At 31.4% G+C, this 72,089-nt stretch overlaps 1 protein-coding gene, 1 long non-coding RNA gene and 1 pseudogene across 2 annotated transcripts; 1 reads left to right on the top strand and 2 right to left on the bottom strand.

Moving 5' to 3' along the window:
* Positions 1-24,951: 24,951 nt before the first annotated feature.
* On the top strand, positions 24,952-28,782 carry LOC120139395 (annotated as a pseudogene).
* LOC120139396 lies at positions 27,676-40,566 on the bottom strand. The gene is made up of 3 exons (XR_005517633.1): positions 40,553-40,566; positions 37,399-37,402; positions 27,676-27,795 (listed from the first exon to the last, which is right to left on the bottom strand). It is a non-coding gene; the product is annotated as an uncharacterized LOC120139396 (long non-coding RNA).
* A 2,921-nt stretch (positions 40,567-43,487) lies between these two features.
* On the bottom strand, positions 43,488-47,646 carry LOC120139440 (hydroxyproline O-galactosyltransferase GALT6-like). Its single transcript, XM_039154651.1, has 7 exons — positions 46,697-47,646; positions 45,884-46,116; positions 45,512-45,802; positions 45,296-45,424; positions 44,692-44,865; positions 43,950-44,057; positions 43,488-43,856 (listed from the first exon to the last, which is right to left on the bottom strand). The coding sequence occupies exons 1-7, from the start codon at positions 47,571-47,573 to the stop codon at positions 43,647-43,649; spliced, it is 2,022 nt and encodes a 673-aa protein (XP_039010582.1). The 5' UTR covers positions 47,574-47,646; the 3' UTR covers positions 43,488-43,646.
* Between the last annotated feature and the right edge of the window lie 24,443 nt (positions 47,647-72,089).

Here is a 72,089-nt window from a genome sequence, read left to right on the forward strand (position 1 = left end):
TATATATTATAATATTTATGCCATATATATTTTTGAAAACTATATTTTAAAAAATAAACTATAATATATATATATATATATGGAATAAAGCTCTGGACGAAAATGGGTGTCTACACGGATCAGCGGGTCAACCTACTTTTAGAATCCCACTAAGCAGTGGACAAGCCCCACGCATAGCGCCGACGCATGGGAACACGTTAGATCTTTGTGTTGGCTGGTAAAATTATGAAAAATTATAAAAATATTTTTAGGTGTTTTAAGGCACTTATCTAGCTCACTTTACAATGGTGAATGACGGAGAGCTCGATTCAGCCAGCGATGATGGCTATGAAATGGAAATCGGTAGACTAAGAATGATAAAAAGAACACGATGGTATGGGCGGTGCACTAAACGAAGCAATGGTCGGTGGAAAATTGATGATCAAAGATTCTTTGCTCAAAATTTCTAAAGATAAATATTTTAAGAGATGATATAGGGGTTTCCAAAAATGGGAAAATCTGGTTTTGGTAAGCTTTTATACCCCTCCAAATAAAAAAATGGTAAAATACTAGCACAGATCCCTAGGCATTGGTTATTTTTTATTTTGGACTCAAAATTAATTAATATTTCATTTTGGTCCCTATTTTTCATTGAATTTTGAAATTAGACCTCAAAATGAAATTAAGAAAAAATTAACCCCAAAATTAGGGTGTGACAACTCACCCCTTAAAAGAAATTACATCCTCAAAATTTAATCTGAATAGATGTGAAACCAGAGCCTCTATCGACTCCAAACTCTCCTTATAAATATCTATAAGGCACTCTATATAAACTCGGTCCAACTCTACAGGTTGACTTACGGGAATCTGAACTATCATAGAACTCTAGGTATTCTCAACCAGAATATTGAGACCCTAAATACAGAATACAGTACAAAGGAATGAGTAGAACCAATATCAAATAAAGCAAAGTACAAAACTGAATAAATAGTGAAGGTACCTGTAATCACATCAGGCTCTTTGCGATCCTGTCGACGTCTGGAAGTATATACCAACTCGGTTGTCTAGCCTAAGTCCAAGCTGCACCCTTAATCTATGAAGGTCGGTCCTTACTAGCAAACCTAGATACTCTCTGCTGATAATGATCCCCAGTTGGAGTCTGAACTGTACTCTGAGTATGAGCAAGAGTCTAAATTATTGTCTGAACAGTGGGAGCTGACTCTAGATAATCCCTCAAGAAATGGTCATCGAACCCACATCTGAAACAATAACTCATCTTCTTCATGTATTCTCCATAGTGATGTCTCTCACAGTACTAAAAGTGATCATTGATGGTGCTCTAGAATAACCACCCTGACTAAAAGCGGGAACTATCAGAGTGGATTACGGTGTAGGTCTAGAACTTATACTACCTCTCTAAGAAGACTTATCCCTACCTCTCTTACTGGGATACACAGAAACATCACGAGAACCATAAGATCTCCTAAATTGGTCTCTATCTCTATCTCGGTCTCTATCCCTCTTACGCTCCATGCCTACTCGCTTCATCTCCTTAGTACTCTTGGCTATTTAAACCAAGATATCAAAATTCCTTTCCCGGTAGGTAGCAGCTCGATCTCTAATCTCAAACCTCAGTCCATTTTCAAAACTCAAGCATCGATCCACCTCGTTGTCCACCAACCTCGGAGTACAAAAACTCAGTCTGATAAATCATAACAGACAAAACACCCCTGCTCCAAACTCTGAAACTCCTAAAATCGCTCTTATAAATATCTCTCCCCAATGTAGAGAATCCGAAAATGTCATTTGAAAACCTCATTTTTAAGTAAAGCTAGCGCACCCTTTAACTTCTACTCAGGCCTCATGTAACGCCCATTTCCCGTATACATTTCTGTATACAACTCATAGGCTTCACCTGACTTAATAAAAACATTTCTCTCTCTTAAGAAAACCCATAAATGTTTTTTCATATTTTATAACCAAACAATTTAACACAATGATAAAATATTCATTAAAACATATTACTAAAACTATCACTTTAAATATTAAAATTATCACTTTAAATACCTTACAAAATATTTATTTTTTTCTTAAGTTCGATTACATGCCAGCTAAGATACAAAATGAATATGATTGTCCCAATGTTACTGACTAGTCAACCTTTAATTGATGATAATTGTTGTTGTTGCACTCCTTACTCGGCAAATCTTTGATTTTTACCTACGCGTGAAATCAACAAACGTTAAGTATTTACTTAGTGATGCATAATTTTGTGAAGGAATTACAAAATTTATTCATAAGCACGTCCTGAATATCAAAACCATGATAATTCATCAACTTCGTGAAACTCCTTTATAATCTTTTTAGTTAAATCAATAGATGGCATCGTTTATGCCAAAATGTACTGTTAAGTATTTAGTATATCATCTAAAGGCAATTAACCTTTCATATAACTTGCATTATTAGCACTATTCTGCCAAATGCACTATTAGGCATCTAATCTTTCATCCAAAATCATTTAACATTTCATCTAATTTTCATTATTGGCATATTTCTGCCAAATGCACAGTTAGGCATTTAATCTTTTATCCAAAGGCATTTAACCTTTCATCTAACTTGCAATATTGGCACCTTTATGCCAAATGAACAGTTAGGCATTTAATCTTTTATCCAAAGGCATTTAACCTTTCATCTAACTTGCATTATTGGCACATTTCTACCAAATGCACAGTAAGGCATTTAATGTTTCATCCAAAGGCATTTAACCTTTCATCTAACTTGCATTATTGGCACATTTCTACCAAACGCATAGTTAGGCATTTAATCTTTCATTTTAAAACAATTTCTACTCTAAAAATTATTCATAATATCAATTCTACATATATTATAAACATATATCATATACGGTAAAATATACATTAATTCAAACATTAGAGTATGACTTATTGTGAGTCTCCCTCATCCCATGTACTTACAATATATGCACTCACCTGATATGCTATAGTTATATCCAACTAGTCCTTGCCCTTTTTCTTGCTTGACTAAGGAGCTTGGTTATAATCTATATAAGCACCCATTTAGTACACATTCCATACAAATGTTAGTATATTCTCTAACATTATACTTTAATAATACTCAAAAGTACTATTATTTTCAATTTCTACAACAATTTCAGCCTATTTTATAATTCATGGCTGAATAGTATCGGTACCTATACCATGGTATCGATACTTCTATACTATGGTATCAATACTCCTTTTCAGTATCGATGCCATTTCCATATTCTCGATTCATGGTATCGATACCTTTCTCTTAGTATCGATACTTCTATACTATGGTACCAATACTCCTTTTCAGTATCGATACCATTTCTTTTTTCTGGAATCCCTGGTATCGATACATTTATCTTAGTATCGATACTAATAGCATCAGTATCGATATTGATCATTTGATTTCCCAATTTTTAAACCTATAGTATCGGTACTGTTCTTCCAGTACCGATACCCTTACCCAGTTTTTTCTATTTTTCATCCCGATTTTTACCCAAATTTAATCAATTTCCTTTATGTTTACTCCAAACAATACTATTAAACTCTTCTTTACTTATCTCTACTAACTTTCCTTCATTTAGCTTCTTATAAAATCTAAAATCCCCAATGTACATCTAAAACCAAGAATCATACCACTTTTTCTAACATGTTTTTAAACATATCTAAGGCTTCTAATCTCTTATTCACTTCATTGACAAGTCAAATATACTAATAAACCTCAATAAAAACTCATATTTCAACATATCAATCAAAAACCTATTTTCTTCAATCTCAAATAAAACATATATCTCTTAGTTTTAATTTTCTTTAACCATTCCTTAAGCCTCTATAATACTCAAGGTTTCAATAACAAACCAAAAATGAAAGGAAACACTAGTTAGATGAAACCTTACCTTTGGCTATGGAGGAGAACACTTTCACGGGAAGAATAAGAGAATTAGCTTGGTTTAGATATAACTTTATAATTCTGGCTCGGGAGCTTGGTTATAATCTACACAAGCACCCATTTACTACACATACCATACAAATGTTAGTATATTCTCTAACATTATACTTTAATAATACTCAAAAGTACTATTATTTTCAATTTCTATAACAATTTCAATCTATTTTATAATTCTGGCTCAATAGTATCGGTACTCATACCATGGTATCGATACTTTTATACTATGATACTGATACTCGTTTTCAGTATCAATACCATTTCCACATTCTGGATCCATGGTATCGATACCTTTCCCTTAGTATCGATACCATTTCTTCCTTCTAAAATCCCTGGTATTGATACCTTTCTCTTAGTATTGATACTCCCATTAATATCAATACTAATAACATATGTATCGATACTGATCATCTGATTTCCCAATTTAAAACCTATAGTATCGGTATTGTTCTTCTAGTACTGATACCCTTACCCAATTTTTTCCATTTTTCATTTCGATTTTTACCCAAATTTGTTCAATTTCCCTTATGTTTACTCCCAACAATTCTGTTAAACTCTTCTTTACTTATCCCTACTAAGTTTCCTTCATTTAACTTCTTATAACATCTAAAATCCCCAATGTACATCTAAAACCAAGAATAATACCACTTTTTCTAACATGTTTTTAAACCTATCTAGGGTTTCTAATCTCTTGTTCACTTCATTGATAAGTCAAATATACTAATAAACCTCAATAAAAACTCATATTTCAACATATCATTAAAAAACCCACTTTCTTCAATCTAAAATAAAACCTCTATCTCTTAGTTTAAATCTTCTTTAACCATTCCTTAAGTCTCTATAACACTCAGGGTTTCGAGAACAAACCAAAAATGAAAGGAAACACTAGTTAGATGAAACCTTACCATTGGATATAGAGGAGAGCACTTTCATGGGAAGAAGAAGAGAAATAGCTTAGCTTAGATATAACTTTCCCCTTTTTCTTTCTCTTCTTAAATCCCTAATAAGAAATGAATTTTAAATTCATTTCCCCATAAAAGACCAAAATGCCCTCTTTATTCTTCCATTATTACTAATTGGTTTTAAACACTATTCAAAAAATTATCTTTTATCATTTATTCAAATAAATCATCAAATTTTTAAATCTTTTTAACAAAGTCACTGACCTGATATTTGGGGTATTAAAAATCTACACCCTAAGAAAATTTATCCTAGAATTTAAATAAATACCTGAAACAAAGAGGTGTGGAAATTGCTTCCTCATGTCCTCCTCTATTTCCCAAGTAGTTTCTTCTACCTTATAGGTTTTCCAAAATACTTTAACCAGAGGAATCCTCCTGTTACGCAATTCTTTGTTTTCTCTAGCCAAGATCCTTACTGGTTCTTCCTCATACGTCAGATTTGGTCGAATTTATATCTCATCTGGTGTGATAATATGTGATGAATCGGATCGATAACTTCTGAGCATTGACATATGAAATACATTATTGATCCTATCCATATCTATGGCAAAGCTAATTGATAAGCTACGGGTTCGACCCTTTTCAAGATTTCATACGGACTAATAAATATCGGACTCAGCTTTCATTTGTGCCCAAACCGCAATACTTTCTTCCAAGGCGACACTTTCATAAATACCTTATCTCCCACTTGAAATTCAATTTATTTTCTTTTTAAATCAGCATAACATTTCTGTCGATTGGAGACTATCTTCAAATTATCTTGGATAACTTTTACTTTCTCCTCCATTTGTTTTATCAAATCTGGGCCAACTATGTCTCGATCTTTAAGTTCAAACCAATTTAATGGTGTTCGACACTTCCTCCCATACAAAGCTTCATACGGGGCCATCTTAATACTCGATTGGTAACTGTTGTTATAAACAAATTCCGCTAAAGGCAAATAACTTTCCCACGATCCTTTAAATTCAATCACACATGCCCTTAGCATATCCTCCATTATTTGTATAGTATGTAATGACTGCCCATCTATTTGCGGATGAAAAGTTATGTTGAAATTCAATCGAGTACCCAATACCTCATGCAAGGACTTCCGTAATCTTGAATTAAACCTTGGATCTCGATCGAAAACTATCGATATTGGCACTCTGTGCAGCCGAACTATTTCTTTTACATACAACTCTACATATTTATTCATCGAGTTATCTACTCGAACTGGAACAAAGTGAGCTGTCTTGGTTAATCTGTCTACAATTACCCATATCAAGTCCTTTTTACTGGGTGATAAAGGTAGCCCCGAAACAAAATCCATTATAACTCGTTCCCATTTCTATTTAGGAATGGGTATCGATTGAAGCAATCTGGAATGCACTTGATATTCAGCTTTCACTTGTTGACATGTTAAACAATTCGCAACAAACTCCGATATAACACTTTTCATGCCCGGCCACCAATATAGGGAATAATGTTCCTCGGTAAGAATATCTTTCTTCAGTTCATCATTATAGGGAATGTAAAGTCTTCCACGATAATATAAACATCCATCAGTCTTTATTTTGAAATCTTTGGTCTCTTCTTTTTCTACTTGTGCCATTTTTGTCAAGCAACGCTCATCTTGATCCTGCAGCTCTTTTACCTGAGCTAAAAGCATCGGCTTTAACTTCAATTTAGCAATCAAGGCACCATCTTCCTTTAAGGACATATATGCATCCAAAGCCCATAGATCTGCAAAAGTCTTTCAACTGAGCACATCAGCTACCACATTAGCCTTCCAATGATGATAATTAATAATCAAATTATAATCTTTTAAAAGTTCAATCCATCTTCTCTGCCTCAAGTTCAGTTCTTTATGCGTCAGCAAGTACTTTAAACTCTTGAGATTTGTGTAAACATGGAACTGCTCACCATACAGATAATGACGCCAAATTTTCAAGGCAAACACGACTGTTGCCCATTCCAAATCGTGTGTAGGATAATTTTTCTCTTGATTTTTCAACTGTATTAAGGCAAAAGCCACAAATTTTCCATCTTGCATAAGTACACATCTCAACCCATTATGAGATGTATCACTATATATTACATAATCTTTACCTAACTTAGGTTGGACAAGCAATGGGGCCTATATTACTATTCTCATTAACCTTTCAAAACTTTCTTGGCATTTCTCCGAACAAATAAAACGCACATCTTTCCGCAACAACTTAGTTAGCGGCAATGGTAACATTGAGAAGTTCTTCACGAATCGTCTATAATAACCAGCAGGCCCCAAGAAACTTCTAACCTTAAAAACATTCTTTGGGGGTTGTCAATCCACTATAGCTCTGATATTTTTAGGATCTACTCTTGTGCATTATGCGGAGACTATATGACCAAGGAAAGAAATCTCAGATAACCAAAATTCACACTTGGACAATTTGGCATACAGCTTCTTCTCTCGAAGTATCTGAAGACCACCCGAAGATGGTCATCATGTTTCTCTCTTGACATGGAATACACCAAAATATCGTCTATAAATACCACCACAAAATGATCCAAGTAAGTTTGGAATATTCGGTTCATCAATTCCATAAATGTTGCAAGAGCATTAGTTAATCCAAATAGCATTACCACGAACTCATAGTGTCCGTACCGAGTCTAAAAAGTTGTCTTAGAAATATCCTCCTTTTTTATCTATAACTATTGGTACCCCGATCCCAGGTCTATCTTAAAGAACACCGCTGCTCCTTTCAGTTGACCAAACAGATCATCAATCCTCGGAAGGGGATACTTGTTCTTTATTGTTACTTTATTTAACTGTCAATAGTCAATATATAAACGCATAGACCCATCTTTCATTTTCACAAATAGCACTGGTGCTCCCAAAGGGGAAACACTGGGTCTGATAAATCCCTTATCAAGTAGCTCTTGCAACTGAGCTTTTAATTCTCTTAACTCCATTGGAGACATCCGATATGGAGCCATAGAAACAGGTTCAGTACCCAGGTAAACCTCAATCTCTAATTCCACCTAACGATCTGGAGGTAATCCCGATAATTCTTCTGAAAAAACCTCTGGAGACTCCTTAACTGTTGAGATATCATTTATTATCACTTCTGGTACTCGAGTATTAGCTAGGAAAGCTATACACCCTTTTGACATCATTTTCTTTGCAGTCATGGCTGATATCACATTAGATGGTGATTTCACTTTTTCACCCCACTATTATTTCTGAGCCTTCCATATTTTTCAGAAATAATCGCTTATATCGAAAATGAACCCATCCACGATATGGAGACAACCAGTCCATACCCAAAATGATTTCAAACTCATCAAAAATGCAACTCCATTAAGTTTCCTGGAAACAAAATTCCTTGGATTTTTATTGGGCATTTTCTATATACCCACTCTTCTCTCGCACTGTGACCCATAGGATTTACCGCTATCATTTCACTAAAGATTGGTTCTAAAGGAATTCCTCTAGCTCTAACCAACTTTGTACTAATATATGAATATGTAGAAACAAGGTCAACTAAAACAAATACAGGCTCATCAAAAAGATGGAATGAACCTGTTAGGATCTCTGGGTCATCCTGATCCTCTTTGGTCTTAATTTTATAAATTATGGCGACTCCCCGAGTATCTTATCGTTGCATTGATTCAACGTATCCCTTAGATCAACACCTTTCTCTACTTCTATTAGAGACTTTCACAGATCTTTCAGATTATGTCGAATGGTCCCCAGATTACGTTGAACAGTTTCGGGCAAAGTGACCAGTCTCACCACATTAGAAACAAACTCCACTGAGAAGTCTACATACTCCTCGGTGTACTCTACCACATATCTGACATAAATTTCATTCTCCAACTGCTCTACTCGATCTAGCAACAATAGACTGGGACTATTTAGTTTTCTGTGAAGCTGCAACATAACCATCTCTGTCAGTATATCGAGAACTCGAGCCCTTGACTCTCTTAACATAATGGGGAATTGAAGGTGTTCCAGCCATGTTCCCTGTCTATATACTCTATTCCACTGTTAATGTCTCCACTTGAGCTTTTCTGATAGCTTTGACTCAGTTTATAACTTCTTTCAAGCTAGGCAAACACAAAGGCAACACTATTTCTTTCAACTTTGGCCTCAATCCCTCAATAAACCAATCGCGTCGGGCCTTGTCATTGGGAACCACTTCAGTAGTGATATGATCTCAATTATGTGTTCCGAGTCTTATACGATGTTGCCCAATCGTGATTCTAGTAAGAACTTCACAGTTCTTTGATTGAAGACTGAAAATGCACAAACAATGTTACAAGAAAGAAATTGATATAAGTAAATTGAAAATGAAAGGTTGTAGGTTATGATAAAGTGGTTTGAAGGTGATGGAAGAGTGATGGTTGTTGTGGTTTAATGAAATGAAGGAAAGTGGGGAAAGTGTAGTGGTGATAATAATTTATAGTGTGGAAAGAATGGAAGTAAGGTGAAGGTAAAAGATGTTATGGCATGTGAGATGAATGATGAAATAAAAAGTATGGATTGTAACTCGCTAGTTATATGGAGCTAGGAACCAACAATATACCATGATGGAATCGAATTGATAGAGGGTGGAACTTGACCCACTAGCTATAGGTGAGCTAGAAACCAACGTTATAAAAAATGAAATGGTGGAAAACTTCAAGACTGACAAGAAACCGATAGAGTTCTAATCCAAGAACTAAAATGAAATAAATCTTTCAAAGAGTTTATTATGCAAAACGTTCTAAGTGAAAATGTCATGGAGGTGCCTATTTAGAGTGTTGATAGGCACCATATGAAGAGTTTGTACAATTAAAATAAAATAATAACCTAAATGCAATTGAATTTAATTAAATGACTTGTTATTCTTCTTATCCTTTGATGGATGAACATGTAGATTGAAAATCAATGAATTAAGCTTTAATTTGATATAATTCTAGCAATAAATTCGTCCAAAAAAGGAGGGGTGACTCTTGGTCTGCCTTGCTTTTCTTGCAAATGGAAGAAAAAAGGATAAATGAAGTCATAGGATGAATGCAGACATCCTACATGTCCAAATCAGCTTGTCTCTTCAAATTCCTTGTTGATTTTATCACTTATTTTGGTGGTTAAATGAAATAAAATCAGCCTTCATTGCTTGTTTCCTTGTAGAATATGATCAGCCTTCAAAAGATGATAAAGGCCTTGAATGCTAAGTTTTGAATGCTAGTTATTGTATGTCCCCTTGCTTGAAAATGAATGGCCTTCAATGAGTGATAACATCAACCTTTAATTCCTTGAATTGGTGAATTAAGATGACATTAAATGGCTTGTCTCTTGGTAGAAGATGAAATGACTCTTCCTTGGCTCAAACTCATCCAAATCATCCTTGTATAAAATTCCCGTAATGAAAATTTCAGCCTGCACTGTCTTCAATAATCGATCATATCTCAAGCTCTCGATATCAGATTAAGGTGATTCAAAAGGCTTTGGAAAGATAAAAGATAGATGAATAATTTCCAATTGATTTCTGGACCCAATAAACGTCTGTATCACATCCAGAATTAGAATACATTTTGACTGATATTCTTGCATTTGTTGAAACCGTTCAACTTCTCTCATGCACCTAAACACAGAGGTGAACTTTATTCAATATTTAATTGAAAACATACATGAAACAATTAAGAGTTTGTTTAATAAATGAACTAGTTTGATGAATAAACTAGTTTAATTAATGAACTAACTTTATTCAATGAACTAGATACATGAATGAAGTAGCTTACTAAATGATCTAAATATGCATAAATGAACTTCTTCCCTAAATGAACTAGATGCTTTAAATGCAATGCATGATTAAATGAACAACACACTTATTAAATGCAATGAATGTCATGCAACTAATAAAATTCATGCAAATTGATGCAATGAATGATATCATATGATAAGCATATCCCAAGAGGTAAATACTAACATATGATAAAATATAGTACATAAATGAGCAGGTATAGGATGAAGTAAGGTATAACTCCCTTTGAATCAGCCTTGGTGAACTTCGATGATTTAATCAGATCAAGATGAAAGTTAAGGTTGTTTGGGATCACATCAAGTAGCAAAACGGCTCAACTTATTATACTTAGCCTTGTACTCATATACTGCTCGGTCCCCTTGTTTCAAATTAAGAAACTTCATCAGCATCGCTCGTCTGAATTGCTCACCAGTATACTTATTGTTAAATTCTTCCTAAAAGAACTGTCAGGTCAATTGTTCTGGTGGTGCATATATTATAGTATTTAACCACCACACTTGAGTTGATCCTCTTAGCAACGATACAGCTCCACTCAGCTTCTCTGAATTCGAGCAGTGAAGACTTTCAAGAATTATCATTACATCATTTAGCCTTAAGTTAGTCTCCATAGGGCCTTCCTCCTCTTCTCCATAGAATTCAGGAGCTCCTTAACTCTTCAACTCCTTTAGGATCAACATCCTCAGTACTGGAGGAGCATGGGGAGGTGAATGAGGTTGAAAACATGTCAATATGGCATCGAGAGCTTGCATAAAAGCTCCAAACTCTGATACGGCATCCTTTGATGTGCAGGCACACTATCATTTTCAGATGGAACTGGTTGTTCACTATTAGCCTCGTAACTTTTGCTACCAGTCCCTTCTCTAACTTCTTGTCCCCCTTCTACGCGAGTTCAAAGATTCTGAAATCTATTAGAACACCATAGTAATAACATTACAGTTAGTAAGGAGTGTCACCAATCACACTCTAATGACACCATATCAATAACCTTGACAATCTTAGTGGCATGTAATCTTTTTTTCTTATTTCAAATGAACTCGGTTTCGGCCGAGAATCAGCTAAACCTATATCTTTGATACCAATAAATGTAACGCCCATTTCTCGTATACATTTTTGTATACAAATCATAGGTGTCACTTGGCTTAATAAAAACATTTCCCTCTTTTAAGAAAAACCGTAAAATTTTTGTTTTCAAATTTTATAACCAAACAATTTAACACAATGATAAAACATTCATTAAAACATATTACTAAAAATATCACTTTAAATACTTTACAAAATATTTGTTTATTTATCTTCTTAAGTTTGATTACATGCCAGCTAAGTTTCAAAATGAATATGATTGTCCCAATGTTACTGATGAGTCAACATTTAATTGATGATAGTTATTGTTGTTGCACTCCTTACTCGACAAATCTTTGATTTTTACCTACGCGTGAAATCAACACACATTAAGTATTTACTTAGTGATGCATAATTTTATTAAGGAATTAAAAAATTTATTCATAAGCATGTCTTGAATATCAAAACCATGATAATCCATCTACTTCATGAAACTCCTTTACAATCTTTTTAGTTAAATCAATAGATGGCACTGTTTATGCCAAAATGCACTGTTAAGCATTTAGTCAATCATCTAAAGGCAATTAACCTTTCATCTATCTTGGATTATTAGCACCATTCTGCCAAATGCACAGTTAGGCATTTAATCTTTCATCCAAAGGCATTTAATCTTTCATCTAATTTGCATTATTGGCACATTTCTGCCAAATGCACAGTTAGGCATTTAATCTTTTATCCAAAGGCATTTAACCTTTCATCGAACTTGTATTATCGGCACCTTTCTTCCAAATGCACAGTTAGGCATTTAATATTTTATCCAAAGGCATTTAGCCTTTCATCTAACTTGCATTATTGGTAACTTTCTACAAAATGCACAATTAGGCATTTAATCTTTTATCCAAAGGCATTTAACCTTTCATCGAACTTCTATTATTAGCACCTTTCTGCCAAATGCACAGTTAGACATTTAATATTTCATTCAAAGGCATTTAACCTTTCATCTAACTTACATTATTGGCACATTTCTACCAAATGCACAATTAGGCATTTAATCTTTCATTTTAGAACAATTCCTACTCTAAACATTATTCATAATATCAATTCCACATACATTATAAACATATATCATATACGGTAAAACATACATTAATTTAAACATTGGAGCATGCCTTATTGTGAGTCTCCCTTATCCCATATACTTACAATATATGCACTCACATGATATGATGTAGTGATGTCCAACTAATTGTCAACTTTGTCCTTTTCTTGCCTGACTCGGGAGCTTGGTTATAATCTACACAAGCACCCATTTAGTAACATGTCATACAAATGTTAGTATATTCTCTAACATTATACTTTAATAATACTCAAAAGTACTATTATTTTCAATTTCTATAACAATTTCAGCCTATTTTATAATTCCTAGCTCAATAGTATCGGTACCTATACCATGGTATCGATACTTCTATACTATGGTATCAATACTCCTTTTCAGTATCGATGCCATTTCCATATTCTCGATTCATGGTATCGATACCTTTCTCTTAGTATCGATACTTCTATACTATGGTACCAATACTCCTTTTCAGTATCGATACCATTTCTTTTTTCTGGAATCCCTGGTATCGATACCTTTATCTTAGTATCGATACTAATAGCATCAGTATCGATATTGATCATTTGATTTCCCAATTTTAAACCTATAGTATCGGTATTGTTCTTCCAGTACCGATACCCTTACCCAGTTTTTTCTATTTTTCATCCCGATTTTTACCCAAATTTAATCAATTTCCTTTATGTTTACTCCAAACAATACTATTAAACTCTTCTTTACTTATCTCTACTAACTTTCCTTCATTTAGCTTCTTATAAAATCTAAAATCCCCAATGTACATCTAAAACCAAGAATCATACCACTTTTTCTAACATGTTTTTAAACATATCTAAGGCTTCTAATCTCTTATTCACTTCATTGACAAGTCAAATATACTAATAAACCTCAATAAAAACTCATATTTCAACATATCAATCAAAAACCTATTTTCTTCAATCTCAAATAAAACATATATCTCTTAGTTTTAATTTTCTTTAACCATTCCTTAAGCCTCTATAATACTCAAGGTTTCAATAACAAACCAAAAATGAAAGGAAACACTAGTTAGATGAAACCTTACCTTTGGCTATGGAGAAGAACACTTTCACGGGAAGAATAAGAGAATTAGCTTGGTTTAGATATAACTTTATAATTATGGCTCGGGAGCTTGGTTATAATCTACACAAGCACCCATTTACTACACATACCATACAAATGTTAGTATATTCTCTAACATTATACTTTAATAATACTCAAAAGTACTATTATTTTCAATTTCTATAACAATTTCAATCTATTTTATAATTCTGGCTCAATAGTATCGGTACTCATACCATGGTATCGATACTTTTATACTATGATACTGATACTCCTTTTCAGTATCAATACCATTTCCACATTCTGGATCCATGGTATCGATACCTTTCCCTTAGTATCGATACCATTTCTTCCTTCTAAAATCCCTGGTATTGATACCTTTCTCTTAGTATTGATACTCCCATCAATATCATTACTAATAACATATGTATCGATACTGATCATCTGATTTCCCAATTTAAAACCTATAGTATCGGTATTGTTCTTCTAGTACTGATACCCTTACCCAATTTTTTCCATTTTTCATTTCGATTTTTACACAAATTTGATCAATTTCCCTTATGTTTACTCCCAACAATTCTGTTAAACTCTTCTTTACTTATCCCTACTAAGTATTTACTTAGTGATGCATAATTTTGTGAAGGAATTACAAAATTTATTCATAAGCACGTCCTGAATATCAAAACCATGATAATTCATCAACTTCGTGAAACTCCTTTATAATCTTTTTAGTTAAATCAATAGATGGCATCGTTTATGCCAAAATGTACTGTTAAGCATTTAGTATATCATCTAAAGGCAATTAACCTTTCATATAACTTGCATTATTAGCACTATTCTGCCAAATGCACTGTTAGGCATCTAATCTTTCATCCAAAGTCATTTAACATTTCATCTAATTTTCATTATTGGCATATTTCTGCCAAATGCACAGTTAGGCATTTAATCTTTTATCCAAAGGCATTTAACCTTTCATCTAACTTGCAATATTGGCACCTTTATGCCAAATGAACAGTTAGGCATTTAATCTTTTATCCAAAGGCATTTAACCTTTCATCTAACTTGCATTATTGGCACATTTCTACCAAATGCACAGTAAGGCATTTAATGTTTCATCCAAAGGCATTTAACCTTTCATCTAACTTGCATTATTGGCACATTTCTACCAAACGCATAGTTAGGCATTTAATCTTTCATTTTAAAACAATTTCTACTCTAAAAATTATTCATAATATCAATTCTACATATATTATAAACATATATCATATACGGTAAAATATACATTAATTCAAACATTAGAGTATGACTTATTGTGAGTCTCCCTCATCCCATGTACTTACAATATATGCACTCACCTGATATGCTATAGTTATATCCAACTAGTCCTTGCCCTTTTTCTTGCTTGACTAAGGAGCTTGGTTATAATCTATATAAGCACCCATTTAGTACACATTCCATACAAATGTTAGTATATTCTCTAACATTATACTTTAATAATACTCAAAAGTACTATTATTTTCAATTTCTATAACAATTTCAGCCTATTTTATAATTTCTGGCTCAATAGTATCGGTACCTATACCATGGTATCGATACTTCTATACTATGGTATCAATACTCCTTTTCAGTATCAATGCCATTTCCATATTCTCGATTCATGGTATCGATACCTTTCTCTTAGTATCGATACTTCTATACTATGGTATCGATACTCATTTTCAGTATCGATACCATTTCTTTTTTCTGGAATCCCTGGTATCGATACCTTTCTCTTAGTATTGATACCTTTCTCTTAGTATCGATACTAATAGCATCAGTATCGATATTGATCTTCTAATTTCCCAATTTTAAACCTATAGTATCGGTACTGTTCTTCCAGTACCGATACCCTTACCCAGTTTTTCCATTTTTCATCCCAATTTTTACCCAAATTTGATCAATTTCCTTTATGTTTACTCCATACATTGCTATTAAACTCTTCTTTACTTATCTCTACTAACTTTCCTTCATTTAGCTTCTTATAACATCTAAAATCCCCAATGTACATCTAAAACCAAGAATCATACCACTTTTTCTAACATGTTTTTAAACATATCTAAGGCTTCTAATCTCTTATTCACTTCATTGACAAGTCAAATATATTAATAAACCTCAATAAAAACTCATATTTCAACATATCATTCAAAAACCTATTTTCTTCAATCTCAAATAAAACATATATCTCTTAGTTTTAATTTTCTTTAACCTTTCCTTAAGCCTCTATAATACTCAAGGTTTCAATAGCAAACCAAAAATGAAAGGAAACACTACTTAGATGAAACTTTACCTTTGGCTATGGAGGAGAACACTTTCACGGGAAGAATAAGAGAAATAGCTTTGTTTAGATATAACTTTCCCCTTTTTCTTTCTCTTCTTAAATCCATAATAAGAAATGAATTTTAAATTCATTTCCCCTTAAAGGACCAAAATCCCTCTTTATTCTTCCATTGTTACTAATTGGTCTTAAACACTATTCCAAATCATTTCTTATCTTTTATTATTTATTTAAATAAATCTTCAAATTTTTAAATCTTTTCAATGAAGTCACTGATTTGATATTTGGGGTATTACACCTCAATTTCATATCATTCATAATCCTTTATGTATCTCTAACTAGTACTCAACATCTTTCGAAGGTTCCCCAATAATGCCCGCAAAGGAACCACACCAGTAGTCACCAAGGACGTAGATATATCCACAGCAAACATATTAGCAATAGCTCTAGCTACCCTCTGAAACTTGCGATAAACAACTCTGTTTATGGCACTCTGATCCATCTTAGTATACTCATCCTCAGTGATGGGAGGGTCTCTCTCATGTGTAATTATATCCTCTCAAGAAGTATAAGGATGGACTCGCGGAGTAGGAGGGTCTCTAACTAACGATCGGTCCTTTACATAAATAGAAGGCTGATTCGCTCACCCATGACTCCGACCACGACCTATCCTACGATCTCAAGTACTAATTGGATCAGATCTAATAGGCTCCACATAAAGAATTTAACCTGAGTTAGACTGGCATCAAAAACCTCAAATCCATTTAAAACTACTAAAACAAGGTGATACGGTGTTTGTGAATATCAGAAAATTTCCTTTAAAATACAATATATAGACTCATTCACAATTCGAGTGTTTAAAACTGAAAGCTCTGATACCACCAAGTGTAACCCCTAAATCGACCTAGAAGGTACACCTAAATCTAAGTGGTCACATGTCATATACATAAATCATTTTTAGATTCAAAATGCACTTACAATCCATTTCGGTGAATAAAATACAAATAATGGTAAAATTCAAAAATACATAACGGTAAATATATACATATAATCAGAAGTCCGTATGGAAACATGTTCAAAATAAAATATTCGTAATACACATACAGACGACTAATAACAAAATGTGTGTCGCCAAAATAAATAGAGATGGGCATAAGAAAATATACAGTGGTATAAAAATGGAGAATAGTAGATCCTTCTGATGCCAAGTCTATTAGCCTATTGTTGGATATTATCTGAAAAGTTTAAACTTTAAAAAATGAGCTAAAAAGCCCAGTAAGAACCTACACCCAACTGTAAAATATTTTTGTGTATAAAATATACATATAAAATATTTCGGTGAAAGTTATTTATAAAACATGAACACTACCCCCATCCGGACACCAAAATCTGTAGGTTCCCATGAACCATACACCTAACTGTATGCCCGGTAAGAACCTTATACTAATAGCATAAGGTCCTACAGTAAGGTCTTATCCAATGCACAAAGCAAAGGAACCTGCAGTAAGGTCTTAGTAGTCATAAGCTATGCTTGAGATACTTCCTCCAATCATACCCCCAATGATAGTGAAAACAATAATTTAGTTTACAAAATATTAAATCATGCCAAATTATAGAATCAGATACAAAAATACAGTAACCAAAGATCATGTCAAAAATATACGAAAACCAAATATCAGAAGTTAAAGCATGTAGTAAAACAGATGTCATGCAATCAGAGTATTTGATTTTCAAAACTGTTCAGGCATATAGTTTAAAACAATATTATAACGCCAATAGGAACACACATGTACCGATCTGAGATGTCTGGGACGGTAACTTACTCTTAAGTCTGCCTATCATGATCAACAGAAGTGATTGACCCTACGAATCAGAAAAGCTATCTCAAAATCCTAACATAAAATAAATAATATACTTTAATTAAACAATTTATAAAAACCAATGAGTTATTCTCGAAGAACGTGCAACAAGCTAATCTGTCGGACAAAAGTACCAGATCTGGTTGGTCCTCGGTCAAGGGAATCACAAGTACCTTCACGAAAATATAATCCCAAATTAATTCCATAATCAAATCCCAAATAAATAAGCATAAATGCTAAAAATATTAAGCATTTTAATATTAATGGGCTTGATATAGGGCTTTCAGGTCAAAATTTGGTGAAATTAATCGCAAATCAGACTTAGAACGTCGAAAAATAGTTTGATTATGGAAATGCTTAGTATTTTCGAAAAAGTTAACGTTAATCAATAGTCATGGTGACGGCCAACCGATCAACAGTTTGGTTGTCTGGCTCAATTGGATTGGTTTGGTCTAGTTCGGGTGGGCCGAATCAAATTTAGGCTTGGGTCGAATGGGTCAATAGGTCAGATTGAATGCGGTATAGACCAAGTGGATTGGATCAGGCGAGAGGGTCAACCCGCTTCTATAAGCCCACCAATCGGTGAACAAGCCCAGCGCAGCTGCGGTGTGTGGTGCACGTAGGATCGTTACGATGGCCGAAAAAAATTATAAAAATATTTTTAGGCATTATATGGCACTTACCTAGATTGGCTCACAATAATGATTACCGGAGAACTCGATTCTGTAACGTTAGGAATTCGTTTCACCTCACCCTTCATACGTCGACGACAATGGCTACGAAACGAACACCGGGAGACTCAGGGTGATACAAGGAGCACGATGGTATAGGCGGTGCACTAAAAGAAGTGACGGTCAGTGAAAATCAATGATCAAATATTCTTGGCTCAAAATTTCTAAAAAGGGAAATGTTTTAAAAGGGAGAATCTAAGGGTTTCCAGAAATGGAAATTTGGTTTTTGGTAGGCTTTTATACCCCTCCAAATAAAGAAATGGTAAAATCCAACCATAGGTCCCTAGGCTTTGGTTACTTCTGATTTTAGACCCAAAATTAATTAAAATTTCATTTTGATCCTTGATTTTCATTGAATTTTTAAATTAGTCCTCATAGTCAAATTAAAAAAAATAACCCCGAAAGTGGGTGTGACATAAATTGTGAAAACTGAAATGGCCATGTGAATTATTCTTTGAATTGATTATTGAAAGACTTGAAGTTGTAATATGAAGTGTTAATGGAACTTTCAAGTATTAAGGTTGCTACACGATAAGTTGATGTGGGAGCATCATAGTACAGGTTGCTACACGGCTAAGTCTGGATATAGTTGGCTGCTTATGAAGGCAGGAACCGTTTGAGACAGTTCAAAAATATGGATAACTCTCACAAAGATCCCTACCCCAAAAGGTTAAAATTTTTGGGTGGAGAATCTGTCACAATGCCTTTCAACAGGAAAGAGACTTGCTGCCAATGTAATTGGCAATGTTGAGTACCCTCTTTGCAAACTTGAAATGAAAAAAACCATTCATGCATTGAAGAGTTGTCCCAAGACCAAATTAGTCCTCTCGCTCTCAAGCTTGGATGCTTTGCTTGTGGATGGACAAAACACCTCATGCAAGGAATAGTTGGAACAAGCTGCCTCCTCTTTGGACATGAGAGATTTTTTCTAAACTTATTTTTTTTCTTTGGAATACTTGGGACATGTGAAACAATTGGGTGCATGATAAAAATACCAAACTGATCGAGAAGTGGTGAACAAGGTGTGGGAATTAGAGGCATACTTCCACGAGCCGACCGAGATCTCTCATAAGCCAATCCCTAACACGCAAAATGTTTCAAGAACCTTTTGGAAACGTCTGCAGGAAGGAGGTGTTAAAATTAATGTTGACAATGCTTTCATTGCTAGAACAGGTGATGCGGTAATAGGAGTTGTTGCCCGCGATCACTATGGTATCATGCTTGGCGGTTATGCTTGCAAGCTGAAGGCTCCACAATCACTCGAATCAGCTAAAGCACTGGCATTCACACATGGGATATGGCTCACCATTGAGAACGAATGGGGTAACATGACTATCGAAGGAGATGTGATATATATTGCTAATCAGCTTACTAATCGTCTAAAAGATATATCAACCATTGGATTGTTATTCAACGAGGCACATGATAGTCACCCAAATTTCAGGAGTTAAGCTTGAATCGCTAGAAAAGTTTGTTAGTAAAGTATATCATGTGATTGCATTCTTATCTTATACTGCGATGAGCCAACCTTAAATGTTTTAGAAATAAAAATGATTTGATTTATATTATAATATTTTTATAATATTTTATTAAATGAAATTTGAATGATTCCGGGTATAAACTGCACATTGCACTAGTATATGATATTTTGATATTTCCATGTTTATGGATATATTTGATAAATGAATGATATATGATTTGATGAAAATGTCCATTGTATATACATTGAGAGCCTTTGGTATAATTGACATGCCAATTAGCAGTTGCATTATGTACATATGTGATTTTGGTACTATTGTACACGGCTTCATTGGATACATAGTAATGTCATATTGGTACTATGGTATTCATTATTATCTGTACATATATTTACTTCTATGTGGCACTAAAAGTGCAATTTGTGCATACTCATGTGACTCACATACTATGCATTCTCATTTATTATACATTGGACTACGGTTTGATTGAAATTGAAAAGTAAATGTTTGATCAATTCGACAGAAAACAAATCTTTCATCGAATACTTTGATTTGGATTAAATGCTTTATATATGAATTGTTGATTTTCAGGTTATCAGAAAGTGAATTTGATTTAAGTTCGTTTTTATTTCATATTTTATTATATGATATTATTCATTTATGATATATGTGATATTTTTATATATTGATATGGTTTACTTTAATTATAAAAAATGTCTCACTAAGTGTATACTTATCGTGTTATGATTTTCACGCGTAAGTAAAATATATCGAGTGAAGTAAGGAGATATTTTGATATCATCTATCGAGGATTTCCTCTCCAGTATCAGTAATGACATCTTACCGATGTTTTTGATTTTCTAGTCAACATTATATGCATATATGTGTTACTGGGGTTTGATATGACTATCCTTTGGATTTGGGTTTGTAATAGTTTATATATGTTAGATTTTAAAGAATGGTACTTACTTATATTAGTTTAAAACAATGGTTTGTCCGTTAATATTTTATTAAACTGAGATATAACTGAACTGTTATATTGTTGCTTGAATATGAATTTAATTTGAATGTTAGAATATTTTATTTTAATTTTATGCGAATAAATTGTTTAAGGTTTATTGATATTAAAAATAATTGATTTTAAAGGAACAAAGTTTTACTGATTTTGGTAAAAAAAAATATTTTATAATTTCATATGACATCTTTGACTCGTATTCAGTGACAGATATGGAATGGATGTTACAATAAAACCGATTTCTACATGTCATACGCTGATGTTTAGTACTTGCATGAGGTGCGTAGTAATAATGGCTTGTCCGATGTGGTCAATTAGTTTTAACGTTGACAGAACATGTAAGATATGTAAAGAATTATATTAAAAGTTATAAATTTTTTGGACAAATAAAGAATTACGATCTTTTAAGGAGCATAACAATGTTATGTCAAGAGATTTGAAAAAGATATTTAAAAAGAGTATAATAATGTTATAGGGACTCGAAAACAGCTCATTAATTTTCAAATCTGACCCGTAAGTTGATTTAATGACTGAATTACGAAATTTGTGGAGAAATGGGATTGTTTATTTACCGAGCCAAGTAAATAAACTAAGGAAGAATACAACATTTTTTTGGGGTTAAAATAGGTACAAAGGGTTGTTTAGTTGCCCGTTCTATCAAAAACTATCAACTTCTCAGCTTCATTGGGAGAGTTCTCCAGTAATATTGTATCCCCCTGATATCTCCATATCTGTTTGGTAATTATGTTCGCTGCTCGATTGTCTTCTCTAGGTATGTGCTTTAATTCAACAATCCATTTTCTCTTTAGTAGCCTCTCCATATGCTGAAGAATTGTTAGCTTTCTGTGTTCAATCGACTTTTTTTTTTATGAGGTTTATGGCTTCTCTGCTGTTAGATTCCAAAATCACATTCCTCTCTCCCTTCGTCCATGCAACATTTAACCCCTCATGAATGCTCCAAAGTTCTGCTTCCAAGATGGAGCAAATCCCAATTTTCTTACCAAAACCCCAAATCCAATTTCTGTTATGATCTCTTGCAATTCCCCCGCACACAACTTCTCCCGTATTCTGTTGTTTAGCTGAAGAATACAACATTTGATGTTGTAATTCATTATCTACGAAATATCTATTAATAAAAGGAAAATTTAACAGAGATCTACGAGCAGTGATGAGTACCACTAACGACGAGCACCATTAATTTCATTTATAAAAATTTAAATTTTGAAGGACTCAATGTATAATTATAAATTAGTTAAAAATTTAAAGATAAATTATTTAAAATAAAGGTTAAAATATACTAGTGACCACCTAATTTTTGCTCCTTTTCATTTTGACCAATATTTTTAAAATTTGTCAGCCAGGGCACTCAACTATTTAAATGCATTCAATTAAGCCACTTACCACTAATATTTGAAGGAGAAACTAATGTGGCAGTTAAAATATTTGGTATAATTACACATTTGGTCATTGTTACTTATATATTCTATCAATCCTAATTTTAATAAACTAAAATAAATTTAACCCTCAAATCTTTAATTTTAAAATATTTTAAAAATTACGACATATTCTATATTTATAACAAAACATTTTTTACTAAAAATTTCATTTATGATTCTCAGAAACATCCCGTCAATGAATTAATTTAATTACCAATAATTATTGTGCAACCTAAGCACAATTGTCACATAAATCTACATGCATGTCACAAATTTTCAAGAAGAAAATTGTTACAATTAGGAGTGCAATTACCGAGCCAAACTTATTAAAGGAATTGAAACTCAAACCAAGTTTCAAAATCAAACTCGAAATTGAATCAGTCGCTATTCAAACTTGATTACAGTTCGCCTGAATAGAATAAAATATAAACTCTAATTACAACTTATCTTACTAGAACATAATATAATCCTATGAACATAAATTAATTTAATTGCCCACAGAACATATCAAATACGAATATTTCAACAAATATATGAAGCGTCTAAGGAACATAGTTTTTGTTTTGTTATAAATATGGAAGATGTTGTAACTTTTAAAATATTTTAAAATTAAAGATTTGAGTGTTAAGTTTATTTTAATTTATTAAAATTATGACCACATTCATAAAATATATAAGTAACAGTGACCAAAAGTGTAATTATATCAAATATTTTAACTGCAACATTAATTTCTCCGTTAAATATTAACGACAAGTGACTTAATTGAATGCATTTAAATAGTTGAGTAACCTGATTGACAAAATTTCAAAAATATTTGTCAAAATAAAAAAAGAGACAATAATTAGGTAGTCACTGATATAGTTTAACATTTATTTTAAATATTTTATTTTTAAATTTTTAACTAATTTATAATTATACGTTTAATCTTTTAAAATTTAATTTTTTATGAGTTAAATTAATAGTTCTCGTCATTAGTAGTGAGTGATCATTTACTCGTTAACTGTAGAATAATTATACTTAATAAAAACAATCCAATATTCGGAATAAGATTAATATTGCAGTTCTCAACATCTATTCGTGTTCATCTTAAATGCAACTCTTTATTTTATTATCATGCAAAAGTCTAATTATTTCTTTGTTCGATTCTTGTAGTTTTGACGTCATCCCTTCGGTGTATTTTTCCATTTTAATTTATTTTCTGAATAGTGGATGATAAGAACGATTTCAAAACATTGTCGACTTGTTGGTTAGGTCAGCAACTATAAGTGTAAAAAACAACTAATCGTTAAACTATACGTTTAATACTTAAACATTACTTGTATTTTTATTTTGATACTTAAATTTTATTTTTTTCAAAATATATCTAATGTAGAGTTTAAATTTTAATTTGATACTCTACCATTAAAATATAAACAGAATTATTGATGTGATATAGTTATTATCTTCTGATGATATATTAATATTATTATTAAATTAGAGATATTAATTAAATGTTAAATATGATTTTAAAATAAATAAAACTTAAATACGTGGAAACTAAATTTACCTTAAAAGTCTCACCCACTGTCTTTGATCTCTCAAACAAAAAGCTTGAAGAAAAGTCAACTAAAGCATACATGTCCCCAGGATCGGATCGAAAGCTACTGATAATGAATTCATGATATTCAACGTTTTCAAGTTACAAAATGTCAAAAACTTGTTTTCACAAGAACAGTAAAGTAAGACAAAAAAGTTAAAATCTAGCTTATTCCTCGAGAAGAGTAGTTTTGATAATCAATGAAATAAATAAATATATAGGTAAACTATATGTTTAGTATCTTAATTATTATTGTTGTTTCATTTTGATCAATCAATTATTTTTTTCTTAAATCATACTCAATATTTAATTTTGACTTCATCTGTCGTTAAAAAATTAAAGGTGGTGCTGATTTGTCACATAAGATAATGTCATGTCATCATTAAAAATAAAAATATCATGTTAGTAGTCCTATCCATTTTAGTGATGGATAACTAAAATAAAACCAAAACATAACGTTACATGTGTATGATTTTGGAAAGAAAAGATAACTGAATGACCAAACCAGAATAAAAGTTATAGTTAAAGTAGTAAACGTGTAGTTTACCCTAATAAATAATCAATGGATTTCGTTAAAAAAAATACTCCCGTTGAAGTAGAATAAGAGATCGCAATGATTTTTCGAGAGGAAAAAAAAAGCCAATATCTTTCAGAAAGCTGAGTCAAATAGATTTGATATATGAATCGATGGGTAAGTGGGAAGAATGTTGAGATGCCAGACAGGAAGAAAACCCTTTATTGTGTATGAAGTTGATAACATGTTTTGTAGCTGAAGTCAACTTCAGTGGCTTTCTTTCCCCCCCCACCCCCCAATCAGAGATGCTTTGAAGCGTAGATAAAACAAAGGGTGTCATATCAATGGCTAAATTTCTCTTTCAATTTGGTTCAATGAAACGTGTTTCTGCCCTTAATCTTGTGTTCATCTTCTTCAACTTGCTGTTGCTTCTTTATCCCTCCACTTCTTTTCCTTTGTGCACAAATTCAGGTGAGTTAGTTCATACTTGTTTGTTTCGATTTCATAGACTGATTTTCTATTTGTTTATTAACGTGTCTTCCTGGGCTTTTTTTTTCTCTTGATGTAGAGGCGCCTATCACCTTGAAGACTCCATTGAAATTCTGTTCCTACAATGGAAGCAACTGCTGCAACTCCACTCAAGATTCACAATTGCAAACGCAATTTCAAGCTATGAATATCTCTGATTCTGGCTGTGCCTCACTTCTGCAATCAGTCCTCTGTGTAGTAAGACTTCATCTCTTTTATTGTTTACACTTGATTCATTAGATTTTTTTGCAGTCATCTAGAATAAATCAATGATTCTTTTTGAGAATTGGAATATGAGTTTTCATTTAAACATTCATTGTTTGCTAGTGTGTGGCTGTTGATATAGGCTTGAAATCTCCTACCTAATCATTTTGTTTCATCCTTCATGCACAACTGAAATGGAAATTTTTGTGTTAGTGTTTTCCTGTTGAGTTCTTGATAGACTGCATGTGCTTACAACTTCATAAGGGAATTTTTAGTTGACGCTGTAGTATTTTCAGTTACTCGCAAATCGCGAAACTATTAATCTTTTATCGGGGTGATAATTCATGTAACCAGAGTGTTTGTGAAAGGTTCGTACATTCTTCATTTTCCCCTCTTGATGAGGTGATGATTACTGTATCTGAAGCTTGTACTGCTGTCTAATTAATGTAGATTACTGTTACTTGGGCTCTAATAATGTGAAAGATGAGAAAAATGAATCTACAAGTGCACAATCAAACCAATAGAAGCTTCTAATTTTCCCAGTAGAAATAGATGAATTTTTTTAGCGTAATGTTAAAGAAAAAACAATACTACGATAATTCAACTGGTAACTCGTTCTGGTTCCTCATCACTGGGATCGAATATGCTTAAAGGAAACTTCTTTAATGAGCTTGAATTGAGGCTCTCTATTCAGTCCAGAAAAGATTTTTCTGAGTTTACATCCTTTTTATGATTTTCAGAGATGTGATCCATTTTCAGCAAATTTGTTCACAGTTGATTCCGTGCCTCGACGGGTGCCTCTATTTTGCAACGCTACAGTTTCAACAAATTCATCTCAGTCGAACCAAGCAACAAGTGGTTTCTTCTCTAATGTGTGGGATACATGTCAAAATGCATCCATGTTGAATTCCCCCTTTGCACCTTCATTGCAAGGGCAAGCTGGAGCACCTGTCAATTCGAACTTCACCAAATTGACTAAACTTTGGCAGTCCAAAACAGATTTCTGCAATGCTTTTGGTGGAGCAACAACTAATGGATCAGTTTGCTATGATGGCGAACCCATTAAACTAAATGAGACTGGAACAGTGGAACTCCTAGTGCTCGACATCGTTCATGCCTTGGGAAAATTGGGAATGGGAGTTACTTGGATATGGCTGCTCACCCCGAATGATCAAACCGTGCGTTCTTCTCCAATCAACAAGGTAAGATTTGGTTGGCAACTATTCCCGAAGTGGGATCGAGAGGAGCATTGGAACTTGATGAATCCAACCCCTTCATAGATCTTACTGATGAAGTTCATTTTGATACTGCATTTGGGATGATGGGGATTGCATTTCATCCTAACTTCGCACAGAATGGCCGATTCTTTGCTTCATTCAATTGCGACAAGGGTAAATCTCCAGGATACACCGGAAGATATTCTTGTAACTTGGATGTGAACTGTGATCCCTCAAAGCTTGGTACAGACAATGGTGCTCAGTCATGTCAGTATCGAAGTGTTGTTGCGGAATATATTGCCAACGGTTCTTCAGTTCAGCCTTCCTCGGTACACATCTTTATGCACTTGAAGCTTCTTTTTAGATCCAATATTCTAAATGAATTAAACCCTTTTGCAGGCAGCAAATACTAGGCCATCAGAAGTGAGAAGGATATTCACTATGGGACTTCCTTATACTTCTTAACATGTGGGACAGATTATTTTTGGACCTACAGATGGGTATCTATACTTTATGATGGGGGATGGTGGTGATGGTGACCCGAACAATTTCGCTCAAAACAAGAAATCAGTTCTTCGCAAAATCATGAGGCCTGATGTAGATAATATACCAAGTGCGAGCCAGTTTCGATCCATTTACACCTGCAATTTTAATTCAATAAAAATGTTTCAAGAACTTTGTCTATATGGCATTCATTTCATCTGACACTCGATATGCTGTTCCAGGTGCAGCAGAGATTAATAGCCTTGGTCTATGGGGAAACTACTCCATCCCCAGAGACAATCCATTTAGCGTAGACTCAGACTTGCTGCCTGAAATATGGGCTCTTGGATTCAGAAATCCTTGGCGCTGCAGTTTCGATTCAGAGAGGCCTTCCTGTTTTGTGTGTGGCGACGTCGGCGAGGTTTGACTCTGCTCTTCTGACTATGGACAGAAAACTAATTAGTCAATCCTGCCTGGTTGTTATTCTTAGAAATTTGATATCAGACCATTTCGAAGTTCCAACGGTGTCTTTGGCTTTAACCTTTTGTCTGTTGATATCATGTTCTATTTGGTTACTATCACCAGTGTCTTTGTTTCAATGAGATGCAACTAAAATGCAGGGCGCGTAATATGCTAGATCAAATTCCGAGTTGAGAATATTTTTTCCAGTGCTGATATTTCGAAGTTTATGGAATCTAAAGGATTTGTACGAAGAGGTTGACATCATCAGCAAAGGCGGAAATTACGGTTGGCGTGTCTATGAGTCGTTTTAATCCTACATCATCACCTGGAGGGAACACATCTGCGAACTCCATAAACCCCATTTTCCCAGTTATGGGATACAATCACTCTGAAGTAAACAAGAAAATAGGATCAGCCTCAATTATAGGTCCAAACCCGATCCTTGTATGTATGGAAGGTAAGAAAAGGAGTAGATTTTTGCATACGGATGACAACGTTTGCCCTCGTTATCTCGAATTAGTTCTTGCTAATGATTGAGTGTGTTTTCAAAGATACCTGTATGCAGATTTTTATTCTGGTGCAATATGGGCAGCAACTGAAGACCCGAAAAACAGCGAAAACTTTTTGACGAGCAAAGTTCGATTCGGTTGTGCAAGAGACTCCTTTACAATGCAGCAATGTGCCAGGAAGTGATACTGCAGCATTGGGTTACATTCTCTCTTTTGGTGAGGACAAAAGCAAAGACATCTACTTGCTAACCAGACGTGGAGTTTATCGAGTCGTGCAATTATGCATGCACGAAGGAAAATGCTACTGCAGTTGGAACTCCAAGCCCTACACCGTCACCACTGCCATCACATTCAAACCAGTTGAGTCCCATAAGTTTGCTGCTATCTGCTTTGTTGCTGCTTTTGCTCAATATTGCTCGACATTTCAGAACGGCTTAGTGTGTTGTATTGTTGTGTAAAGAGATTAGTTTTATGTTCCTTTGATTTACAATCTTTATCTTCTGTCTTTTTTTTTGGGTTATTTTATGAATTATGTTTTAAAATATATATTTGTTTTCAGATTCTACGATCAAAGTATACTTGGATTAAAATAAGATTCATTCTTTTAATTTCATTTTACATCAAAGAGGACGGATCCACTAATAAAATTCAAAAAGTTTTATATTGATTTAAAAAGTTTATATTATATTAAAATTAGTTGTACAAACCGAGCAACTTTGGTGATAAAAAAATTGTTGTTATTCTTTGAAGTCTTGGGTTGAGCACTAAAAATGTCAAGTGTGTTAGTGTTTAATGTCAAATGATTAAAAGTTATTTTTAAACAACTATCTTGTATTTATCCTATATTAATCCAAAAAAAAAAATTAATTAAGTGGTTTCCCTTAAGAAAAGGTTTGGCTAGTTTGGTTAAAATTATATTTTTATCTTTAATTGTTTATTTAAATTGTAATTAGTTTTTAAATTAATACAAATACAAGTATAATTATTTTTTATTTATTTTTTATTAATGTTCAAATTGATTGTTACATATAAGTTGATAGAGTTCTTTTTATAAAAAAAAATATTGTAAGTATATATATTATTTTATTATTAAAAACAAGCATATAAATTATTATTTCGTAATAATTTTAAGTTCACATATTAAAAAGTGTTGATAGCTGATTTTTCTTAATAGAATATTTCATATATTATTAATGAATTATCATAAAATATTTTTTATACTTTTATTATAGTTTAAGTTGATATATTTCAATTATTATAGTATTAATAAATATAAATATAAATATAATTTAAATATTATATCTTCAATTTACAACATAATATCTAAAATTAACATTTTATATTTTGAAAATCAGTTTTTAACTGAAATTCTAAATAGTTAAATTTTAAAATGTGATTTTCAAAAATACTTTTTAAAATTATATTTTGCAACACTTTTTAAGTTGATTTCAAAAGTAATACAAAATTGGTCCTCAGTATTTTTCATTTAGGACCAGTTTGAGAATGTTTCTTATAATAGAAAAATGAATTGTCACCCCGTAACAACGTTGAACACTTAAAATTTGATTTAAAATAATGGTTGAAAAAGTGATTTTTCACATAACATTAAAAGCTTAAATTTTTAGCTTTTTATTGTGATTGTTTATGGGATGAAATTATATTTTTATCCTCAGTTATTTAATTTTAATTTATAATATAATGTCTAAAATTTATATTTTATGTTTCTAAAAGCATTTTTTAATAATAAAGACAATTAAATTTTAAATTGCATTTTTTAAAAATATATTTTTACATCGTATGTCAAAATTACTTTTTAAAAGTAAGGTGGACCATTATTTATAAGGTGGACCACAATCATCGATTGTCGCATCTGTTGACAGATGAAGCTCAAACTTTCGACCAACACCTTTTCAATTCCCTGAACGTGATTTGGACCACCGTTTCACCAAAAAATGTCTAAATCTCTCCAAATCAACAATTGGTTCTTCAACTTCTTCATCCTCTTATATTCATCATCAACCGTTTGATGGGCCTGAAATTGGACTATGTTGGTCAACTCATCATTCTCTCTTAGTCCACCATTCAAATTGGTTGTTTGTCCACTAGATCTATATACCGTCAGCCCATCCGTTATTTTTTAACGGGGAGTACTTGTCGCGGTCGTCTTTCGGATAGGTCCTGAATTGGGCTTCGACTTAAATAAGTGGGTTAGAGTCGCCACAAATCATTTTAAAAACATTTAGGTTGATCAAACACTATCTTACCTGATCTTCATTTTACCAGAAATGTTTCGGGTTCGGGAGTCGGTTACAGTCAAGGAATGATTAGCACCCTTGTATTGTCCTTTCGGTACCAATTAGTTATCAGTTGTCTTAATTGCGAAAAATAAAAAAAATTAAATTAAAATTTAAAAACCCGATTCAAATTACTTACATTTGATTGGTTGAAATTCCTCTAAAAAAAGGTCAAAATGTTAGATAAAAATAATAAATAAATCAAAGGAAAAAAATAAAATAAAAAAATAATAAATAAAAATAATAATAAATCAAAGGAAAATAAAAATAAATAAATCAATCAATCAAAGGGAAAAATAAAATAAAAGAGTTAAATTTTAAAAGTAATAAAATGAAAACAATATGAAGTAAAAAATAATAATAATTTTTAAAAAATAAAAAAGAATAATAAAATAAAGATTTAGAGGATCGAATTAAAACAAATTGAAATTAAATGATTAAATTGGTACTAAACATGAGCTGCAAGAGAAAAATAAAGAGTTAGAGGGGTTAAATTGCAAAATATAAAAAGTATAAACAAACATTAAATTGAATAAATTGAGAATTCAGAGACAAAATTAAAACAGATGACCAAAATGAATTACACTTCAAAAGTACAGGGATTGCGAAAATAATTTAACTATTGGTTAATTTCACAGTGGCCCCCTATAAATACCCCTCAAATCACAAAAAAATATCGTTCCCCTCATTTCTGAATTCTCAAATCCTCTCCCTTCTCTCTAACCCTCTCATTCTCTCTCTCATCCGGTAGAAACCCGACCATCACTCAGGTGACTAACCATCGCACAAATGCCACCGACCGAGCGGCGACCGAAAAAATCAAAACTCTCCCCAAATGCTCCTCTATACCCCGTAAACCCAAAATCGAGCCCCAAATCTCTAAAATAAACCCCAATAATCGTAGATCTAAAAAAGAATCATTCGGTTCTCACCCTTTTTCGGTGACTTTTCCACTTATCGGTGTCTTTTTCCTTTCGATGGGGTTACTCCATGCTCCCGATGTTCTTGCCGACCCTTGATGAGGCAAAGCCTTGCCTTTTATGGTTTTTTTTACGTTTTTGGTGTAGTTATTTTCGGTTTCGATTGACTGTTACTTGTTTTGTTGTTTGATGTTCGATTCCCTCGTTTTTTTTCATGTTGAATCGTTGTGTTATTGTTGGTATTCAGATCTTGGTTGTTTTGTGGTCTTGTGTTCCACTGTTGGTTGTGTTGTTTTCCGTTTTTCTCTTGCTGACAGATTTGGTGTGGTATTTATACCCCACCATCGGTGCTCGTTATTTCCGCCCTCAACTGGTTGTTTCGCTATTATCGAGCCGTTCGGCCGTTCATATGACCGTTCATCCCGGGATGGGTCAGTCCCGGGATATCGTCCAACCATTTCGCGCTTGGCTCTGTTGGCTGTTGGTGCGAGGCCGCTACGCGCGCTGCTTTTGCGGCGCCTGGCTAACCATGTAACCCTAGCCACTGTTGGGTCAGGCAGTTGGGCTCGAGTTGTTGGACTTTACCCGTCCTTGGCCTGTTAGGTCACGTAGGCCCTGTTTTGGACCCTTTTTGGACATAAAAAAAATTAATAAAATAATAAAAAACAAATAATAATAATACATTATATATATATATAATATTTTCAAAAAACTATAATATATGTATTTTCAAAATTATTTAAAAACTCTATATTATATATTTTTTTAAAAACGTTTTCAAAACTATATATTATATAGTTTTCAAAATGTTTTAAAAATTATATATTATATATATTTTCAAAATGTTTTTTTAAAAACCATATATTATATAAGTTTTCAAAATGTCTTTTAAAAATCATATATTATATAAGTTTTCAAAATGTTTTAAAAACTATGTATTATATATAAGTTTTCAAAATGTTTTAAAACTATATATTATATATATTTTTTCAAAATGTTTTAAAAATTATATATTATATATATAGTTTCAAAATGTTTTAAAAACTATATATTATATATATTTTTTTTAAAATATTTTAAAAATTCTATATTATATATATTTTTAAAATGTTTTAAAAACTATATATTATATAAGTTTTCAAAACATTTTAAAAACTATATATTATATATATTTTCAAAATGTTTTAAAATATATATATTATATATGTTTTCAAAAACGATTTTTTAAAAAAACACAAAAAAAATCTTTCAAAACCTATGATATTATAAATAAATAAAATTTCGGATGAAAACCAGTGTCTGTAGTACTAAAATGAAACAAAAATTAAATATTAGGTATGATTTTAAAAATTTGAAAGTTTAAATATTAAACAGATCAAAATTGATAGTTTATGTATTAAATATGTAATTTACCAAAAAAATTCATCTCCTATCCAAATCACCTATTCAAATTATTATTAATATTTATCATAATAAAATGTTAAGAATCTGCCACAATTTTAATTTTGGCGAGTCGAATCCACATATCAAAAGTCATTTACGAAGGGCTTATTTATATATAGTATTTTTTAATAATATAGGGTAAGTACAATATATTATTTAATCGAAGATAACTCTCAACTTTTCAACATTGAACACTCACACCCCTGATATCTATGATGCTCGAACCCGAGTCCTCAGGAATAACAATTCATTTACTACGCAGGCTACTTAATTCATGCTATTTATATAAAGTATTTAAAATGCTCCACTTCCAACTAATTTCATAATCTCATGAATGTTTTAGACAGTGTTATTAAAAAAATTAATATAAATATTATATATATGATTTTATTAAGAAATTTCACTAAATGAATATTTATATGAAATTACTTTGTTTAAGAAAGTTCCATTTTTTCAAGATTTTTTAAAATTTACACAAATATATCAATTTTCATTGAATAAATGAATTTGATAATAGATAAAATATAATAACTAAAGTTTAGAAAAAAACTTATTTCTTATTTTTTAAAATATTTAAATAATAATAATTATACTGATAATAATACCAATAATAATAATAATTTATAATATAATTTCATATGGAATAAACTACACATACGAAAGAATATTATTAAAATACCATTTCATTTTATATGTTATGTTCTGCTCACCTTCATTTTATGTGGATGAAGGTTAAAGAAGATTTTTTATTATAGCTTATGCAATAGATGGGTATTGAAGTTGGATGATGATTTTTGGTAGCTTATGATGTTGGAGGTTGAAAATGGTTAATGATGTTGATAGTATTTTGTGGATTTCTTAATGTCAATGTTAATGAAAAGATGAAGATTAGCATGATCTTTTGTAGATTTCTTAATGTCAGTGTTAATGTTATTGGATTGTTATTTTGATGTTAATGAAAAGATGAAGATTAGCATGATCTTATGTAAATGTTTTGTTATTTTGATGTTAATGATATAGATTTTGATGGTAATGATGTTAATGTTCTGTTATTTTATAGATATGTATGTTATGTTATGTTATGTTATGTTATGTTATGTTATGTTATGTTATGTTATGTTATGTTATGTTATGTTATGTTATGTTATGTTATGTTAGTTATGTTATGTATGTTATGTTATGTTATGTTATGTTATGTTATGTTATGTTATGTTATGTTATGTTATGTTATGTTATGTTATGTTATGTTATGTTATGTTATGTTATGTTATGTTATGTTATGTTATGTTATGTTATGTTATGTTATGTTATGTTATGTTATGTTATGTTATGTTATGTTATGTTGTTATGTTATGTTATGTTATGTTATGTTATGTGTTATGTTATGTTATGTATGTTATGTATGTTATGTTATGTTATGTTATGTATGTTATGTTATGTTATGTATGTTATGTTATGTTATGTTATGTTATGTTATGTTATGTATGTTATGTTAGTTATGTTATGTTATGTTATGTTATGTTATGTTATGTTATGTTATGTTATGTTATGTATGTTATGTTATGTTATGTTATGTTATGTTATGTTATGTTATGTTATGTTATGTTATGTTATGTTTGTTATGTTATGTTATGTTATGTTATGTTATGTTGTTATGTTATGTTTATGTTATGTTATGTTGTTATGTTATGTTATGTTATGTTATGTTATGTTATGTTATGTTATGTTATGTTATGTTATGTTATGTTATGTTATGATAAGGGTTTAACAATTTTACAAAATAAAATTACAAAAATAATTGAACAAAATGATGTATTCATTAATTTGGTTGTATGTTCATACATATGTCAATAACAACCTTCAATCCTGTTTGACACAAAATATGTTCAACCTCTCAAAATAAGTGCAACCTCTCAAAATAACAACCTTCGATCCTGTTTGACACACAATATGTTCAACTTCTCAAAATATTCCTACCATATATTTTGAGAAATTGAACAAAACGATGCATTATTTACAACAATTCGTATGTTCAAAAAACTACATATGTACTTCACACACAAAATGGTTATCACAAAAGGTTGAAGTAATATCTTTGAAGCAGGCTCATCTTCAGTTCCACCTAGGCCTCTTTGAAGTAGAATCTTTTATTTGAGGTTGGGTGAGAGACCTCTACTGAGAAGGCATCATCCACTTCATTGTCATGTCTGATCCTTGTGTTTGAGTCACTTAGTGGTGCTGGCTTGGAGTTGCTAATGGTCTCTTGATCTGGAGTGTAAAAGTTCTGTAAATTAACTGACAATAAAATACACAACACCAAAATTAATTGTTAATGAACTTAAGGTATTTTAGCAACTTTGGTTGCTGTAACATGTGTGCTTCCACCAACTTGGACTTGAGGATGGTTGGTGGAGCTTTGTTGAGAAGACATCATCCACCTTATTATAGTGCCTGATCCTTGTTCTTGACTCATTTGATGGTGTTGATTGGTAGAGCTTTACTGATAAGGCATGCTCCTTGTTTCTAACACCTCTTCTTATTGGTATAACAGGTGTGTTGCCACCAAATTGTCCTATATAAGACCTTTTATTGTGGCCTTGAAGACCACATTTTTTGCATGTTATTCGTACAATACCTTTTCTGCCCATTCTTCCAGTTGATGTCTATGGTTCATCAGCTTCTTTTGTTATGTTCTTTTTAGGTCTACCCACCGGCCTTCTAATTCTAGGGGTAAGATAGGCTCATTTGTAGTAAGGTGAGCCCACTGTTTTGGACCTCTTAGTAGACTGGCCATATGTGAATATATGTTAAATTGAGTCTCTTTTGAGTGGAAACTACTAACATATAGTTCAAGGCTCTCTTGATTCATGAGACTGACATATGCATCATGTATACAAGGTATGCCTAAAAACATTAACCAAGTGACCCGCTACATGTACATGGTAAAAATTAAAAAAATTGTGAAGTAAATTAATTATACATGTAAGGTTCCATTTTCTACAAGAACATGAATGAGATTCTAGGTTTACAACATGCTAATATTCAAATCCAGCAGAGACCTCATATTTATGTGCCCATGCATGTTTAGGCCAACACCTAATAGAATGCACAACTAATACTAAAGGTATCATTCTTCTAGTATAAACAAGTTAATTAAAAAACAATACTAACCAAATTACCTTATAGATTGCACAATTGCAATGTCAACTTTCTTCTGAATTTTATGACAAAGTTGGGCTATAATCTTTTCAGCAGATTCCTTCTTTATAGCAATTCTTAGCATTTTTTTTTATCTTTTCATATCCATCATGGTCAAAATTGGTTTGTCCCTTGCTTCAAAAATCATCTTAACAAAGAAAAAATATACCATTAGTCAACTAGATTAAACAAAAAAATCAATATAATTTTTTTATTTTACTTTGCTAAAATTCTCACTAAGGAGCATATCTGACTTGCACCTTGTTGAGAAATGAGATTTTGACCATTGTGAAAGATCCTTGTTTTTCATCCAATAAAATACATCTCCTGACAGTGATCTCATTTCATTCATTGCATCAGTGAATTGTTTCATGTATGTTTCCCTTGCATCCTTCCTAAAACATTTTTCATTGCCTTTCCTGATTTCGTTTTTTAGACTTGAAGTTTGAATACAGATGCCTAACACAAGTCCTATGCTCAACAATGGGAAGCAATTCTGCAATTGCCTCTATTAAACCATGTACCAAATAATTAATTAATCAGTACTAACATATAAACATAAAGTATAATTTAATAAAGGTATTTTACCTTCTGTTTGTCTGACATGAATGTATAATGGTAGGAATTTATCAGCTTCAAGTCTTCTTCAAGTATTTGTAAAAACCAAGACCAAGAAGAATGGATTTCACTCTCAACAATAGTATAAGCCAAGGGATATATGAAATCATTTGCATCCATCCCAATTGATGTCAAAAGATAACCTTGATGACTACCTTTTAGAGAAAACCCATCAAGACTAATGATTGGTCTACAACCAACCTTGAAGCCTTCCTTGTAGGCTTGGAGACAAATATATATTCTAACAAATAACCTATTATCTAAATGACATATAGTTGTTGTCTTGGGATTTGTTCTTCCCAGTTCAACAAAGTAGTCATAAATCATTGAATATTGGTCATTTTCATTCCCATTGATCATTGACAGAGCACGTTTCTTAGCCCTACTACATTTCAACATTTGTACATCAAATATGTAATCATTTTTCACATCTTTCCTTAGGGAGTTAACCGAGTAGTTGGAGTCAACTCTAAATTTCTCTTAAGTATTCCTTAGCCAACCACCTATAGGTACAATTAATATTCTTCACATCTATAATACAATTATGCTCTCCAATATATGTCTTAATCTGCCAAGTTGTGTCATTCTCATCATTGGGATTCACTCTTGATGCCCAAACCATCCATGGGTATCCCTCCTTACACACAACTTGAAATCTTCTAGAATCATTAACCTTAAGCTTCACATTATACCTATTTTTCACTCCATACTGTCTCACTACTGCTTTAATGATTTTTTGGATAGGAAATAACAAGCCTTTCTTAAAATTTGGATTTTCTAAGTCAACTTTAGTGTTGAACTCATAACATCTCTTCCTCCGTGACACTGTTTCATAATCAGTTGCACTGTGCAATGATTCTGAACCCTCACTCCCATATTTACTATCTATGGCATCACCTTTACCCCATACACTTAATCAAGGTATATCAACTCCCACAGGTACATCACAAACTTCATCCTCACCATCAACCAAGTCATTATCACTATCCTCAAAATTACTGTCATAATCTTTACTTTCAGAGCTACATAATATGAAAATTCATCCTCACTCTCAGAATAATCATTTTTAATAGTAACATTTTCAGGATTGGTTTTAGTATGTTCAACAACATTGGTTTCAGTATGTTCAACAATATTGGTTTCCACAACTTCTTGTGTGTAAACATGAAAATGCTTATTATTAGGTAAAAAACCTAACATACTGACCACATCACTATCACTTTTCAATGGACTAATATTTAATGCACCCCCTGTTAGTTGAAAATACATTTCTTGTGCACTATGATATCCCAATTCTTTAATCATATCCTATAAACTAAGCATTGACATAGAATCAATGTGACACATACCAAAGAATGATATTTGTTTACCAGTATAACTCATTGTGGGATGATTTACAATATACCCTACATGATGAATTATTATTGTGTAGTATTTTGAATCTATGCTTGTGAAATAAAGAAGAAAACATAATCTTAAATTTATAAACAGTCACCAAACACATAATCAAATGGTTCATCAAGTCCAACACACATTGTCCAATATAAACCAAGTGGTCCCCTTCACTAAAAGTGTAACACCCTTAACCCGTATACGTACCCAAATACAAGTCAAAGATGTCACATAGCTTTATATACATTCTATGGTTGAAAAATTAGTACCAATTTTGAACTTTTAAAATTTGTCCAATTTAATTCTTTTAAATAAATAATATAATCATGTAAGATCATATTATAATATTTAAGCATCCAAATCAATATCAGTTTCAGGTAGTAACTAGACAGTTCTATATTGTTTCTTATCATACAATAAATTGCCTAGTAACTGCCTAATTTAAAAATATTTCTTTATTCTCGTAAAATATTATTTTTACCCAAAACATAAAACATATATTCATACTTATATCCATAATAACATATCTTAGACATTTCTTATTCGTATACATGTCATCGAGAATAATTTAAAATAGTAGGATGTCATTACTGATACCTGTAATTAATCTTTGTTGATTGATGCCAAACTCAACTCCTTACTTCGTTTGCTATTCTTTACCTACGCGTGAAAATCATAACACGCTAAGTATACACTTAGAGAGACATTATAAACACACTAAAATGATATAAATATTAAACAACTTAACAACATCTAAACAACATATTCTCTTATATAAAACTTAATAATATCATAACAATTTAAAACATTAACTTAAATTCAAATAAAATCATTAAATATCCAAACCAATTTATTCGAACTATTTTTCTTCATCAGAAACCTGAAAATCATCATCTCATGATCTTGTCAAGAACAAGATATACAATATCATACATAACAATCATATCATATTCTTTTTCATTCATATATATTTCAGAACTTTCATATTTTATTTTCATCATTCACTTTCACATTCCTTTTCATATTTCATTTTCATAATCAATACTTTCACAGTTCAAAATTCATTATTAGATTCATAACTTGTTTTTAAATTCATAGCTTAATTTCAAGTTCATAGCCCAATGCGTATTTATGAGAATGCAAGGTATGTGAGTCATACATAATGTGCACACTAGGCACTGCACGGTGCCAATCATCATCATAAGATGCACTCCAAGTGCAAAACATGTCATATGTACCAACAGTGCCATACGTAATGTACACGAATGTACCATAACTTGACTTAACTTGAACTTTACTCAACTTCATGGAATGCCAATTGTACCTACGGCTCTCAATGCAACATACAATGGGCTTTTCCATTAATTATTATATGTTATTTAGTTATCAAATATATCAATATCTCAACATATCCAACTTTTTATATCATAACATAATGGGCAGTTCATACTCTAAATCATTCATAAAATTTTATAGTGTTATTATGGAAATAATCTATAACAAAAATAAAAACATACTTTAAAATAATATGAGGTTGACTTATCACAAGTTGTTTGTGATCAGAATAATTAAATAAATAACTGCACTTACTTATTTTTACTTTCTCTTTTAAACATATAAATATTGTATTTCCTTGTATAATAAATATCATAATTTATCATGACAATGTAATAAAATTAACTTATTTCAAACATTCTAAGATAACATATATCATAAGGTATCATAAAATATATAATTTACCACATTCTCATTTTATTTCATATTATGGCAGTTTACGTTACCTTCAAAGAAATATTATTATGTATTAATATAGAAACATAAAAATTATTTTGTTCATATCAATAAAAACTAAATTGGAATACGAATATAACCATATAAGGAACTTCTTCTAGTTCAACTTATACAATTTATAGTGAATTTTCGAAGTTGACTTACATAAGTTGTTTTGAGCAGAATCTAATGCCCTATTTTCTGACCTAGCTTCGATTAAAAATTCATATATTTGTATATACTTCTCAAAATCAACATACGTTTGTTAAAAAAAAACTAGACTGATATATGGATCCAATAGTATAAAAATAATCCTCTATTAATTTCTTTAGAATTTATGATGATTTTTTAAACTTATTGTTTAGAACCCAAATCTGAGAGGATTTTACTAACTTGTATTTTTAGCTTATGCACTAATTCTATTAGCATACCAAATTAACTTATAGGCATGAATCACAAAATTTCATAATATTAAGGAGTCACTTCTTACCATAATAACTCCATCACTGGCTCATTGCAAGCCAATGTTTGTACGATAACATAAATACAATTAAATATGCACTCACGTGGTGTCCTTAGCTTGTAAAACTTCCTTAAAAATCCACATTTCATCCTTAAGCTCTCTTTAGGTTTAACATTGCTTGATATTGATTTCAAGCACACAATCTAAATCAACATCATTTACAAAACATACACATTTCAAACCACATGTTAGAATCTCACTAACATAGGCACAAAATAGAAAATAAAATCCTAAAATTCTTTTGATGCTTATTCGATACTAATTCCATATCACAACATAAATGTTAACCTTAACACTTCAAGTTGACCATTCAAGTCCCTTTTTATCCAAATTCACCCAAACTTCACATAACCTTTTTCAACTTTCCATTTTAACTACTAATTATGAATTCTTTTATAATTCATCTCAACTTTTCCATTTTATTCTAAATAGTCCTTTGCCCTTTTACTTCAATTCAAGTCTCAAACAACTTAATTAAATTTCCATCATCTAATATCCAGCCCAATACCTTAAAATTTCATTATTACCACTTAAGTGACTAACTTCCTCGATATTTGCCATTTATTACTCAAACTTTGACAACTTCCCAAAATATTCAAATTTCACATTCTACCATCAAATTCATCACTCTAACATTAATTTCCAGCATGGTAAAACAACCATTGAATAAGTAACATCAATCTCGTAATTTTTCAAAATTATCAAATAGGTCCCCCAACTTTCACAAAATTATATATTGGTCCCAAAATTTTTCTAAGGCTTGTAGAATCTTTCCTACATCATTCCCAACCCCTACATAATTTTTTTCATAATTTTTTCACTTCCAAAATCTTAGGCTGAATGTTAAGGGGGTAGGGTTTCATGATTTCACTTGATTTCAGTTTAATTTGAGCATGAAAGCAACCTCTATTCAACATTTTAAAACCCATACAATCAAACCTCTAATTCAATTTCATCAAATCACAAACTTCCCCTAATTTAGGGTTTAGGCCAAAAATCATAATAACCTTTCAAGGTGGTTTTGATCATCAAACAAGCTTGGCAATGATTCTACAATCTCAATAACCACAAAATCCATCATCAAATCATAAAACCCTAACATGAACATAAACCCTAAATTTTGGGAACTTAGCATTCAAGCAATATTAGCATGCAGTAATGATACTAAATGATAGAGCTCTTCGAATAGAACAATTTTCTATTTCACGCTTTAATCCAAAAACCAAAGGAAATTGCTCAAAAATGAAAAATAAAATTTCTCTTACCTAGGGTTTATGGGGAGCACAGAATAGAGGTTGAAAAAGGCCTTATTTTCATGAAATTTCTAATTAATTTCATGTGCATCTGTCATTCATTTAATGGGAAATGACAATTTTATCACTAATGAAACTTGATAATTACATCCATACCAAGCCACATGTTACTTATCATCTTTCCAAAGTCAAAGATGAACAAATTATTACTCCCTTTACAACTTTGCCCATGCATTTTTCCAAAAAATGTAATCTTGTCATTTTCATCCAACGGTCCAAATTGAACATGTAAATAAATTCTCAAATCCAAATATTCATATTATTTTCCATCATTTTAAAATTTGGAAATATTAATCATAAGCTTAATTTAATGTCCTTCAAATTATCTCAAAATTCATATTCGATCTGATTTACCTAATTTTTATTGGACTTTAACACTTTCTAACTTTTAACACAATTTCCAGATCAAGAATTTAATTCCCACCAAAACATCATTCTTGGGGTGAACTATTCATTAACGGGGCCAAATACATAAATTTTAAAAATTAAACTTTTGTTCCCTAACTTTTGAAAATTATCAATTTGATCCCTAAACTTTTAAAACTTTATACTTTGGCCACTAAACATTTAAAATGTTTTAGTAACTAACCAAAATTTGGGTACTACAAAAAGACACTAATAGTGTATGCACATGTGGTCCTCACTAACACAATACTTTTCTGTTCCCTAAATTGTACACATGTAGTTCTCACTAACACAACTTATATGCAATATACGTAATAAACAAATGTAATAAACATGTGGTCCTCACTAACAGTCAACAAAGGTAATCAATATACAACTTCAAAGAAAGAAATAAATACACACTATAAAATATGCAATAAATATATGCAATAAACATTTAATGTTATTAGCCCAAGTTACTTCAGAAAATTTTGAAAAATTTTGCAACTTTGACCAAAATACTAAACACATTAAAAAAATAAAAAAATCTAAACACTTTCAACCATAATAGAATATGTAAGTTTGAAGAAATAAATAAATCAGTGACACTCACCATATGATATGCTTCCCATACCCGTCGTTCATAGCACAGGAGAACCCATGATTTTGAGCCCACACTAAGTTTTGATTTCGAACACAACCCTAGATTACCGCTTCAAAGATAAACCAAATTTCAGTTTCCAACAAAACGCTTAATACGGAGGTTATTTGTGAAAAATCCTAAATCGATCTGTCACTAACCCTAAATTGATCTTGATAACCCAGTCTTAATCCCCCAAATTTGTGTTTGAATTTGCGAAGAACTTTGGGGGGGGGGGAAAGAAAGTATTATGCTAGGTTAATTAGAGTTAAAAACATTTATCCTCTTGTTTTAACCTTTTTTCTGACTTGGAAAAAGTATTTAGAAATAATATTAAAAAATTCCTTGTCATAACGCCATCAGTGGGGGAACGATCGAGTGACCAAAAAAGCTAAATATATAAAACTAAGTGATAAAATTGAATGGATTTAAAGTACAGTGAGTGAAATAGGAAATAAAGCAAAGTACAGTGATGGTCCGTGTAATTTACCCATGATTTTGTACAGCTTAAATTAAGAAATTGTTGTATAAATTTTAAGAATAATATATTTATAAATTATTAAAAAAAACTTTTTTTACCACGGTGAAAAAAATTAGTCTTTATTGAGTCAAATTACTTCATATAATGTATACATCAAATATAAATATGTTTATTTTGCAGCTAGACAGATAAATTCAAAGGTGAAACTGAAAAACAGGGACATGAAAAAGAAAAGAAAAGAACAAAGTTGAATTAAGCAACTTGTCTGTTTTAGCAACATTGAGGAGTTGTCTGTTTTAGCAACTTGTCCCACATGCAAATCATCTGTCTTGGGGACTGGTAATGAGATGCATTTACCAAAAAAAAAAAAAAAGAGTATACATTGGATGTTATCTCATGTTACAACATTGAGGAGTTGTCTGTTTTAGCAACTTGTCCCACATGCAAATCATCTGTCTTGGGGACTGGTAATGAGCTGTATAGTAATCTTCTATGCATCCGAATTGGCAGAACTTGAGGCTGTGTACATATTCCACCTCTTTTGTTCTGTTGAATTTCTCCACCCACATCCCCATACTCACATCTTCCATCTTGAACAACTGCACATTTTCCCATTTTGAAAATTTTTCTTATCAAATATTATACTTACACCATGCAAATGAACATAACATTCGACGAATTACAAAACTTACTCTTAAATTGTGCTTTTCAAATTCGGAGACGATGAAGTGAGAGATGTCGGATGACAATATGTAGCCTGGTCCATTTGCATATGGCGGATAAGCTTCCTCCTCCCACTCCTGAATTACATCAATCACATTGACATTATTTTTATGGATCTAAATGAATAGAGCGTTTGACGAACTACTAGTGAACAATTTGTATAATGTTCGTATGTGTGTAAAACATTTTTTTATATTCATTTAATAAACAAACGAATATGAACAAAAATATATTCGGTTCATTTATGTTCACGAACAAGTTTGTTTATTGACTTGTTTATCAATTCGTTTATTGACTAATTTATATTCTTTTCTTTTCTTTTTTTTTACATTTTAAATATTGATGAAGATAGTGATTAAATTGAACATAAGATGATCCTTAGAGTTCAAACTGTTAAGCCTAAGAAACTTAAGGACTACTAGCATAATTTCACCATTTTCTTTTGGCTTGCAAATAAAAGAGAAAAAATAGTGTTAGTTGCCTAACATTAAAAGTACATGATCACGAACGTTAAATGAACATGATCGCGGACATTAAACGAACATGATTCATTATAACAAACACTAAACGAGCGAACACGAACACAACTTTATTCGTTCAAGTTCGATTCATTTACGCCCCTAATTATTGCAACCCAAATCATCATGATTCATATTATATCATGCTTCAACTAAAGAAGTGAAATAAACAATAGCAAGAAACAATGCGTACCTCGTATGTTACTGCCCATTTACCGGAGCGTAAGGGCTTGTGGTAATAGTTGATGTTTCCGATATAGAAACTGCGATCCTCATTTACTTTCTTTGCTTCATTAATCACTGCATCGACTCTCACAAATGTGTCATCGTCACACTTCATTATATACTTGGCACCCACTACACGACCCTGTTTCAAACAACCCCTATAATCAATCTCCACAAACTAAAATAACTTTCATTTCTTCCAACTTAGAAAACAAATGATAAACTAAATGTTTAGTACCTAAACTATTACTTTTGTTCCGTTTTTAAACTCAAATTTTTATTTTTATTTTCAAATTCATTCCTAACGTTTTGTTTAAGTTTCATTTTCGTACTCGTCATTAAAAGCTCGATAGTGAAGTTGACATATCACCATAAGATAATGTCATGTCATCATTGAAAAAAAAATTGCCACATCAATAGTTTTGTTAATTTTTTAAAGGCAGATACCAAATTGAAACATAAACTAGACGTTAGAAATGTTTTTTGGGAAAAAATAAAATTTGGATATCAAAACAGAACAAAAGTAATAGTTTAAGTACTAAACGTGTAGTTTACCCAAAAAAATTACTCACCCCATGTTCACAGATGGCAATAGTTTTCAACACCACAAGGTCATAGTTATCCATATATGGCACAAGGACAATATCTCCAAAGAAATCTGCTTCTCTCTTCAGTTCTACATTCACTTCATTTCTAGCATGCTATCCCAAACATGGAGATTGTGGTTAAAAACCAAAACTTGAATTGCGTAACTATGGAACCTTAAGTCTAAGATAGTCTTAACTTACCATCGCCACAAAGAAACGAGAAACTACATTTGAAGATTTAACAAGTTTATGCTGCATCCAAGACTTCCTTACGGCCATTCGCTCTACAAAATGATTGCCTGCGGAAAGTACGCCGATAAACAGATCCACAGGTCGCTCGGAAAGCGGTGAAGCCTTCCATCTGTTGGACATTTCGAGATGCCTTTGAGGAGCAAAACTAGGATGTGATGTAGGCAAAGATGCTGCAAATATAGAGTGGACATAGATGTCTCCTTTCAAAGTTAGTCCAGTGGCATCTTCAACGGTATACCCCTGTCAACAAGATCAAATCATGTAAAAAACGAAGCAAGATACAACATGATAATAATATTCAGATAGCTTCATGTAACTTACAGTCCGATATGGAAAAGATGTAATATGCCTCCCATCGGCATTAACATGGTATCCCTCCAAACCAGCACGAAGAGTCAGTACAAAAAGCTTGCCCTCTGTAAATGGGAATGGCCAGTCAACAGTCACCTTTTTTGTTCGACCTATTAACCTTTTCAACCACCATGTTGCATTAGATTCCTCAGAGCGATCATTATCGTCCCGTATCCACTTCTCACACTTGGCCTGACCATCAACTGCAGAGTAGACATTTTTCTGAGCATGAGAATCAAAGTTCAAAATAAAGAATACCATTGTCAACAATTCAAAACAGCTTATTGGAATTTTGTTGTCTTTCAAACGGTGGCAAAGCAAGGATTACAAAGGGAAGAGGAAGAAAAGATAGGGAGACCTATGCTATGGGAACTTACCAAATGAGAGAAGAAAACTTTCTTATTCTCTTTTTTCCATGGAATGCAGATGAAAAAATTCACCAAAAATAATAAAATTTGTATCCTAAAACACATGACGGATGCGGGATTTTATACCAAGGGCAAACTTATAAATGATCAAAATAAAGAAGACCACCCGCAACAATTCAAAAAAATCAACTAGAAACACACTTATATCTTAGTTAAAGTTGACTACAAACTATCAACAAGTTAATTCAAATGTTCTTATGGAAATTCAACAAAAAACTTTTGAAGACATGAAACAATCCAACTCAAATTAATATGCACCATCAATATAGTTTTCAGTAGGTCGCATACAAGAATCCGCAACGCTAATTACATCATTTTTTTCACATATTCAATAAAAAAAAGGCAGCACACTTACCAGTCTCATCATCAGCCTTGGACCTCCACCCTTCACAACGCATGGGAGTCCCCCACTGCATCCTGTAACAAGTGTTCTGCTCGATCACCGGCTTCCTACTCCAATCCCCTTTCAACCTCGGATTAAAATGAAGAATCCGCGGTGGGTCCTCCCCATCCACCGTCTTCAACCCCTGCAACTCCATCAGAAACTGCGAAACCATAACGGAATCTTCCCCATCCTTCAGCAACGCAATCCTCGGATTTGTCTCCGCGTGTGCTGCTTTTGGTTTCCCCACCACCGTTATGTGAGACCCCAAAGTAAGCCCGCAGGGAAGCACCATGACCTGCCCATGGGCCAAAAACTCCGATTCAGATAAAGAAACCGAAGGCCTACACAGTTCCGATTCATTCTTGGGTTTTTTGAGTCTGTTTACTGAGTCAATTTTGACCATCCCTGATTCGAGTTCTTCCCAGAGCTTTCTCCCAGCTTCCCAAGCAAGCTTTGCTGACTTATGGAGCTCTGACGACCCGTCTTTCGCACTTTGTTCAAAGGATTTAGCATCGAAAGACAAATTGGAAACGATCCCAGACTGATTTCTTAGTTGTTTCTGGTGTTGGAGCCGAGTGGGGGAGGACGCGTTTCTGGAAACCGAACTCAGTGGACGAGTCGGTGCCTCGTTTTCTTGAATATCGACCTCGCTGGCGAGTCTGGGAAGCCGAGTTAAGGGTTCTTGAGACAAAGTACTGAACCCCGTTCGGAAGACGAAAGGGATCTCCAGAGTAACCAAAACTAAGTACATGAAACCAACGGCGAACAGAATCTGAACGGATCGTTGTTTTGCCAAGGAAAAGAAGGTGTCGAATCTGTCTAGCTTCGACAATTTTGATTTCTTCATTTCTTAATCCCCTCTCCCAACCAAAATGGAAGAAAGATAGGAAGAAAGAAGCGATCAAATCGAGAGGCATAGACTGAGAAATGAAGAGAAAATTTATAGAATTATTCAAAAGTGTGGGAAGGAAACGCGTAAAATAGTAAGAGAGGAAGAAGTTATTATGACAAAAAAATATAGGGTAAACTATTCAAACGGACCATTTAACTATGAGATTTACGTGGTATGATTATCATACGTTCAATTTTGGTAATATGACTATATACAGTGACAGAACTTCGTGGGATTAAGGGGAGTTTTAGCCTCCATCAATTATTTTTCTAAATATTAATTAATATTAAATATATATATTAGATAAATAAATAAATAAAAAATTTATAAGACCTCTAAATTAAAAAGAATTATATTTACAAAAAATAAAAAATATTTTGACCTCCGCTATAATAAATTCCTAGTTCTGCCTCTAACCAAATAATTATTTAAGTGGTTTCAATATTAAAAATAGACGGTTGAACTGATGTGGACCTTTGATTTGCCATTAGTTAATAACAATCACATAAGTTAAATCGTCTGTTTTTAACAATAAATGACTACACTGAAACCATTTAAATAATTATGTGATCATGTTGCAAAAATTGAAAGTATGGTAGTTATATCGACACTTACCCCATAGGTAATTGGTCATTTGAGTAGTTTACCCAAACATATATAAACAATTTGATACATATAATAAATTAATTTAGAGTAAACTATATATTAATACTCTAATTATCTGAAAAATACTCTAATTATCATTTTTGTTATGTAATAGCCATCCAACATTTTTTTAAAAATCATATTTAATGTTTAGTTTTGGTTTTATTTTTATCATTTGTCGTTAAAAATTAACGATGATATTGATGTGTCAACATAAGATAATGCCATGTCATCTTTAAAAATATAAAATATCACATCAACAAATTCTCTTAAATTTTTAATGATGGTCGACAAAAATAAAAACAAAACATAATATTACATATGATTTAAAAAAAAAAGTTAGAAAACTAAAACGAAAAGAAATTGATAATTGAAGTATTAAATATAGAATTTACCCATAATTTATTTAATTTGAAGGAAGAAAAGTATAAAATATGCTACATCATGAAATTTTGAATTGAAATCAAAGGAAAAGACATGGGAAATGGGATTCTGGGAATGTCTCAGGAAAGGCGGGTTAATATACGGCTAATATATATAGTATTACCGGACACATTAAAATGTATTTAATAAATTCGGTTTAGCGGTACCTATTATGTTGACAACTAATAATGTTTTAGGTAGAAAATATGAAAAACTATTAAAAAATTTGGTAACCGGTAAACTTTGGTTATCGGTAAGTATCTATCATTTTTATAAAAGTGTCCATACTTTTAACATATCAAGTAAATTTTACCGGTTTTGTCATAATGAATCTGGTTTTGTCATATTTTTACCTGTTATATTGTAAATTATCTATCCTTTTTATAAAAGTGTACATACTTATTTCACTGTGAAAATATATTTATTATTATCTTTAGTTAATATTGTTAAATTTAAAATCTAAATAATATTTTATAAAATATCAAAACAATCAAATAATTTTTTGTGTAAATGAAATTATTAAATTAATATTGTAGGTGGAAAACATGAAACACTATTAAATAAATTGAAACATAAATTACATAACTTTAAAAGCAGTTTTAAATCCTAAAAAGTGTCGATACTTTTAAAAAATATATCGATCCAAAACGATATACCAGGTAAAAATATGATAAAACCGGTAACAAAATGATAAAACCGGTAAATTTAAAAGTGTCGATACGTTATATAAGGATCGACACTTTGTGAATTTAAAAGAGAAGCAGTTATAGCGCCTATAATGTGTCGATACTTTAAAAAAATATCGATCCACAACGATATAACAGGTAAAAATATGATAAAACCGGTATCAAAATGATAAAACCGGTAAAATGATACCGGATATATTGAAAGTGTCGATACTTTCGTAAGTACGTGTAATAAATTATCGACACTTTCAAAGAAATAGATAATTATCCTTTCGAAAGTATCGACACCTGACATAAAAGTATCGACACTTTTATATTTGTATCGATTAAATATAAATAACATATCCGATGAAAATATAAAGGCCATAGCTAAATATCCTCTGAAAAAAGATAGAACGGACGAGTTTTTGAAATCGAAGAGTAATTGTTGCTGTATTTCAGAAGGCGTTTCTAAAGCGAAGTTTGTTTGTTTGTTGCTGCAGTCGAATCGAAAAGTATGTTGTCGAAACCCTAATTATTTATTATTACAGTAATCGCGATAGGGTTTTTTATGTGTTGTTTGGGGTTTTGGAGTAAGGAAGCATTTGGGACCGATTGCAGGTAGAAATAGATATTCAAGGAAAAATATAAATGTCGATACTTTTATTAAATATTATAGGTAGAAAATGATATTATAGGTTGTATAAATGTGCCGACACATTTTGGTGTGGCCATTCAAATTCTTTTGAAGAAAACCGTTTTACCACAAGAGTAGTTATCTATATTTGTATATTGAATAAAGTGTATGTAACGAAATAATTTGATTTGCGTAAACTGATATATGAAGGAAAAATGGAGTCAATGGGTTGGAAAATTGTTGGTGGAGCAGATGACTTTGAAATTGAGGCCGAGACTCGAAAGCAACCAAAGGGTGGATATATGTACTTCTAGTAAGTATCAATGTCCTTTTGTTATTATTGTTGAAATGGTAATTGGATTAAAGTATCGATAAACTTTAAATTGATTACAAATTTTAAATGTTAACAGTATGGCCGAATGCAAAAGGATGAAGGGAGATGGCACACAGAGCGGTTCGGTATGTAAAATGAAATTGACATTGAGTAGTATTAGTATTTAGTGTTAATGTATTGATTAAGAAACGTTTATGTTTAATATTAGGTGAAAAAAGATGTGAGGTCCAAATGGAATTCAATGAGTGATGCTGAAAAGGAACCTTACATCACACAGTCAAGGAATGATAGTAAAGAGTACAAAGAACGGAGGAAAACACTAGAAAATAAGGTATTCATTAAACTTGTAAATACGTTGATACAAAATATATAAGAACTATAACATTATATTGTTAAAAAATGTAGGAAGTGTCGACAAGATGCAGCATTAAAAGGGTGAATTTATTAATTAAACACCTTAAGGAGAAGGATCAGTTGAATGTGCTGGGAGAAATAGGTTTTGGATCGTTGATCGGAGTAAGGGATCGACCTATTCGGAGGGAATTGTGTCGATCCTTGATGGCACAATTTGACGTCAGTCAATGTATGGATAAGTATGGTGATTATTCATTCCCTCTGGGGGTATCGACTGCTGCAGCCGTATTGGGGGTACAAAACAAAGGCAAAAGTGTTATAGAAGTCTGTAGGAGTAAGAACTGGAAAGCACTTGCCTCCAAATATGGTTTGAATCATAAGGTGACATATGCTGAAGTTGAAGAGGATATCAAAAGTGGATCTTACTGGGGGGATGAGCTGAAGGCCCGAGTTCTATTGTACCTTGTCGGGATATTTCTTTGTCCAACGGGTGATACGTCAACGAACAAGGAATATATGAAGCTCATTTGCGATGAAGGCTTGAAGGGTGAATTCAATTGGGCTGAATATATCCATTCGAGATTGATTGAATCAATAATCACCTTTAAAAAGGGCAGCCAGAGATACCTCAAAGGGTGCATAGCAATCTTAGAGGTAAATGAGTTGAATCACTTTTTTGTGTTTTTATATAAAAATATAAATTTTATTATAAATGCAGGTTGCACTGTTCGATTTTTGGTCGGGCTGTGAGGCAGTGCCGGCTTATGAAAGAACCGGAGTGGCACGCATCCGTGCATGGGGGAAGGAAGAGGTGGTTAGAGTGATGGTGAAGTTGAAGTTGGATAGAGGGAAGAAGCAAGAAATGGTAATAAATGTAATTAAATAATATTAAGAATATAATCAATGTCTTAATATTGTAATTTAATTTTGAAGGTTATTGGCAAGGATGTAGAGGAGGCAGTGGAGGCAGAGGAGAAGAAAGGAGGGATGGTTGTATTGGGGGATGACGGTGAGTGGGACGACGGTGAAGCAAACAGAGTAACTTCGACATTTTGATGTCTGAATTGGCTGATATCAAAAAAATCCAATTTGAAATCATGCAAAGACAATCAAGAGTCGAAGAGAAACTTGATCAAGTCGTAGAGAAACTCGAGAGAGTCGAAGATACACTCGAGATGCTGAGGGGGTAGTGGAAGGAAAAATAGATGGAGTGGTGAATGAAGTAGAGGTGTTGAGGGGTGAAGTGGTGAAAGAAGTTGGGGTGTTAAGGGGTGATATTAAGATGGTGACGGGAGAAAAATTTGAGGGAGTGGTGAAGGAGGTTGTGGATTTGAGGAGTGAACTCACGGGGGTGAAGGGGGTGGTTGATAAATACTCGGATGAAGGAGCTCAATTGAAGGGTGAAATAAAAGAGATGAAGAGCTATGTAGAAAAAAAGTACGATGAACTGAAAAAATATGAAGAAGAAAAGAGGGAGGAGGAAGAAGAAGAGATGGAAGAAATGAGGAGGAAGGAAGTCGATGTCATTATACACCGGAGAGTGTTATAGCAGCAGTTTGGATTCGGAATGTCCTGTACCCCAGAAGAAGAAGCAGAAGGAAAGTTTAATAAAAGAATACTTAATTTGATTTTTATTATGTTGTTGTGACAAAAATTTGTATGCAAAATTGTAGGTTGAAAAAGCGGATATTCCAAGCGGAATTGATGACATCGAAGCTGCAATTTGTGATTATTTATGGAATAGCGAGTTAGAATCGGGGTAAGTGAAATATATTGTTTTGTGAGTGATATTTAAATATTTCATGACAACATATTAATCCTAATGATTCATACAGATATTCTGTAATCTCAATGGGAAATCAATTCGCTACTGTATACGACGTTGCAACGTTGAAGCCTACGGAATGGGTTGGCGGTGTGGTAAGTAGAAAGTAGAAAATGTTAAAACTTATTGAATATGTTCTGATTGTGTAATTAATTTTGTTAGGTTATCGATTTGCTCGCCTGGACCATATGCTACGATTCTCAAAAGTCACTCCGGAGGATTGGCTACCTTCCATACCTCTTAGTGGTGAGTTAAATTAATAAATATTGAAAAGTAGTGTTATAGACGGTAAATTAATAATGTTTGTTGCGTAATTACAGCAAAAGGCGTTGGAAGCCAACAACAAAGAAAGTGTTGAGAGTATTTCTACCTTCTGGGGTGTCATATTGGATAACTATGTGAAATTCACCGACTGTGAGAAGGTAAGACACCATACCAATTGCAAATGATGTTTTCGGATATAGAATGTTGAATTTTGTCAAATTGGGTGTGAAATTTGTTGCAGATCATGATCACAATAAACTACCATAATTCACATTGGTATCTGTTGGTGTTGGATATGGTAGATCATGTTGTAACAATATATGATAGTATGTTTACAACTGAAGCAGCTAAACAGAGAGTGAAGGATGCTAAGAGATTGGTATGTATGTTAGTTTGTTATGAAAGGACGTTTTGTAAATTATAATGCATAATTTTTTTGGTGCATAACTTCTTCTATTTTAATGCAGATTAAAATATTAGATTCTTATAATAAGAAACGCATTTGGGTTGAGTCCTGTGGATCTCTAGGAAAGTATCCCTTGAAAAATTTCAAATTTGTGGAGCATAAGAAGAATAAGCAATTGAATGGGTATGAGATGTTATCACAAATAGAAAGCTTAATTTATGCAGTATTCATCATAATTGACATGTGTGGTTTTCAAATTTTGTAACAGATATGATTGCGGCATGTATGTGATGATGTGAATGGAATCGATCGGTTCTACAGGGGCAACTGGTGATTTTGTAAGTGGATAGAAAAAATCGTTTGTGGTAAAATTGTTAAAAGTCGTAGATTGAATGCTGTAGTTGACAATACTTAACGTTCTGACAATTTGAATATAGGTTGTTGGAGACTGGGATCGATCACGAGTATTAAACGATCTCGTAAGCCACAATCAAAATGAACGAAGACAGGAGATAACAAAAGCTGCAATATTACATAAGAATAACAAAAGGATGCAATGATGTAAATGTAGGGTTAATTTTGTATAAGATTTATAATTTTGTATACGATTTATATTTTTGTATGTGAATATAATTATGAATGAGATGAGAAAAGTTAGCAGTATGTTGTTGTACATGTTTCTTATACACATTAAGGGTCATGTTGATACTTGGAAGTAAAAGGCAAATTTACAATATGGCCAACAGGGTGCACCCATAAAGTGTCGATCCATATATAAAAAGTGTCGATCCCAAAATCATTGAACCCAAAAGTATAATGTAATATGTAATTTTTCAATCTAACCGGTACAATTATACTTATTTTATGAGAGAATATGTCTAAATAATGTGTCGACACTAATATAGTTTGTGTCGATATTTTTTTCCAGAATGAATGGAAAACAGGGTGCACCCATAAAGTGTCGATCCATATATAAAAAGTGTCGATCCCAAAATCATCGAACCCAAAAGTATAATGTAATATGTAATTTTTCAATCTAACCGGTACAATTATACCGGTTTTATGAGAGAATATGTATAAATAATGTGTCGACACTAATATAGTTTGTGTCGATATTTTTTTTCAGAATGAATGGAAAACAGGGTGCACCCATAAAGTGTCGATCCATATATAAAAAGTGTCGATCCCAAAATCATCGAACCCAAAAGTATAATGTAATATGTAATTTTTCAATCTAACCGGTACAATTATACTTATTTTATGAGAGAATATGTCTAAATAATGTGTCGACACTAATATAGTTTGTGTCGATATTTTTTTCCAGAATGAATGGAAAACAGGGTGCACCCATAAAGTGTCGATCCATATATAAAAAGTGTCGATCCCAAAATCATCGAACCCAAAAGTATAATGTAATATGTAATTTTTCAATCTAACCGGTACAATTATACCGGTTTTATGAGAGAATATGTATAAATAATGTGTCGACACAATTATACCGGTACAATTATAAACGAGTTTTCTAATTCTTCTATTAGTTTTTTCATCTCATCTCTTGCGGTTTTGAAAGACTCGTCTGTCTTTGATGCAATGTAGCATAACCTACTTGACGTTGAACGTAGAGCAGCGAACCTTGCCATTTGCATCACTTCTTGAGACACATTCAAATCAACATAGCTGGGTGCAGAAGCCTTCGCATCATTAGTCCACCTACTTTGAATCAAAGTCCCGGGCAAATATGTGTAGTCCAATTGCTTCAAAATGTGAAGTTGATGGCGACACGGAAGTCCAACGGTCTCGAATTTTTTGCAGGAGCAAATTAGAGTTTTCGTACGAGAATCAAAACTAATTTCAAATTTCCTATTTTTTTCTGCGTACTTTGACAAAATATAATGTTGACATTCATCTGATAAGGACTTAATCTCTGCCTCAATCCGGTACAATGTCTCCCGTATAAGTTCATCTTGGAACACACGAAAAGATTCGCGGGTAAAAATCGCAGCGGCATGGCTTTCAAGGTCGACCAGTTTTGTGATCTGGAAGGGCTTCGTATGGGAACTTAAGTAATCCGCTTTCAACTCGTTCATACGCATTCTACTAATTCCATCTTCAATTGCACGAACAACATCTAAATATGTCTTCTTGTGTTTCAGTGCAATAGCTAGTGAAGCATTCATAGACTCGCACCTTTGTGTTGAGCGAATATTGGCAAAGAAATGACCGGTTAGATATGCTTGTGCCCATAAGTGTTGTGTATTTCCCTTCTCAATCACCCATGGATTCTTTTGGACGTTGAATTCTGAAACAATCGAACGCCATTTAATATCAAATTCCTTGGTTGTCTACCAGGAAGCCATGCATTTTGAGAATGCTGCTGTAAACTTTGGGTCACCAATGTTAGCTTGTGCATTGCGAGAAAGATGCCAAGAACATAATCTGTGCTTAGCATAAGGGATAACAGATTTGATAGCCCTCTGCATTGCCCTATCCCCATCGGTTACAACAGAAATAGGTGATTTATTCATCATGGCTTCTAAAAAATTCTGTAGCACCCACTCGAAAGATTGAGACGTCTCGTCAGCGATTATGGCAGTGGCAAACACAATTGTGTTATGGTGATGATTGACACCAACAATAGGCATAATTGGTCGACCATACAAATTATATTTGTACGTTGTGTCGAACGCAATTACATCACCGAAGCATGTGTAATCCGATCTCGATGTAGAATCCGACCAAATAAGATTATACAATGCCCCCGATTCGTCTACCGAGTATGTCATAAAAAACCCGGGATCATCATGTTTCTTATAATCAAAGTAGGCAATAAGCGCATTCATATCCCCATCGACGATTTCCTTTGCTTTACCTCTTTGAAGTGCATTGTAGAGGTCTTTATGTGTAAATCCAACATTATGATAGCCCCCTGCCTGCTGCGTTAAATAGTTCATTACTTGTGACGTGCCAACACCGACCTCTTTCAATGTTGTTGCCTCATCGATATCAGCCTTACTTACAGCTCTATTAGAACGCATAAATGGTGTCATAGCAGATGTGCACAATGCATGATTATGTTTCTGATCAGACTTACTTATAACCCACTGATCGTTTGTATTTTTTGCTGTAACTACGACTCTAGCCTTATATCCTGTTCTTGTGACTGGCGTATGAGCACGTTGACGATCAACAGTATTGACTTTTGATACTCGAAACCCTTCTTTGGAACAACAAAATTCTTGTGTCTTCACATTCCCTTCCACGTCAAGCCGTGTTGTTCCCTTACGTGCACTAAACCCATGTTCCCGTGCGAATCCCTTGTAAAAGTGCCAAGCTTGATCACGTGAACAGAAGAGCTGACCAACCAATCTGTCAGATTCATCAACATTATGTACTTCATGGCATTCCTCGGTTGGCTTAACATTGTCTACATCAGTATTATCCATGGCAAAAATTTTGTTGTGCAAGTTCAGTGCTCCAGGAGTTGATGGAGATGTAAACAAAGGTTCATTTTGAACATGTTTCTGTCGTGCTGCTTTCAATAGGATGTGGCATTGGTAGTGGTAGTTAAAGGGTGGGTACAACATTAAATTCGCAGTACATATTTAGGTATGTACAATAACTACAAGTATATTATCATTAAATTTAGGTATGTACAATAACTACATATTTAGGTATGTTTGTTAACTACATATTTAGGTATATACATCTTTTGAGTGAGTTTTAAGATATTAATTTAGTAATTATAGGCGTCTAATGATTTATTTTTTACGTTACGATATATATTATTATTAAATTAAAAACAATAAACATATATATTACATATTTATTATTATCTTTGGTTAATGTTGTTAAATTTAAATTCTAAATAATATTATATAAAATATCAAAACAATCAAATAATTTTTTGTGTAAATGAAATTATTAAATTAATATTGTAGGTGGAAAACATGAAACACTGTTAAAAAAATTGAAACATAAATTACATAACTTTTAAAAAAAGTATCGATCCTTTTTATAAAAAGTATGGACACTTTCAATATAATAGGTAAACATATGATGTAATAGGTAGCCCTTATATAATGTAATAGGTATCGTTTATATAATGTAATAGGTAGTGGTTATATTGTAAAGTGTCTATCCTTTTTATAAAAGTGTCCATACTTTTTTCACTGTGGAAAACATTAATTTAAGGTTATCTTTTGAGTGAGTTTTAAGATATTAATTTAGTAATTATAGGCGTCTAATGATTTATTTTTTACGTTACGATATATATTATTATTAAATTCAAAATTCTAAATATTATTTTATAAAATATCAAAACAATCAAATAATTTTTTGTGCAAATGAAATTATTAAATCAAATAATTCAAATTGAAAATTAAACAACAAATCAATTAAACATTGTTGTGGGTACATTAATTGAACATTGTTATGGGTACATTATTTGGAAAAATAATGTTCCGGACTTTGTTAGAAATAACTTTTTTTCATTGGATTAATTTCGTTTTTGTGGGTACATTATTTGAACATTGTTATATAAATTTGTTGTGTAAGTATGTTTTGGTTTGATTATATTGTATGTATATTTTCATTCAGTTGAGATGGGTTATGTATAACAAAACAATCTATCTCGCATGTGAGTACTTTATTCCAACCATGTGACAAGTGTGACAACTCCATCAACTCACAACTCAGCTTTGAACTCAATCAATATTGTCTTTTAGCTTGATGGTTCATAAAGCATGTTACTTGAACAGTATGAATCAATTATGCAATTTTCATGTTCAATTTAACACTGCATTTCAAATTCATTTCATATGTAATTGGAGTTTGAATTTAAATTTCAATTTGAGTTTGAATTTCAATATATATTTCGGCTCCACTATAAATATTAGCCCAAGCCAATATGCATGTTATCATTGATTATTCCTAATTTCCATTGTTTTTTTTCCAACGTATAAACGCGAGGGAAATCCCGACCATTTTATTTTTTGGTCAACTTTAAAGCGTCAGAAACGTTTTGGGCGTATGATCTGGGTGGTATACAAGAAATGTAACAAATAGCAACTAAAATCATAAGTTGAGTACCACCCAAATCATAAGTCTGAAATACTTCCGATGCTCATCAAAATCCAAAGCTCATATGGTGCCAAGCAAAAGGAAATCAAAATCCAAATCTCATATGATGCCAAGCAAAAGGAAATCAAATCTACAACTTGAGTTTGAACATTGATATGATATGTTCAGTTGTTATCATGTTGGGATTTTCTCGTTTTTGATTGCTTGGATAGTTGTTCTCTTGCTTCTTCAAGTGTTCTTAAGGTTATCCTTTGAGTGAGTTTTAAGATATTAATTTAGTAATTATAGGCGTCTAATGATTTATTTTTTACGTTACGATATATATATTATTAAATTAAAAATTCTAAATAATATTTTATAAAATATCAAAACAATCAAATAATTTTTTGTGTAAATGAAATTATTAAATTAATATTGTAGGTGGAAAACATGAAACACTGTTAAAAAATTGAAACATAAATTACATAACTTTAAAAAAAAAGTATCGATCATTTTTATAAAAAGTATGGACACTTTCAATATAATAGGTAAACATATGATGTAATAGGTAGCGCTTATATAATGTAATAGGTATCGTTTATATAATGTAATAGGTAGTGGTTATATTGTAAAGTGTCTATCCTTTTTATAAAAGTGTCCATACTTTTTCACTGTGAAAAACATTAATTTAAGGTTATCTTTTGAGTGAGTTTTAAGATATTAATTTAGTAATTATAGGCGTCTAATGATTTATTTTTTTCGTTACGATATATATTATTATTAAATTAAAAATTCTAAATATTATTTTATAAAATATCAAAACAATCAAATAATTTTTTGTGCAAATGAAATTATTAAATTAATATTGTAGGTGGAAAACATGAAACACTATTAAAAAAATTGAAACATAAATTACATAACTTTAAAAGAAGTATCGATCCTTTTTATAAAAAGTATGGACACTTTCAATATATATATGTAATAGGTAAATTTGCAATGCTCACTGTGGAAAACATTAATTTAAGGTTATCTTTTGAGTGAGTTTTAAGATATTAATTTAGTAATTATAGGCGTCTAATGATTTATTTTTTACGTTACGATATATATTATTATTAAATTAAAAATTCTAAATAATATTTTATAAAATATCAAAACAATCAAATAATTTTTTGTGCAAATGAAATTATTAAATTAATATTGTAGGTGGAAAACATGAAACACTATTAAAAAAAATTGAAACATAAATTACATAACTTTAAAAGAAATATCGATCCTTTTTATAAAAAGTATGGACACTTTCAATATAATATAATGTAATAGGTAAATTTGCAATGCTATCGGTATAAATATACCGGTTTACTTATAAAATAGGTAAATATAAGCGCTACCTATTACATTATATAAGCGCTACCTAGTATGTTATTGTACTTTATAATATTTCCGGTTAAATAATATAACATAACCGGTCTAAATTTTAACCGATCACTTGTTTAATCGGTCACGCCGTATATTAACCGTTTTTTAGGCGCCGCACCGCAGAACTACCCTGGGATTCTTCGTTGGAAAGGCCGCCATGTTTCGGTTTCTAAATTTTGGGCACTCAATATGATGTACCCACCAACTGGTTAACCAGCTTAAAAGCAGTGGATTAGGATTACTGATTTTTTTATTTAACCGGGTGGATTAATCATCTATTTTATCATTTCTTATGTTAATTATTTTAACATTTAAAGTTAAATTAATATATATATATTTATTAATCTTATTGTGAAACCAAATGTTAGCTAGATTTAAAAAATATTTAATATCAAAATAAGTGTCTAAACTATACCGTTTTTTCCAAATAGGTGCCTAAACTATTTTTTGACTCGTCCAGGTGTCTAATGTTACAAACATTACTTATTTATGTGCTCGGTCCGTAAATGATGTTAATTTCCCTGTTAAGTGCACATGTCACACTCTGGTAAATTTCAACTTTTTTTATTTAAATTTAAAAAAAAATAAAACTATATATATATTTTAAAAAAAAGTAAACATAAATTTTAAAATAAACCTAAAATTTTGAAAACCTTCATTTCAACCTTTAAACCTACACCGACCGTCACCTTTTGCTGTTGACGAAGCTCCACCCAACCTCCCGTCTCCAGCGATATTATCGAAGTTAGTAATACTATGTTATTAGGCCTGGTCGTCTTTTACGGTCTTACTATGATATACCAAGCATTGAGTTATGATGGCATGAATTGGTGTCCATACATCCATGTATGTTTAATATGATGAAGTTGAATTGCTAACATACGTCGAAGTTGAAATGCTAATACATGTGCATATGACCTATAACTAGGAATGTACAAAACTTAATTCATAAAATTGACTAAGGCCCTATCACTTTCTAAATATACTTTTAGTTAAAAAAAAGCCCATTTTGATCGCAAAATTAATGTCAAACGAGTGAAAAAAGAAAACCCTCCCGATAAAAACGGTGATTTCAAATCAACCGCAAATATTAGGATTTCTAGCTTTTTCATTTTTCATTTTGTGTTTGGAAGTAAATTATAATTTTACCCTTACTAATGCATGGGTTCCACTCGATTATGTATTTACATTTTATTTTAATAATTTAATACTAACACCCTTAAAAAATAATTTATTACTTGATAATTTATTTCAATTACTTAAAAGTAATAAAGTTAACGATTTATATATTAAAATATTAATATGAGTTATTATAAAATATAATTTTATTATAATTATATTTTTATTTGTATTTTTATATTTTTATTATAGTTTAAATTGATATATTTCATATATAATAATAAGTTCTTTTAAATTTATTTATAATATATATATATATATATATATTCGAATGGTTAAAAGGATAAATATATCATTTAAATTATGTTATTTTAAATTTTTAATAAGTGATTGTGGTTGAATTGGAGTAATTAAACACAATGGAACTAATGAGTGATAACATAGCTTCTAGTTTAATAAATTCACTTTAATTTATAAGCACTAATGTATTTTTTTTGTAAAATTCTTTTTGTTAAATCAAGTATTTAAATTATTATTTGGTAATAATTTTATATCCACATGTTAAAAAGTATTGATAATATATTTTGTCTTAATAAAATATTTCATTTATAAAAAAAATATTAATGAACTATCTTAAAATATTGTTTTATATTTTCTTATAGAAGTAACTAATTTTTATTCAAAATAGAAAATATCCCAAATTACAATAATGATTTACAATCACAATTGTAAATTAAGCACATAATTAGGAAAATTTTCTATAATCATTGAAACAAAACTAGCAACTTAAGATCACATAAGGACCATATAAGGAAAGATTAAATCTAACCAAGATATATACAAACAGATCTGATCGCATTGGAAAATGAAACACAAAACAGGATCAAGCTATTGAAAGACCACCAACAAACTACAAATCATACTCAAGTTACTTGAAAAGCTATCCAGGAACCCAAATTAGGTATCCAAATACAATCCGAGGGTCCAAAGGGAAAATCAACAAGATATTAGATAAGTGTCATGATCTTAATCAGTCATGGTGATGTCAAATCAATCCTTAGAAAAGTGATAAATGAAAAAAGGCCAAAGAACCGAAAAACATGCCAAAAAGCATAAGAAAACGTACCATAAAGGCATATAAAAACGTGCAACACAGGTAGACTTATTGAAAATAAAAAACAAAAGAAAATAAATATATGATATAGAAAAGAAAAAGACAATAAAGAATACCAGCGGTCGGCAACCAATATTAAAGTTGGTACCACCGGCAATCAACAAAGACGAAAAAGAAAAGAGATGAGTGGCACACCAATGAAAGAAAACTAGGTTTTTTTCTAAATTGATAAAAGTAGTTAGGTCTTAAAATATTGTTTTATATTTTTATTATAGTTTATGTTGATATATTTTATATATCATAGTATTAATAAGTGTAAATATAATTTAAATTCTATATTTTAATTTACAACATAATGTCTATAATAGACATTTTATCTTTTCAAACTCATGTTTAGCTGCAATCTCAAACAGTTAAATTTTAAACTGTACTTTTAAGCAAAACTTTTAAAAGTTCTTTTCTACAACACTTTTAAAAGTCACTTTTCAAAATCCCTGAAAAATTAGCCCTAAATTTTGGTTAGTGACCAAAACATAAATTTTAAAAGTTTAATAGCCAAAGTATAAATTTAGAAAAATTTAGGGAACAAAGTGATAATTTCCCAAAAATAAATTTTATTTCATAAATGAATAGTTAACCCCCAAGAATGGCGTTTAGTGGGAATAAAAAATTTGAAGGATATTAAATTAAGCTTAGAAATATTATTTCCACATGTTAAAATGATAGAAAATAATATAGATCATTGGATTTGAGAATTTACTTCCACGTTCAATTTGGATCGTTTGATGAAAAATGGCAAGATTGAAATTTTTAGAAAAATGCATGGGAAAAGTTGTAAAGGGTGAATTAATTTGTTCATCTTTGACTTAGGGAAGATGATAAGTAACATGTGGCTTGTTTTGGATGTAATTATCAAGTTTCATTATTGGTAAAATTGTCATTTCCTATTAAATGAATTTTAAATTCATGTAAGCTTAAATAAATGACAAATTAACATGAAATTACTTAGAAATTTCATGAGACCAAGCTCATCTTCATTCTTGTGGCCATGGAACATAAACCCTAGGTAAGAGGAAGTTTATTTTTCATTTTTGAGCAATTTCCTTTGGTTTTTGGATTAAAGCGTGAAATAGAAATGTGTTCTATTTGAATAGATATATTATTTGGTACCATTATTGCATGCTAATTTTACTTGAGTACTTAGATCCCAAAATTTAGGGTTGAAGAATATGTTAGGGTTTTATGAAATGATGATGGATTTTGAGGTTATTGATGTTGTAGAATCATTTCCAAGCTTGATTGATGATTAAAATACCTAGAAATGCTTCCAATGAATTCAACCTAACCTAGGGTTTGGGGAATTTTTTTGATTTGATGAAGTTAAGTTAGGGTTTGATTGTAGAGATTTTGAAATATTGAATAAATGTTGATTTCATGCTTGAATCAAGAGAAAATCATGAAACCCCAACCTCTACACTAATCGGCCCTAAGGAAATAATTGGGGGAAATTTGTGGAAATTTTTTCCTAGGCTTAGAAATGATTTTGGAAAGGTTCTACAAGTTTAAGAAAGTTGTTTAGACCAATTTGTAATTTTGTGAAAGTTGGGGACCTATTTGGTATTTTTGAAAAGTTATGAGGTTAATGTGTAATTATTTAATTGTTGATGTACATTGCTGGAACTATTGTTAGAGAGTTGAAATTGATGTTAAAATGTGAAATTTGACCATTTTGAAAAGTTGGTAAAGTTGGAGCACCAAATTGTAAATATGGGAAAATTGGTGACTTAAGTGGTAATAGTGATATTGTTGAGGTATTAGGCTGGTTTAAATGCTGGAAATTTAATTTTGTTATTTGAGGCTTGAATTGAAGGAATAATGGCAAGGAACCATTTTGAAATAAAATGAAAAGTTAAGATGAATTCTAAAAGAATTCATAATTAGTAGTTAAAAATGTCAAGTTGAAAATGTTATGTGATGTTTGGATAAATTTGGATAAAAAGGGACATGAATGGTCAACTTGAAGTGTTAAGATCAACATTTATTTTGTGACATAAAATTAGTATCGAATAATCATTGAAATGCTTTTAGGAATTTATTTTCTATTGTGTGCCTATGTTAGTGATATTCTAATATGTGGTTTGAAATGTATATGTCTTATAATGATGCTCAATTAGATTATGATTGAAACCAAGATCAAGCAATAATAAATCTAAGGAGAATCTTAAGGACGAAATATGAATTTCTAAGGAAGGTTTGCAAGCTAAGGACACCAGGTGAGTGCATTTAATTTGTATTTATGTTATCATGAAAACATTGGCTTGCGATGAGCTATAGGTGGAGTTATTGTGGTAAGAAGTAACTCTTAAATTTTATGTGAATTGTGATTCATGTGTATATGTTCATTTGGTAAGCTAATGGAATTAGTGAGTAAGCTAAGGATACAAACTAGATAAATCTTCCTATACTTGTGACTTGAACAGTAAGTTTAGAAAATCACCATAAATTCTACACAAGTGATTAGAGTATAATTCTTATATTGTTGGATTTGGAAATAAGTATAGTTTTTTTTTAAAAAAAACTATACTAATTTCGAGTATTGTACAAAAAGATATGAATTTTTAATCGAGGATATGTCATAAAACAGGGCAGCAGATTTTGCTCAAAACAAATTCTTTAAGTCAACTTTGAAAATTCACTACAAATTGAACTATAAGAAGTGGCCTATATGGTTAGACTCGTATTAGAGTCTAGTTTCCTTTGGTATAAATGGAATAATTTTTAAGTGTGTAGTTTAATACATAATAATACTTCTTTGAGGGTAGCACAAATTGATAGTATGTGAAGTTGTCATAAATGATGCTTTTTATGCTACTCTTATGTTATATGACATCTTAAATTTTTTAAATGAGCCAATTCTATTATCTTGGCATGATAGTTATCATAATTATCATATGATGAAAATGATGTTCATATGCTAAAAAGGAAAGTGATAAGTGATATTTCCATGATATACTTATGTTATGTGAAAATATAATATTTAGGGTATGAATTGCCCAATGCACTATTATATGATATTTGATATGTTAGTATCTACAGATACTCCCGATAAATGAATGGTATATGATTCTGATATAAAATCCCAATGTACATCAAGAGTCTTTGGTACAGTGTGCATGTCATGAAGTAGAGTTTTTATCAATCAATCTTCTTTAGTGTTTATCGATTGATCCTGTTTAGTGCATTCGTTCACTCCAATATTAGTGCATTTGTTGCACTCCTATTTTAGTGCCTTGTTGCACCCCAACAATAGTGCATTCGTGCACTCCTATGTTAGTACCTATGTGTACTCATGTATAAGTGTATACGTGCACTCATGTATTAGTACCTTTGGGTACTCCTGTGTTAGTACATTCGTGTACTCCTAACACTATATGTGCAATTATGGTGTTCATGACGTTTTGACGTGTGAACTACTATCCCGATTATTAGTATAGTGATTTTGAGTTATACAATACCTATGCACCTGTGTAGCACTTAAAGTGCATATGATCTATGTGGCAATTTGACTACATATTATGTACACTCAACTGACTCACGTACCATGCATTCTCATTTGATATCCATTGGGCCATTATTGGAATATGTGAAATGTGCAAGTTACGTGTTGATGGAAAGACTTTAAAAAGTCTGTTGTGCTTGTCATATATATATATATATATATATGATATCTATGGTTCTTTGATTATTTTGATATTTCATATCTTTGATATGCCATACTTTATTTTATATAGTTATGAAATTGTCTCACTAAGTGTATACTTAGTGTGTGATGATTTTCACGCATAGGTAAAAGAAAGGAAGTGAAGTAAGGAGTTGAGCTTGGCATCAATCATCGAAGACCAATTAATGGTATCAATAATGACATCCTACTGTTATTTTGGTTTCTAGTTGGCATGTATACGTGTAAAAAGAGTCTGTATTATATTAACATGGATTTTGATACATGTTATAGTTGAAGTATAATTCATTAGCATAAAGATGGATTTATGTTTAGGCGGTTTTAAGGCAGTTTCAATTATTGTGGAAAACAATATTGAACTGCCATGTTGCTGCCTGCAATCATACGAAAAATACTTTTAAGTATTACTTTTTGGTTTACGCGAATTAAATTATTTATGTTAAATTATATGATATCTAAAGAAACAAAATTTTGCTGGTTTTCAAAGGTAGATTGTTTGTAATTGTTTCGTGACATCTCTGCCTCGTGTTCAGGTCGGAAACAGGGAAGGAGTGTTACAATGAACCCAATATTAACTGGTAAATAACTGATATTACCTTACTTGTTATCAACTTGATTTATAGTCGACTCAACCTATAAATAATTCAATTTGTTATTGAACTAGTCTTGTATTTACCTGAATTGTAACTTACAATTGATGAAATTGTGAAATCATGAACTTATGATAATATATAGTACGACAAAATACATCTTCACAATCTATTGTACATGATAAAATATGATCAATAAATGAATATGTTCAATTTTCATATTTATAAGTTGTAGTTTATAAATATATTCAAAAATTTTATTAAAATTATAAAGTTAATAAGAAATAATTCTTTAAAATTTAAAACAAATTGTTAATTATGATAATTAAATTTAATAAATTTACTTTCTATATTAATTGTAATCATTATATTAAAATTTTTAATCAAAATAATTTTATTAAATAATTTATTTATTGATTATGACTTTATTAGATCAGAAATTAGATTATTAAAATTACTTTAAATATTAATAAGTTTAATTTGTTGTTTATGTAATAATTGATTAATAATTTAAATATAATTTAACTTAAAATTATACACACACGCATACATATATGTAGGGTTAGGATCCGCTTACACTATGTAAAATTAATAAATTTTACACTAATTTATAGCCATTAGATTTAAATAAATAAATGACTTATATTTAATTAAAATTTATAACTCATAAATAAATATTTCTTTAACTTACATTAAATAATGTTTTTTAGGTTTAGGGTTTAGGATTTATGGTTTAAGATTTAAGGTTTAGGTTTTGAGTTTAAGGTAGAGGTTTTAGGATTTGAGATTTTGGGGGTTTATGGTTTAGGATTTAAAATTGAGGTAAAAAGAGATATTGTTTTACTATGAGTTAAAAGATATTTATTTATGAGTTATAAATTTTAAATAAATCTAAGTCATTTACATATTTAAATTTAAAATGTTTATAATTTGGGGTAAAACTTATTAATTTTACATAGTGTAAGCGGATCATACCCATATATATATAAACATGATTTCCCTTGAGATTAAAAAATTTAGTAACTTAACAAATACTGAAATTAACAATTTATAAATTGTTGAGCTATGTATTTTGATATAACAAATTAAGAGAAAAAATATTTTTGGACTTGATTGAATTTATACAATGTTTTAAAAAATAATTCAAATTCTTCAAAACTAAAATTTGAACACAAACCAATTTTTTGGGTAAGTAGTACGAATATTGTTCTTACAGCATCGATACAACATGAATAGTATCGATGTTGTTCTTGCAGTATCGATACCAAAGGTAAGTGAAGTATCGATACTATCATGGTAGTATCGATACTACCTATTGTTTTCCAACTTTACATAGGAGTATCAATACCACAAACCCTATTATCGGTATAGCCCTCTCCCAATGATCATTAATGACTAGTTTATTTAAATATTATAAAGAAAGTAACGATGCTCCAAAAGGTAGTACCAATACTCCTTGTTTTGGGTAGTTTTGTTTTGCAGATAATTAAGTCCTTAACGGCTCCAAATCATCGCAGCGGCTAGAAATAACCACAAACACATTCCAACATATAAAAACAAGTCAAGGACACTTGAAGAAGGTTACAACACCTATCTAACCAATCAAGACCAATAGAAAAGCCCTTTCACTCATTATTTTTTTTATTTTCTCTTGTACATATTGTTTTGAGCTTAATTGCTTATCTTTTGTATCCATCCTTTTGAGTTCAAATTTGTAAACACCTATCAAGAGAGGTATTATTGTTTAAATAAATTTGTCCTTTGCAAAAAGAGGAGTGGTTCTAGTTTAGCCTTTGAAAAAGTAGAGATTTGTAAAAGTTACTCTTAAGCCTAGAAAAAGAAAGAACAAATTATTGAATTTGTTAGAAATTCTTAGTGTGGAGCTAAGGTAGTGGATGTAGACTTCATTGAGGAAGTTGAACCATTATAAATCCTTGTGCCAATTTTTCTATCTTTTTACTTCCTTACCCAAATTTTCTAAAAGGCCAATTCACCCCATTTTGGCATTTTTTCAGTTGTTGGAAGTGCCTAAAAAATCCTAATAATTGGTATCAGAACGGGTCACAATCTATGATGTAACAACCTTATAAAGATCCTAGAAATGCTCTATCAATTTTTGACTCAATCGAGAAGATGACTTTTTCTCTGTCTCTTACTACATTGAAGATTCTCAACTGATCAACAAGTCACCCTATTTTAATGTTGTAAATTATGCCTATTGGAAGAACATGATGATGGTGTTCATTCAAGCAAATGATCTAGAAGCTTGGAACTCTATCATGAAGGGTCACTCTACTCTAACCAATGAGATGAAAGATTGGAGTGAAGAAGAAAAGAGGAAGTTCTAACAAAATGCCAAGGTTGTGCACATTCTATTTTGTGCATTAAGTCTAAATGAATATGGAAGAGTCTCATCTTGTTCAAATGCCAAGGAGATTTTGGACAAGCTCTAGGTCACTCTTGAAGAAACCGATGAAGTGAGGGAAACAAAAATTGGTCTTCTAAACCATAGCTACAAAAATTTCAAGATGAAGATGTCAAAACTATGACATATATATTTTTCATGATAATCAATGGTCTCAAGGGATATAAAGAAATCATCCCTAATTAGAAGCTTGTTAGGAAGATGGTCTATTCTCTTCCAAAGTCTTGGCAATCGAAGAAGACGACGACAATCAAAGAGAAGAACCTAAAGTCTATCAATCTTGATGAGCTTATTGTCTTTATTCTCACTCATAAGTTAATGGTAAAAGAGAGAGAACAAGAATAAGAGAAGAAAGAAAAATGTGTCGCTTTAAAATCCTCTACTCAAAGTGAGAACATCTTAAGTTGAGAAGAGAATGATGAAGAAGATATAACAAAAATCTTCAAAAGATTCAATCGATTCATGACATCTAATGAAAATGATGGAAAACATGAATCAAGAAAAAAGAAGGGTTCCTCAGTGTGCTTTGAATGCCAAAGAGCGTGACATGTCAAGTATGATTATCCCCTTCTAAAGAAGAAGAGATCAAGTAAGTAGAAGGTTTTCATGGCTATTGGGAGCGACGAAGACATCTCCAATGATGAGGATGAAGTATCCAACCCATGCCTCATGTCTATCCAAAAAGATTCAATGGTAACTTAACTCTAGTGAATTAAATTCTTATTTTTTTTAAAGAGTTACAAGATGCATATGATGAATTATATTTGGAATTTGAGACCAAGAATTCCAAATGTAAAAAATTGATTTCTAAATTAAAAATTAAAAATGATTTTCTTTTAAAAACAAAAATCGATTTTGAAAAGCCAATTTTTTCAGTTTTTTCAGATCAGTGAATTTGAAGTCAATTTTTCAGTTTTGGCCGAAAATTGAGGAATTTAGTGACTAAAAATGCAATTTTCAAAAATTACATGGCCAAAGTAAAAAGTCAAAGTCAAACTAGTTCATCTTTGACTATGGAATATTTTAATGGAAGACATTACAATGACATTTGGTAAATATTAAGATTCATTAATGGTAATTTTGGGATTTCTCATGAATTGAATTTTAAATTCAATTAAATTTGTTTTAAACATGTGTTAAGGATGATTAGTTTAGAATAATCAAGAAATTTTTTATCTTCAACCTCTCTTGGCCGAATTCACCATAGCTACAAGGTAAGGATTTTAGTTTTGATTTTTAAGCTTACATGATTGATTTTTGGATTAAGCTATTAGATAGAGAAGTAATCTACATAAAATTCTCTGTCATTTGGTATAAAAATTTCATGGTGAGCATTCTTATATGATGAGATTGGAAATCAGGTTTTATGAAGGGTTTGTTGATTTTGAAGATTTGATGGAAGATTATTATGTTATTGATGTTGTAGATTAATTCTAAAGCATGTCTGATGATTAAAAGTATGTGTAAAACCTTGTAGTAGATTCTACCAATCTAGGGTTATAAGGGATGAATGGATTTTGATTTAATTTGATGCTGTGATGATTGAAATAGCATGAATTTGATATAAGGACGTTGAATTCATGCTTGAAGTTGAATAGAAATCATGTCCTAATGCACTAAGGATGTTCGACCATAAGGGGAAAATTAGGGGAAAATGTTGAAAAATTTCCTATGGTCTAGAATTGATATTAGATGTATTCTACATTCTTTGGAGATCAAATTGGATCAATTTGGAACCTTTATTTAGTGAAAGGGTTATTTTGCAAGTTTTGAGAATTGTGGGACATTGATGCATAAATGTATAAATTGGGGTATTCAATGTTGAATTTTAATTATGGAATGCTGAAATTTTAAGTTAGAAAGTTTATTGGAACCAAATTACAAATATGGTAAATTTTGAGGGTGGAATTTGAAAGGTCCTAAGAATTTAAGGACCTGATTGTAAGTTTGTAAATGTGATGGTATTATTTGGACAAGAAATTACAATGCTGGAAATTTTATTAGTATGCTTGTTTTTAAGTTTAAATATTTATTAGGGATCAAAATGCAAGTTTGCTAAGGTTGCTGGTTGGATTCAAATTATAGTAGAAATTAAGGGTGAAATTGCAAGTTTTCAAATATTGAATCATTGGATTGAGTATATTATTTATTTGCTGGAATTTTTTTAGTGTATAATTTGAAGTGATCATAATGGTGAAAAATCATTATGAATTTAATGAAAAAGTTGGTATGAATTCTAAAAAGAATTCATAATTTGGTGATTTAAATGTGAAGTTGGAAAAAGTTGAAGGATTGATGATGGAAGTGAACATTTAAGGAATTGAATAATTATTTGAGAAGTTTGAAGTTATAATGATATATGATTTAGTTGATATCGATTTAAGTATCTATTTTATTTTATAGACTATTATGTTATTAAATCTAGATTATGTTAGTATAACACTAACATATAGTTTGAATATTTTGTGTTATTATCGATGTTGTCAGACCACAACAAACCTAGAGATTTGAGTGATCCGAAAGGAAAGGATAAAGCACATGAGTAAAGGAGTATCATATAAAAGGTTCCATAGTGAGGTAAAGGTGAGTGCAATTTACTTATTTAATTATTTTGATTAAGGAAGACTTGCGATAAGTCAACCTCATATTATTTATTTAAAAGTATGGTTTCTATTTTAATTGTGGAGTATTTTCATAATGTTTATACGAAAGTTTTATGAATGATTTAGGGTATGAACTGCCCAAGTTATGTTTTATGTCGATGAATTAAAAATGATTCTAATTTTGAAATGTTGATTATTAATTGATATAATATCAACTGAAATCCCACTGTATGTTGCATTGAAAGTCTTATGTACATTTAGCATGCCATTAAGTTGAATGAAGTACAGTAAAGTTATGGTACATTCATGTACATTATGTGCATATGATAGGATTTACACTTGGAGTAATCCTATAATGATGATGATTGACACCATTGGTGCTCAATGCGTACCTGATGTTCGACTCACATACCTTGTATTCTCTTAAATATACATTGGGCAATGAAAATGAAATATGAAATTTATGAAGCATGTCTGAATGGAAAGAAATATAAAATGACTATCTTATTTGATAATGTTTATCATTCTTTTAATAAAATCATGAGATGATTTTGATTTTCAGGTTTACAGTGAAGAAATTGGCTTGAATAGTCGGTTTGAAAGTTTACTGTTTTATTTAAATTACTTTTAATGTTTTAATGTGTTTATGATATTTTATGTTTTATCTCACCTTGCGTTATTACTGCCTCACTAAGTTTTAATTAGAGCGTGATGATTTTCATGTGTAGGTTTGAATAAAGAACCAGACGTGAAGTGAGGAGCTTCCCGAGCATCTTTTTGGAGATCATATGTATTATCAGTATTAGTAAGGCATCTCTGATGTTTCTTTTGACTTTTAGTGGCATGCTTAATTA

Source organism: Hibiscus syriacus, unplaced genomic scaffold, assembly GCF_006381635.1.
Source record: "Hibiscus syriacus cultivar Baekdansim isolate YM2019G1 unplaced genomic scaffold, ASM638163v2 tig00110745_pilon, whole genome shotgun sequence".
Taxonomy (NCBI): domain Eukaryota; kingdom Viridiplantae; phylum Streptophyta; class Magnoliopsida; order Malvales; family Malvaceae; genus Hibiscus; species Hibiscus syriacus.

Coding starts and splice junctions, on each gene's coding strand:
- LOC120139440 (XM_039154651.1), bottom strand. CDS start 47,573: ATGAAGAAATCAAAATTGTCGAAGCTAGACAGATTCGACACCTTCTTT. Junction 45,803..45,883: donor CATCTTTTCCATATCGGACT/GTAAGTTACATG, acceptor TCTTGTTGACAG/GGGTATACCGTTGAAGATGC. Junction 43,857..43,949: donor TTGAAAAGCACAATTTAAGA/GTAAGTTTTGTA, acceptor GAAAATGTGCAG/TTGTTCAAGATGGAAGATGT.